The sequence below is a fragment of the Oncorhynchus nerka genome, linkage group LG14, assembly GCF_034236695.1.
Source record: "Oncorhynchus nerka isolate Pitt River linkage group LG14, Oner_Uvic_2.0, whole genome shotgun sequence".
NCBI lineage: Eukaryota > Metazoa > Chordata > Actinopteri > Salmoniformes > Salmonidae > Oncorhynchus > Oncorhynchus nerka.
The window spans coordinates 76,368,501-76,440,589 of NC_088409.1; the positions used below are offsets into that span (position 1 = coordinate 76,368,501).

General features: G+C 43.9%; 1 protein-coding gene across 1 annotated transcript; it reads left to right on the plus strand.

Moving 5' to 3' along the window:
- Positions 1-13,156: 13,156 nt before the first annotated feature.
- LOC115141911 (G protein-activated inward rectifier potassium channel 4-like) lies at positions 13,157-50,698 on the plus strand. The gene is made up of 4 exons (XM_029681298.2): positions 13,157-13,377; positions 24,975-25,057; positions 33,953-34,826; positions 48,780-50,698. The coding sequence occupies exons 2-4, from the start codon at positions 24,995-24,997 to the stop codon at positions 49,136-49,138; spliced, it is 1,296 nt and encodes a 431-aa protein (XP_029537158.1). The 5' UTR covers positions 13,157-13,377; positions 24,975-24,994; the 3' UTR covers positions 49,139-50,698.
- Positions 50,699-72,089: the final 21,391 nt, after the last annotated feature.

A 72,089-nucleotide genomic window follows, 5' to 3' on the forward strand; every position in this document is an offset into this window, starting at 1 on the left:
CTATAGAAAATGTGTGGGCAGAATTGAAAAAGCGTGTGCGAGCAAGGAGGCCTACAAACCTGTACACCAGCGCTGTCAGGAGGAATGGGCCAAAATTCATCCAACTTATTGTGGGAAGCTTGAGGAAGGCTACCCGAAACGTTTGACCCAAGTTTAAAGTTAAAGTTTAAAACAATTTAAAGACAATGCTACCAAATACTCTTTGACTTTATGTAAACTTCTGACCCACTGGGAATGTGATGAAAGAAATAAAAGCTGAAATAAATCATTCTCTCTACTATTATTCTGACATTTCACATTCTTAAAATAAAGTGGGGATCTTAACTGACCCAAGACAGGGAATTTTTACTAGGATTAAATGCCAGGAATTGTGGAAAACTCAGTTTAAATGTATTTGGCTAAGGTACTTCCGGGTTGGAGCGAGCGGTCGCATCTGCACTCGGTCCGCAGGTAGTATTACATTTCATTACATTTCATTATAGTACAACGGTTTGATTTGTCTAATCTTAGCAATTTCTTCTTAGCTAGCTACACAGCCGTCTTTGTATCATAGATAATTGCGTAATTATCGTATTTCGTCGTCCTAACGCAGTGTACACTGCCCTGCAGCTAGCCAGCTAGCTAACGTCCACCGTTAGCTAGTCCACCGTCTACCGATTAGCAGCACAACTATTACACTCAACTGAACGACTTGATTAGTGTAGTGTTAGCTAGCTACATAGTTGTCTTTGCTGTCTTCGTACCCAAGATAATTGTGTAGTTTAGAGTGTGTAGTTTTATGTCGTCCTTAACATAGGAGACTCTGCTAGCTAGCCAACAGCTAGCCAACGTCTACCGAACAGAACTTCTGCACTCAACAATCCGGTCGCATTTCGCTTCGCTCCACAGGTAGTATCACATTTTTCATTTCATTTCATTACAGTACAACGGCTTGATTTGTTTGATCGTAGCTAGCTACATAGCTAGCTACATAGCCGTCTTTGTATCAAAGATAATTGTGTAGTCTAGAGCGATTTCCTAGGTTAGCTAGCCAGCTATTGTCGTTCTTTTAACGCATACGTAACGTAATCAACACTGCTAGCTAGCCAGCTAGCCCCGAATAGCAGCACAGTAGAAACTATTACACTCAACGGAACGACTTGATTAGTGTAGTGTCAACAACGCAGCCAATGCCAACTAGCCTACTTAGTCAACAACGCAGCCTCTGCCAGCTAGCCTACTTCAGCAGTACTGTATCATTTTAATCATTTTAGTCAATAAGATTCTTGCTACGTAAGCTTAACTCTCTGAACACTCGTGACGTGTAGTCCACTTGTCATTCCAATCTCCTTTGCATTAGCGTAGCCTCTTGTGTAGCCTGTCAACTATGTGTCTGTCTATCCCTGTTCTCTCCTCTCTGCACAGACCATACAAACGCTCCACACCGCGTGGCCGCGGCCACCTAATCTGGTGGTCCCAGCGCGCACGACCCACGTGGAGTTCCAGGTCTCCGGTAGCCTCTGGAACTGCCGATCTGCGGCCAACAAGGCAGAGTTCATCTCCGCCTATGTCTCCCTCCAGTCCCTCGACTTCTTGGCACTGACGGAAACATGGATCACCACAGACAACACTGCTACTCCTACTGCTCTCTCTTCGTCTGCCCACGTGTTCTCGCACACCCCGAGAGCTTCTGGTCAGCGGGGTGGTGGCACCGGGATCCTCATCTCTCCCAAGTGGTCATTCTCTCTTTCTCCCCTTACCCATCTGTCTATCGCCTCCTTTGAATTCCATGCTGTCACAGTTACCAGCCCTTTCAAGCTTAACATCCTTATCATTTATCGCCTTCCAGGTTCCCTCGGAGAGTTCATCAATGAGCTTGATGCCTTGATAAGCTCCTTTCCTGAGGACGGCTCACCTCTCACAGTTCTGGGCGACTTTAACCTCCCCACGCCTACCTTTGACTCATTCCTCTCTGCCTCCTTCTTTCCACTCCTCTCCTCTTTTGACCTCACCCTCTCACCTTCCCCCTACTCACAAGGCAGGAAATACGCTCGACCTCATCTTTACTAGATGCTGTTCTTCCACTAACCTCGTTGCAACTCCCTCCAAGTCTCCGACCACTACCTTGTATCCTTTTCCCTCTCGCTCTCATCCAACACTTCCCACACTGCCCCTACTCGGATGGTATCGCGCCGTCCCAACCTTCGCTCTCTCTCCCCCGCTACTCTCTCCTCTTCCATCCTATCATCTCTTCCCTCTGCTCAAACCTTCTCCAACCTATCTCCTGATTCTGCCTCCTCAACCCTCCTCTCCTCCCTTTCTGCATCCTTTGACTCTCTATGTCCCCTATCCTCCAGGCCGGCTCGGTCCTCCCTCCCGCTCCGTGGCTCGACGACTCATTGCGAGCTCACAGAACAGGGCTCCGGGCAGCCGAGCGGAAATGGAGGAAAACTCGCCTCCCTGCGGACCTGACATCCTTTCACTCCCTCCTCTCTACATTTTCCTCTTCTCTCTCTGCTGCTAAAGCCACTTTCTACCACTCTAAATTCCAAGCATCTGCCTCTAACCCTAGGAAGCTCTTTGCAACCTTCTCCTCCCTCCTGAATCCTCCTCCCCCTCCCCCTCCTCCCTCTCTGCAGATGACTTCGTCAACCATTTTGAAAAGAAGGTCGACGACATCCGATCCTCGTTTGCTAAGTCAAACGACACCGCTGGTTCTGCTCACACTGCCCTACCCTGTGCTCTGACCTCTTTCTCCCCTCTCTCTCCAGATGAAATCTCGCGTCTTGTGACGGCCGGCCGCCCTACAACCTGCCCGCTTGACCCTATCCCCTCCTCTCTTCTCCAGACCATTTCCGGAGACCTCCTCCCTTACCTCACCTCGCTCATCAACTCATCCCTGACCGCTGGCTACGTCCCTTCCGTCTTCAAGAGAGCGAGAGTTGCACCCCTTCTGAAAAAACCTACACTCGATCCCTCCGATGTCAACAACTACAGACCAGTATCCCTTCTTTCTTTTCTCTCCAAAACTAATGAACGTGCCGTCCTTGGCCAGCTCTCCCGCTATCTCTCTCAGAATGACCTTCTTGATCCAAATCAGTCAGGTTTCAAGACTAGTCATTCAACTGAGACTGCTCTTCTCTGTATCACGGAGGCGCTCCGCACTGCTAAAGCTAACTCTCTCTCCTCTGCTCTCATCCTTCTAGACCTATCAGCTGCCTTCGATACTGTGAACCATCAGATCCTCCTCTCCACCCTCTCCCGAGTTGGGCATCTCCGGCGCGGCCCACGCTGGATTGCGTCCTACCTGACAGGTCGCTCCTACCAGGTGGCGTGGCGAGAATCCGTCTCCACACCACGTGCTCTCACCACTGGTGTCCCCCAGGGCTCTGTTCTAGGCCCTCTCCTATTCTCGCTATACACCAAGTCACTTGGCTCTGTCATAACCTCACATGGTCTCTCCTATCATTGCTATGCAGACGACACACAATTAATCTTCTCCTTTCCCCCTTCTGATGACCAGGTGGCGAATCGCATCTCTGCATGTCTGGCAGACATATCCGTGTGGATGACGGATCACCACCTCAAGCTGAACCTCGGCAAGACGGAGCTGCTCTTCCTCCCGGGAAGGACTGCCCGTTCCATGATCTCGCCATCACGGTTGACAACTCCATTGTGTCCTCCTCCCAGAGCGCTAAGAACCTTGGCGTGATCCTGGACAACACCCTGTCGTTCTCAACTAACATCAAGGCGGTGGCCCGTTCCTGTAGGTTCATGCTCTACAACATCCGCAGAGTACGACCCTGCCTCACACAGGAAGCGGCGCAGGTCCTAATCCAGGCACTTGTCATCTCCCGTCTGGATTACTGCAACTCGCTGTTGGCTGGGCTCCCTGCCTGTGCCATTAAACCCCTACAACTCATCCAGAACGCCGCAGCCCGTCTGGTGTTCAACCTTCCCAAGTTCTCTCACGTCACCCCGCTCCTCCGCTCCCTCCACTGGCTTCCAGTTGAAGCTCGCATCCGCTACAAGACCATGGTGCTTGCCTACGGAGCTGTGAGGGGAACGGCACCTCAGTACCTCCAGGCTCTGATCAGGCCCTACACCCAAACAAGGGCACTGCGTTCATCCACCTCTGGCCTGCTCGCCTCCCTACCACTGAGGAAGTACAGTTCCCGCTCAGCCCAGTCAAAACTGTTCGCTGCTCTGGCCCCCCAATGGTGGAACAAACTCCCTCACGACGCCAGGACAGCGGAGTCAATCACCACCTTCCGGAGACACCTGAAACCCCACCTCTTTAAGGAATACCTAGGATAGGATAAAGTAATCCCTCTCACCCCCCCTCCCCCTGAAAAGATTTAGATGCACTACTGTTCCACTGGAGGTCATAAGGTGAATGCACCAATTTGTAAGTCGCTCTGGATAAGAGCGTCTGCTAAATGACTTAAATGTAAATGTAAATGTGTATGTAAACTTCCAACTTCAGCTGTAGCTGCATATAAACTGGCACTTTCATAGTGATCAATGGTAGGGTATAGCACAGAAATATTTGATGGATGACCTCTGGCGATATGAAAGGCATAGCAGTTTTCTGAATAAATGTGTCTTGTCCTGCTGCCAAGTTATGCCAAATACTGATTTTGGTGGTTGGCTTGTTAGGAAGTGGTGTGTACAAAATGACCAGTGCCGTAAGCTTGTGCCGTAAGCTTGTGCGTTTGTTTCTACACTCAAAGCTTTGAAACGTCCTGTATTGTATTTCACAAACAAAAACCCGATAATCACACACCATGCTTTGTTGTGAAGCTTTTCTTGTTTGGGTCTCACAAAGCAATTTACCACTAATCATGATTTCTTCCCCATTGTTACTGTATCGTGATGTAATGAATGCTGAGCTCATTTTAGGTTACTTTGATACGATGCTTGGCTGATGCTTTTCAGTAATATACTTTTGAAATAGTGATACTTTTATTAGTATCGTATGGTTCACTTGTCAATGTCAGTAATAACTCTTCAACAATGAATGGTTTCCTCAAGGAAATCTTATAATAATTCATTTAGGCGTGTTACACACTGCTCTGCAACCAATGCCAAGGTAATAGGGACCATTTCCACCCTTGTAATCATCAGTTTGTGATTAATTGCGATGTTTTGACTACACTTATTCAGATTTTAATGTTTGAGCCAATTAGATACTTCACTCAATATTTACACTGACAAATGTAAACACATGTTGTATACTTTGCTTCTGCAATGAGAGGTCAGAAAGTCCGCAAATTATTTGACCGTTTGTGAGAAAGGTAATAACAATAACAATAAAAATATATAAAAATATATATATTGATTTTCCCAAGACCATTTCCTTTTAATGTTAAGATTCTCAACAATTTACAAGACGACAAACTAGCCTATACATGTACCTGCACACAAAGTTAGGAGTGGAGTCATATCAGTCATACTACATACAATATGCTCACTGGCAGACATGCCACTTTCACTCATAGTGTTTTGGAAGAAGAACATTAGCGGAATGCCGATTTAAAAATATATGCATCACATGTTTGTAGGAGAGAGTAGCTCTAACACGAAAAGCTCACCCTAGGCTCAAAGTGGGTGCATTTAAACATGATAGATATTATCATTACACTGTTGTTATAACAGGAGAATACAAAGTACTCACTGGATGATAATGGTCCAACTACAGAAGATGAGATCCTCACTCAAACTGAGTTTTTCCTGTTTTCCTGTGGATCACCTCTGTCTCTGTCTCTCTCTCTCAGCCAGTCTCTGATGGTGTGCCCTCTGAACTGTAGTGTCTCAGTGCTACAGCTGTGTGTGCTTTTATAAAGCCTTGTACTGATGGGATTGGAATCACTTCAGGTGATGTTTACACACACACAAACATGAAGTAGGCTACCCATACAGCCCTCGATCAGGGCTGTTGAGTGGGCATGTGTTTACCCCACACTGCACTGGTACCCGGGTCCAGCCTGACTACCCCCTGCTACACCACCCGTGTCTGGGGCAGGGCTCTCAATGTTCAGATCAAGAGGAAGCTGTGTGCCACTGTTTACTGTACACACACATACACAATCACACACAATGGGAAAAATAAAGATCTTGAATCGAGGGACAGATTTTCTGATAAGACGTGTGACATAGGATTTGAGTTGCATCTGCTATTGAATTGTCAACCTGAGTCAAACAGTGATGCTGCATTTATGATGCACAGTCGCACAGTCACACAGTTCCCCTGATCTACCCATAGCTCACAGCTCCTGAAGTGCTGTGACTTGCACTTTCTCCTTTTCTTATTCACAGATTACTGTAATACTTCTAAGGCCTGGTGAGCTCATCCCCATTGTGAATGAAAAGTAAACCTAGCAACATGCATAGGTTAGACTAACACAGAGAAAGGAGATGAAAGAAAGAGACCATGTCCTAGATCAGATAGCAGATAGCTCTCTTGGGTAAGACTGGTATTATCTTTGTTCATGATCGTGGAGGATATGTGTGAATGCGTGGGGTAGGGGGTCGACGTGGTGTGAATTGCTGTTTGTGTCGTCTTTCATCTCGTATCGTTTCCATGAAAAAGTTGCGTTTTTATCTTCCAAGTCTACATGTCTGTTGACACACAAGAAGGGTTCATGGCAGACAAAAAGGATTACCGTACTTCATCTTCCTAGGTATAATGGTTCCCACTAGCTACCACAGCCAAAAAGTCAAATTGGCTATATCGTAAAAATCGTAAAAATGAATTATTAGCTTTTTGGTCTTCATTTCTGGTTAGGGTTAGGCATAAGGTTAGCGGTGAGGTTAAGGTTAAGGTTAGGTTTAGGTTCAAAATCACATTTTAATAAGAGAAATTAAGAGAAATTGAAGAAATAGGCAAGGTTTATGACTTTGTGGCTGGGGTAACTAGGGACGACCCAGTAGTTTTTTAGTTTTGTTTATTAAACAACTAACAACTAAAACTTGAAAAATCCATACATGCACATTAGTAAAATCATTGAGGATAACACACAATAAAATCTTGGACTTATTTACATTGTGGTCCTCTTGAAACAAGATCAAACACAGTTGCACACAGAATGACCTTGAAATAAAAAAACATAAAAAGAAAGAAGAAAAACATCTATCTCATCACTGCAGTTACATCATAGGGCACATTCACTTGGGCACAGAAGACATCAAACATTTTGGTACTTTATTTTTAAAGCTGCCCAGAGAGGAAGTTGTTTTTATAGACAGAGGCAATTCATTCCACTCTGAGGCTCCAGTATACAAGAATGTACCTTTCCCAGCATTACTCCTGAAACTGTATAAGCTATACTGCTTTATTACCTGTTAAAAGCATGTATGAGCCAGCATTACCTTAATATAAGGTTAATAATACACTACATGACGAAAAGGATGTGGGCACCTGCTCGTCGAACATCTCGTTCCAAAATCATGGGCATTAATAGGGAGTTGGTCCCCCCTTTGCTGCTATAAAAGCCTCCACTTTTCTGGAAAGGCTTTCCACTATATGTTGGAACATTGCTTTGGGGACCACAAGAGCATTAGTGAGGTCAGGCACTGATGTTGGGCGATTAGGCCTGACTCGCAGTCAGCGTTCCAATTCATCCCAAAGGTGTTCGAAGGGGTTGAGGTCAGGGCTCTGTGCAGGCCAGTCAAGTTCTTCCACACTGATCTCGGCAAACCACTACTGTATGGACCTGGCATTGTGCACTGGGGCATTGTCATGCTGAAACAGGAAAGGGCCTTCCCCAAACTATTGGCAAAAAGTTGGAAGCACAGAATCATTGAGAATATCATTGTATGCTGTAGAGTTAAGATTTCCCTTCACTGGAACTAAGGGGCCTAGCCCAAACCATGAAAAACAGCCCCAGACCATTATTCCTCCACCACCAAACTTTACAGTTGGCACTATGCATTCGGGCAGGGAGCGTTCTCCTGGCATCCGCCAAATCAAGATTCATCTGTCGGACAGCCAGATGGTGAAGTGTTGTAAGTCGCTCTGGATAAGAGCGTCTGCTAAATGACTTAAATGTAATGTAATGTGTGATTCTTCACTCCAGAGAACGCGTTTCCACTGCTCCAGAGTCCAATGGCGGTGAGCATTACACCACTCCAGCCGGCACTTGGTGTTGCGCATAGGGAATCTTAGGCTGGTGTGTGGCTGTTCGGCCATGGAAACCCATTTCATGATGCTCCCGAAGAATAGTTATTGTGCTGATGTTGCTTACAGAGGCAGTTTGGAACTCGGTAGTGAGTGTTGCAACCGAGGACAGACGATTTTTATGCGCTACGCGATTTAACACTCGGCTGTTCCATTTTGCAATATCCCTCAATCAATTCGATTTTCAGCTCTTTTTCAAGGAATATTTATAAGTTTTGGTCGAAAAATTAGGTCAGAGGAAGTCCACAAAGACTTGGAGGATAATTTAGGCTTCTTCATATGAAATTATTTTCTTTTAATTTATGATGAAAAAAAATCTGTCTCACATGATGGTTTTCAGCAAGGGGTCCGTTTTTTCTACAGGGAAGCTTTCTGCAGAGTCATCATATTGAGGGACATTCATGTTCCTCAAACATCAGTCTGCCCTGCAGAGTCTCTGGCAGAAATGGTAGGCTGCTACGCTCTCAAATGTCTGACGGTGGAAAATTGGGTCATACTCAAAAATGATTGGCTGCTTTTGATCACACAAATAGTCCTTCAAAATGATTTGTTTGGCATGTAGCTGCCTCATTGTCTGTATGCATCGATGCTCACCTCTAGCTGACAGATGAGAAAAATGTAAACATTCAGAGAAGCAAGCTTTTATCAATATGATTGTAGGACAGAGGCATACTGTTGTGATATCTTTGTGTGGATGAGGTGGGTGAGGCTGTACATGTCAATGGTACTGTTCCAGTTAGACCTTGATGTGGCTTTCAGGCTTTCCTCAAACACGCTGTGGCTGCTGGTTATCATGCTGGCATCTAACAAGAGCAGGTATAGACTCTCAGGGTCACATGGAGGTGTGGGTGTGTGCGTGCGCGTCTCTTCCTCCCTTGTCTTGCATTACCTAGCTCATGTCCTCCCCTTGCATGTCCTCCCCTCCAAAGACTTCATGACGATTAAGCAGCCGTCTAGCTTGTAGAAAGTAATTACACTGAAGTGAAAGAAAAGGCCTAAATTAAATCTGAGCCTATGAAAAGCTGAAAATCTATTATTTTCTCTTGAGCGGCCCTTTTCATCCTGTTCTGTTCTATAAGGGGTGCAGTGGCGTGTGTTATGGTATGAGTGCCAATGTAATTTCTTACAGATGTAGGATCTTAATTCGATCACCCTGATGCAGGAACACTTGTCGTTTTTTAGGTTTAAAAAGCCTTCTGAAGTTTGTGATTCTCACTTTCTGACTTGATTTTCCCTTACAAAAAATGTATCTACCCATGTATCTAAAATGTCCATTAATTATAATCCACAAAACAATTCACATTTCCTACTGCTGTAGGATTATTTTCCTGCTGTAGCAAACAGGCTCAAATTAAGATCCTACATCTGTAGAATGTTATGTGACACTAAGAGGTGGAAAGAGCACCATTTGTAAGAGAGAACATTAAGTTAAAGCCCGCTGAAAGCTCTTTCTATTGTCCCCCCTGTCTGGTTTAGTTTTGCCACGTCTTCTGTTGTAGATAACACCGCACCATAGTTAGTTCCCATTTAATTTACAATTACAGGTACAGTCCTTTACATTTAAGCTTCCATTTCTGGTTGTTGTGAAATAATAGAAACGTTGTCTCACCACCTTATCCCACTGCTGAACATTTCCTTTCAGCCTGTGTTATTTGTATAGACAACACTGTTACAAGAGATGGCTTACAACAAGCCTAACTCTCCAGCCCAGCCAACAGCCACAGCCTGTCCTGTTGTAGTTATTCACCTCTACAACAACAGTGCAGCGATACTTACACACTGTACATTCACACAGAGAACTGCAGCAGGCAGGGCAATTCTTCAATGGTTTACTGCTACTGCTTCTCTCCACACAGTGTCTGTGTGTCAGGGCTGTCCTTCTCACGCACAACACACCATCGTGGGCAAGTGGTCTAGTCTTCCAGTAGAGTGCATCCTTGCTTCCCTGTTTTTAAGTTGAAATCCAAACCTCTTCCAAAGACATTTTTGCAGTTCTCTCAGTTTAAATATTGTGCTTGATAGGAGGCAGAACGTTGGAGAATCTAACCAGTACTTCAAAAACATTGACAATCTTTTTAACTGCAGTGTCAGAGATAGTTCAGTGGTCCTGGAATGTTAACTTTTATCTCCCCGTTTTATGATTTATGTTAAGAGCCCCATAGAGGAACTGAAAATGTCCTAAACAATAGGATCAAATCGCATGACATGAGCTTGAGTAGATCTAGATGAATAATGTATCCTCAATAAAGAAGTAGATCCACACACCATAGAATAATTCATCATTTAAACACTAATAGAAGTTATCTTTCCCATAAATTAGTTAGTGCATCAAACATGTGTATGTGTACCGAACAAAAATATAAACTCAAAATGCAACAATTTCAATGATTTCACAGTTCATATAAGAAAATCAGTCACTTGAAAAAATATTCATAGGCCCTAATCTATGGATTTCACATGACTGGGAATACAGATACTGTATGTACCTGCTGGTAACAGAAACATTTTTTTTAAAAGGTAGGGGCGTGGATCAGACAACCACCATGCGCCTCATGCAGCGCGACACATCTCCTTCACATAGAGTTGATCAAGGGTGTTGATTGTGGCCTGTGGAATGTCCCACTCCTCTTCAATGGCTGTGCGAAGTTGCTGGATATTTACGGGAAATGGAACACGCTGTCGTACACGTCGATCCAGAGTATTCCAAACATACTCAGTGAGTGAGATGTCTGGTGAGTGTACAGGCCATGGAAGAACTGGGACATTTTCAGCTTCCAGGAATTGTGTACAGATCCTTGCGACATGGGGACGTGCATTATCATGCTGAAATATGAGGTGATGGCGGCAGATGAATGGCATGAAAATGAACCTCGGGATCTCGTCACTGTATCTCTGTGCATTCAAATTGCAAACCGCTCTCCTACACGATCCCATACACATGCTGTCAAAACTGCCATTTTTTTGTCCCCAACACAAGGTGCATCTGTATAATGATCATGCTGTTTAATTAGCTTCTTAATATACCAAACCTGTCAGGTGAATGGATTATCTTGGCAAAGTAGAAATGCTCCCTAACAGGGATGTAACCAAATTTGTGCACATTATTTGAGAAAAACAAGCTTTTTGTGCAATATGGAACATTTCTGGGATATTTTATTTCAGCTGAAACATAGGACCAACTCAAACATAGGACCAACACAACATGTTGCATTGATATTTTTGCTCAGTGTTTATTGATGGTTGGCTGGTAAATGGATGGTCTAATGATCTACACGATCTGAATGCCAAAATGTTTGCTTTGCTGACAAGGTGATTTATTGAAGTTAAACAAATCGGTCCCAGCACAGACGATAAATTAATAATTTAATCATTTTCTGGCGCCAATTGATATGCTTCATTATGAATATATCATTACCATGCTATTCATGTTGGCCCTCTCTGCTTAATATGAAAATGATAATTTAGTGAAAATGATAAATATTGTAGACATAACGCAGGGACTGTACCTTAAAAGCAGTTAAAACCTGCTGCACTATTTAGTTAGCCAACAAGGCAGAGTGATTATGGAATACTATTTCGATTTTTTTAAGCAATCCCTCCCTCCCTTACAGTCCCTCCCTCCCTTACTCCATAGTCCTGTTTCTTCCATGATGGGGAGTTTATTATTTGTGTAAGTCCTTGGCTCGCTCTGATTTCCCTGCTCTGCAACTGCCTGGTCCTCCTGCCTGATCCTCCTGCCTGGTCCTTCTGACTGGTCCTCCTGCCTGGTCCTTCTGACTGGTCCTCCCGCCTGGTCCTTCTTGTTCTTGGGAGCTGGTAACACTTCAGTTCATTGAGGTGTCAATCACAACTAATGAACTCTGGGACAAGGCAGGGGAATGTAAATGAGGAAGGAAGGAAGGAAGGAAGGAAGGAAGGAAGGAAGGAAGGAAGGAAGGAAGGAAGGAAGGAAGGAAGGAAGGAAGGAAGGAAGGAAGGAAGGAAGGAAGGAAGGAAGGAAGGAAGGGGAGAATGGAGATAAATTACTCACTCATTCAGAATTTTGTGCCTCTAGGTAATTAACATTTTCCAGGGACACATCCGTCAACCCTGTGGCCCAACCTCCCATCAGTCCAAGGTAAATGAGGACAAGGCTTGTGTAAAGGGTCAGACAGATGGTAGCTGGTTGTGAAGGAGATGTGTGAAAGAAGATGTTTGTACTGTATTTTCCTATTTATTATTGGGATCCAATGTAGCTAACAAAAATAGTGCAACTCAATTGTCACCCAGAACACATTTACATAATACCACGGTTCTGGAGTTGGGGAAACACCAGGTCCAAACTTCGCTCCCCTGATCCTCCCTTCCCTCTCCTCTCCTCTCACTGTACCTACACCTCTTCCTGTTAATACTCTCTCTCTCTCTCTCTCTCTCTCTCTCTCTCTCTCTCCCTCTCTCTCTCGCTCTCTCTCTTTGTGTCTCCTTCTCTCTCTCTCAAGCCCTTAGGGCCTTTTCCTCAACTGCAATTTTAGAGGAATTGATTATACAGCACTTCCCTTTGGCGTATCTCTCTGTCTCTCCCTCATTCTCTTCCTATCCTCTCTCTCTCTCCCTCACTATCTCCCTAATCTGTCTCCCTATCCTTTTTCTCCCTATCCTCTATCTCCCTCACTGTCTCCTTCAATCTCTCTATCCTCTCTCTTTCCCTCACTCTCTCCCTACCCTCTCTCTCTCTCGCAGTATTTTCTCTTCCAAGCTCATTCCTCTATGCCTTTGCCTGCAGAGTGAAACGAGCCATGTGGTAGGCAGGCACACACACATAGACGCTCTCTGCACACACGCACACACACACACACACACACACACACACACACACACACACACACACACACACACACACACACACACGCACAAACACACACACGTAAAGGACAAATCCTGAGAGACAAGAGCTCTGTGTGGAAGTGAGAGAAGAGCAAGAGGGGGAGGGGGGGTGGTTGGGGGAGGAAACACTCACACACATATTCACATGCTCTCCCTCTCTACCTCACACACACTCAAACACACACTCAAACACACACACACACACAGGACTAGAGCGGTGAAGAGGAGAAGAGAAGAGCTGGGAGGCAGGAGGGCTGCTGAACAAAGCAAGGGAAGGAGAGTGGAGTCCAGGGGAGAGCAGCAGCCGTGAAATGCCTCAACAGGAGCCTGCCAGCTACTCTTGTGGCCACCTAAAGGTAAGATTCATGCTACACTGAGAAAAGTGGGAAGACACGGACGGAGCAGAGCGAGAGAGAGGGGTGGAGAAAGTATAGCGCTGATGCAAGCCTAACGCTGTGGTTATAGGGTACCATCAGGCTGCAGCTGAGTTGTTCGATCTGCCTATGAATGCAGTGCTGTGCTGTCCTGTCATTACCTTCCGTAATTCTTCACCTTGACATCGTCCATTTAGCCGCGTGTCAGATCAAAGAGTGTATGTTAATTAAAATCATATAGTATGGCTCTTATGCTCCCCAAGAGAGAGACTGATACGGTGTGTTGTGGTGGAGCTCAGCTGCCTCAGATTCCTCCAGCCTGCTAGCCTGTCTGTCTGCCTGCCTGTCTGCCTGCCTGCCTGCGACCTCTGTCCCATCACAGCCTGCCTAGGTTCTATATCACTAATGTCACTGCAGTGATAGATCACCCGTGCATTTGTTTGCCCTCAATGCGAGGGCTAGGTAATCAAAAAGCAATGGGTTTTCAGCCCTGTCAGACCACCGTGAGAGGCTGCTGATGCTACTGCCTTTGTGTGCCTGCCTAGTTGTCTGGTGTGAGAGGACTCTGTAATTGTCCTATAGTACAATGCAGGAGTTTTACGAGTGCAGCAGCCAACAGTGTGAGGGTTTGCTACAGAGGGTGGCAGCACAACATAGTCCACACATTCAATGAAAGAAGGAATGGTGGAGAGAGAGGGATAGAGAAAGAGGGATAGAGAGAGAGAGGGATCGAGAAAGAGGGATAGAGAGAGAGAGGGATAGAGAAAGAGGGATAGAGAGAGAGGCCATTATCTGTTTGTTGTAGTTTTCCGCTGGAATATTAGAGACTATCAAAACATTTAGACCAAATCATTTGTATTGATTCCATTGATGTGTCTCTGAGCCGGGCATTAGAGTCTGATTTCAGTGCCATTGTGATGTACTATTGTCTGCTGATTCCGTAAGCTCTCCTGTTATCGGCTGTCCTGGAAGAGTGTACCTTGCACAAAACATCTTGAGAGTTGTCACTGTAAAACTTTCATGGCAATCAGGTCTGTGGCCATGGACAACAATATTTTTTTTCCCTACGCAGTGTTCCCGGGAATGTCCTCAGCAGGGAAGGCAGAGGTGGTGTAGTAGCGTTCAGTATTCATGCAGAATGTGTACGTGATCATACATTTCCCCTTGAGCAGTGTAAAAGCAGGGCTAACAGGGAAATGCTATAGGAGAAGGATGGTGCAGACCAGTAGCACATAGCACATATTTTATTCTATGCTCACCTTTTGACCTTTTGATACAATGTGCAGTTTTTTTTCTCTCAGTCTATCCATATAGGCATCACTTCATTCTGACCAGTCTATCCATATAGGCACCACTTCATTCTGACCAGTCTATCCATATAGGCATCACTTCATTCTGACCAGTCTATCCATATAGGCATCACTTCATTCTGACCAGTCTATCCATATAGGCACCACTTCATTCTGACCAGTCTATCCATATAGGCATCACTTCATTCTGACCAGTCTATCCATATAGGCACCACTTCATTCTGACCAGTCTATCCATATAGGCATCACTTCATTCTGACCAGTCTATCCATATAGGCACCACTTCATTCTGACCAGTCTATCCATATAGGCATCACTTCATTCTGACCAGTCTATCCATCTGTACAGGTGGTAGACATAAGTTAAAAAGCAGCCCATCCCCGCTTATATTATACAGTGCATTTGGAAAGTATTCCTTACAAAAAATCGAATCAATCTACACACAATGCCCCATAATGACAAAGCAAAAACAGTTTTTTTGCATTTTTTGCAAACAATTTTTTTTTTTAACTACGGAAATATCACATTTACATAAGTATTCAGACACTTTACTCAGTACTTTGTTGAAGCACCTTTGGCAGCAATTACAGCCTTGAGTATTCTTGGGTATGATGCTACAAGCTTGTCACACCTGTTTTTAGGGAGTTTATCCTATTCTTCTCTGCAGATCCTCTCAAGCTCTGTCAGGTTGGATGGGGAGCGTTGCTGCACAGTTATTTTCATGTCCCTCCAGAGATGTTTAATCGGGTTTAAGTCCGGGCTCTGGCTGGGCCACTCAAGAACATTCAGAGACTTGTCCCGAAGCCACTCATGTGTTGTCTTGGCTGTGTGCTTAGGGTCGTTGTTCTGTTGGAAGGTGAACCTTCACCCCAGTCTGAGGTCCTGAGCACACTTATCATCAAGGATCTCTCTGTACTTTGCTCTGTTCATCTACCCCTCGATCCTGATTAGTCTCCGAGTCCCTGCCACTGAAAAACATCCCCACAGCATGATGCTTTCACCACAATGCTTCACCGTAGGGATGGTGCCAGGTTTCCTTCAGACATGACACTTGGCATTCAGGCCAAATAATTCAATCTTGGTTTCATCAGACCAGAGAATATTGTTTCTCATGGTCTGAGAGTCTTTATGTGCCATTTGGCAAACTCCAAGCAGGCTGTCATGTGCATTTTACTGAGGAGTGGCTTTTGTCTGGCCACTCTACCGTGAAGGCCTGATTGGTGGAGTTCTGCAGAGATGGTTGTCCATCTGGAAGGTTCTCCCATCTCAACAGAGGAACTCTGGAGCTCTGTCAGAGTGACCATCGGGTTCTTGGTCACCTTCTTGACCGAGGCTTTTCACCCCATATTGCTCTGTTTGGCCAGCCGGCCAGCTCTAGGAAGCGTCTTGTTGATTCCAGACATCTTCCTTTTAAGAATGATGGAGGCCACTGTAGTCTTGGGGACCTTCAATGCTGCAGACAGTTTTTGGTACCCTTCCCCAGATCTGTGCCTTGACACAATCCTGTCTCGGAGCTCTACAGACAATTCCTTTGACCTCATGGCTTGGTTTTTGCTCTGACATGCATATAGACAGGTGTGTGCCTTTCCAAATCATGTCCAATCAATTGAGTTTATCACAGGTGGACTCCAATCAAGTTGTCGAAACATCTCAAGGATGATCAATGGAAACAGTATGCACCTGAGCTCAATTTCGAGTCTCATAGCAAAGGGTCTGAATACTTATGTAAATAAGGAATTTCTGTTTCACATTTTTATAAATCAGCAAAGATTTTTTTAAACCTGTTTTCGCTTTGTCAAAATGGGTTATTGTGTGTAGATTGATATGGATTTATTTATTCTTAATCTATTTTGGAATAAGGCTGCAATGTAACAAAATGTGGAAAAAGTTAAGGGGTCTGAATACTTTCCGGTTGCACGGTAGCAATGCATCTGTGTCAGGAGCTTAGCCAAGCGTGAACAATTTGTTGTATTAAACTTGTATTCTTTATGATTAAAATAGAAAGCTATACTCTATATTATATATTGTGTAATGGTCACCTGTGGATGAAAGGAGTGCTCTCTTCTGATACCTGTTGTGTTGTTGAATTAGTTAGCGGAATTAAAAAGTAATCTACTGTAGAATTTCTCTAGCCTATAGCATGTTCTATCATTGAAATATATAGTCGACACTGAGCTCTGTTCTGTTAAAATACAATTCCAAATCATGCACGGGAAGAAAATTATTGAGGGTCCCGTGTGGTTCAGTTGGTAGAGCATGATGCTTGGTAGAGCATGGGGCAGTAGGTAGCCTGGTGGGTAGGTGCGTTGGGCCAGTAACCGAAAGGTTGCTGGATTGATTCCCCAAGCTGACAAGGTAAAAATCTGTTGTTCTGCCCCAGACCAAGGCTGTTCCCCGGGCGCTGTGGATGTCGATTAAGGCAGTCATCTGCATCTCTCTGATACAAGGGGGTTGGGTTCAATGCTGAAGACACATTTCAGTTGTATGCATTCAGTTGTACAACTGACTAGGTATCTCCCAATGCCAGGGTTGTGGGTTTGATTCCCACGGGGTGCCAGTACAAGAATGTACATGCTCAGTACTGTAAGTTGCTCTGGGTAAGTTGCTCTGTCTCCTAAATGACTCGAATGTTAAAGGTATTCTTCCAGCAATCTTTGGCCATTGGTAATGGAAAGAGCTCTGTGTTTATACTGTATTTAAAAGTGACATCGTACATGTTTAATGTAGGTGAGTTTTCCTTGAGTTTTCCTTGTAAAAATATATATGCTCTGTCTATTGCTATTGCCTGGTTCTGTCATAACATAAAGTTGGAAGTCCACGCTGCTTGTAAGCAGATCAAACGCACCTCCAGCAGCCTGTAAACAGATGCAGGTCGGGCAGCTGCAGGGATCACCTTTTTGTCCTCTATGCCCCTCAGCTCTCTGCCCACAGCCAGACCTCCTCGTACAGCAGAGACAGAGCTAGCAGATCACCTTCAGTCTCTACTTCCGTGTCTGGCAGTGCAGTACAATAATTTTCTCCTTCCCTGTAAAGCCACTCACCTAGACAGAATGGGAAGAGCATTCCTTGTCCAGGTTAATTGGCCGTTACCTAGGTGGAGGTGGGAGGAGAGTAATAATTGGCCGTGCTCTAATATGTCCAGTGTCATTGACAGGAGAACAATCTGGGATGACATTGAGGTTTTAGAGACAGAGCTCCTTGTTAAAGCAGTGATGTCCTTTATCCCTAACTAGCCCCATTGGAATATCCACGGGCATTACGATTGGGTTGCGTGCAGCTGCGCTCCGAATTGATGATTACTTGTGTGCTGCCAGCTGTGGGCATGTGTGCAGGATGGAAACAAACCCAACCTGTTTTACGTTCAAAAGTCTGTTTTGTATCCGACTGACTGTATGACCAAAATTATCTTATTTACACTTTGTAATAAAGTCAATTGAACCTTATCTTTCAGGGTGAGACTGGTGCATCAATCGTTTCTCAGTATGTGTTCTCCGTAAGTCCGTTTGGATAAAACCATTTTATTAGTATCTACTTCAGAACAGCTTTGATGACATTCAAATCCTTAAGAGTCGATTGACACACGTATTTAACAATCTAGCTGACATAATTGGACTTTTAGAGGATAATGACAATAATCTTCACTTTCCTTTCATATGACAATAATAATGTATTATTTGTTCTATAATATGACGGTGGTATAAAGCAGGAGTTGTGTCTATGCTGGAGAATCATAACTACTACCAAAGCTATCATTAAGGTGAAATAACTGAATATGCTGTTGACTTAACCATCTCCAGAGGAGCTTTTCTTTGCGTACACATCTATCTATGGAGGCAAGCTTGATTATTCATCACCCAGGTGACAAGTTGCCCTCAGTCATAGCCCATTAACACAGAGAAAAGAGACATATGTTTAATATAACAGGCTCAAGGCCTATTGAGTGACACCATGGATGTTCTGATGTGGTATGGTGGTGGCGAGTGGAACGGCCTCCTGATAGGACTGGAGCAGGGACAGAGCGAGGTGCCGCAGGAATTCTAATTAGGTCTGTGTGACCTTTGGCTCTTCCTGCATGCACTTCGCACCCCCTCCTCTCTTCATCTCCTGTTCTCTACATCCTCTCGTCCATCCATCCCTCACTCTCTCACTCCTACAGCGATGGAGCTGTGAGAGAGGAAATGTGGGGTCTGGGCTGTAAATCATGACAAGAGGCTGACGAGCCACCTGATAAAAGCGGGACCGGGTGTTGCAGGGTGTTGGTGCTCCTTTCCTCTCTTTAACCCCCATCCCCCGCCACATTCATTCCTGTAGGACTGCTCTGGTCCAGTAGAGTGGGTGTTTTTGGCTTGGCCCGGTGCTCAGTCCGTCCAGCATCACTCAACAGTGTTGGGGAGTCTGGGGCATCACTTTTATAAATACACGTACCCTTGGCGCAGGGGCGCGAGAGGACGAGATTGGAGCAAGCAGCAGAGACTCAACTTGCAACAGCTATTCCTGGCTGAGGCTGTGTGGTGTTTTATTTGTCTTTTGTCAATTCATTAGACTAATAGTCTCCAGTGTGGGCAGGACATCTAGCTGAGGCAGTGTCTATTGCTCTGGAGAAGGTGATCCGTGAGAGATGTACTGTATATTCTCAAGGCCGGCTATCAGCCATGGGGAGGGGAAAAGGCAGTCTGGGCCTGGAGCCAAGCTGGCTGGCATCCGCAGGCTTTGGAGACGTTTTTAGTCATTTGCCCTGACCGACCTCAAAGTGTCATAGAGATAGGGACGAAGCGCTGCACTGTGGGCCACTTGTCTTAGCCTGAGACGAACGCACGCATGAGAACCTGGTAACCATGACGCTGCTGAGAGAAAGTTCCGGTACGCTCCCAATGCTGGGCTACAGAGATGAAAGAGACATTGGAGCAAATTATTCCACTAGAGGAGATATCTATCTTCTGCACTGATTGTGCAGATCCTCCCAGTGCAGATACTGTTTAAGACTCAGCTCTCTCTCTCCTCTCCTCTGCCAGATCTGTGCTCTGTTTTGATGTCTCCTCAGGATTGCCTTTCAGTGGAAAACGTGAAGATTCTGTATGACCTCGGAATATATGGATGATTGCCCTCTCTCATAGCAGAATTTGTATTGTAAACTGAAGGTTTACTGCAGAATTAGCAGTTTCTCACTGCACTCATCATTCTCTGAGGAATGGACAGTACCGTGGTATACTGTAGCTTGTTCACAGATCTATCTTGAAACCATTTTCAAAACATGCACGTCTCATGGATATTTTTAGGCAGAAAATGTGTTTGTTTCCCAGACTCCCTAAACTTGCTCTTTTAAAGAGCTTTGATTACCTTCAAATTATGAGAAAATGTAAGCTAATCGAGAAAATAAAGTGATCCAAACTCAGTTATCTTGTTGATGAAGTTCTTTGTCTTCTCAGGCAGAGTAATGATTAGGGGGTAATCTAAGGCCTCTCTACTACGGTCCTCCAGAGGCCGGTTTAACTCTGCTGGGCGACGGCCGTGTTATTGGAGCAGTAATTAGTATTGATACAAGCCCCATCCTGGCCTGGCCACCTGGCTCCTCATGGCTAGCCCTCACCTTTCCAAACTGCACTGAGGGCTGATATCGAATACATTTTAGAAGTGCCTTTAATTAAGATAATTAAACCTTACAATAGCTGTTTGTGTAAGAGAGACAGAGAAAGATAGAGAGAGGGGGGGCAGGTTTACTTCTCTGCCACTGTCACCCTGCCTCTAAACACGACAGATGAGCGCTCACACTATCAGAGCCTAAACACAATTTACCCAAAGCATCCTGTCGCTCTTCAAGTAACAAGATAAACGCTTGTTACCCTCTTAAAGATAAAACACTGAGCTGGAATCTGTGTTCGCACAACCGCTGGTGAGTCTGCAGCGAGAGCAAAGCGGCAATCAAACGCAGGCAGAGTATGCACACAGGTCCTGGGTTCACCAGTCACTGGGGAGATGTTTAATGCATGAAAGCCTAAACTGACTTGGAAAGCAGGACCTGGTGACACTATAATGCATTCACCCAGGGTTCTTCTGGGGCTTTGTGTGTCTTGTATTCCTCTGTCTGTCTGTCTTTCTACATCTCAGATGCCTGTCACGTCACTCTGCCCTTTGCTTTAAACCCGTCAATGTCAACACTGTATTCCTGCGTGGATCTCCTGTGTGACGTGAGCCCTCATTCCTCCACCCTGCTTTGCAATTTCTCTCCATGATGCCTTGCCTTCCATCTCACTGATCAAAACAGATCAATGTCAGAGCAGGATGACAGAGACTAATCAGATGGTGTTGTAGAAGCAATCTGGTGATTGTTCTCTGATTGGCAGAGGTGGGATCAAGTCACTATTATTTTGGTCACAAGCAAGTCTCAAGTCACAAGGTCCGAGTCTCAAGTTGAGTCCCAAGTAGAATGGGGCTGCAGGTAGCCTAGTGGTTAGAGCGCTGTAACCGAAAGGTTGCAATATCAAAAAAGGTTGCAAGATCCCCGAGCTGGTAAAAATCTATCGTTCTGCAAGGCAGTTAACAAGGCAGTTAACCCACTGTTCCTCGGCTGTCATTGAAAATAAGAATTTGTTCTTAACTGACTTGGTAAAATAAAAGAATAATGGGTGGAGTCTCGAGTCAAGTCCAATCATACATTGGAGCAAATCGTTTAGTCAAGTAAAGAAAAAGCTGTACATGCAATGAGTTGTTCAACTACACATCTTTGTCTAATTATTGAGACGACCAGATAGCTTTTTTCATTATTCTGTCTAAAACATATTTTGATTATGTAAAAATTCCAAATGCAAGCTTCATAAGTAAATGATCAATTTCAAGAAATGTTTGACACACCAAAAGACCAGTAGGCGTACGCTAGTAATTGTTGCTTGATGCCCCATTGCTGGTGAGCTTGCAAAGTAAACAGTGAATATCACCAAACAATTTTTGGAGCTGCATATTTATTTATGGCAATCCTCTCCAAAACAATGTGATGTTTGCGCTGCACCCGATCCTATAGCTGTATAGCAAATCAGCAATCTGTTCACTAGCTCAATGGCTCTCAAAATGTTTGACCCTTGACCCCCAAAAAGCAGTGGTTAAAAGCTTGTGACCCCCCCCCGTGCACGCACGTGCATGTTTTACACCTGCATTTTGAGCTGAAAGTCATTCATCTTAATAGCCAATATCAAGAAGGCATATCATGTCACTTCTCTGGAGGCCAGAGCAAGCAGAATCATACGGCCAACCTACCTGTATGCAGTGGAGGTTGCAGGATCGAATGGAAAGCATTGTCTGTCTACACCAAAAACTATCCCTTTCAAGGTCTGCCCTTCTCCAGAATACTCCTTGCCAATTGGGCAACCCAAAAATACTGTATTTAATTCACCAGAATATGTTCAATATTCATCCCATAATATTGAAGGCAGTGAGATATTACAGCTATCCTTAAAGCTATCTGAAATATGTAAATGATCAATCAAATCGCCAGGTAGCCTATTGTTCCGGCATAGATGATTCAGTAGTACATTTCTAAATGGTATTTTATTGATGGATTAGCTGACAATGTCACAAAAACAATGTGCACACTTCAATGGGGCAGAAGTCCGTGTGTTGTGATTCTGGATGGACAGATAACTACCAACAATGACAAGAAACTGCCATGTGGGGAATCGTAAGTGACTCGTTTCAGCTAGTTTCAGCTTGTTATTGATGCCATCTCTTGTTTTGGGGTGTTTTGACTGATTTCATGTCAATGCTAAAATGGCAAAAAATTGTCCACATACCTTTGTATATATATATATATGAAATGGGTTTCATGGTCGAGTAGCCGCACACAAGCTCAAGATCACCATGCACAATGCCAAGCGTCAGCTGGAGTGGTGTAATGCTCTCCGCCATTGGACTTTAGAGCAGTGGAAACACGATGCATCACACTTCACCATCTGGCAGTCTGACGGACGAATCTGGGTTTGGCGGATGCCAGGAGAACACTACCTGCCCCAATGGATAGTGCCAACTGTAAAGTTTGGTGGAGGATGAATAATGGTCTGGGGCTGTTTTTCATGGTTTGGGCTAGGCCCCTTAGTTCCAGCGAAGGGAAATCTTAATTATACAGCATACAATGACATTCTCAACGATTCTGTGCTTCCAAATTTTGCCAATAGTTTGGGGAAGGCCCTTTCCTGTTTCAGCATGACAATACCCCCGTGCACAAAGCAAGGTCCATACAGAAATGGTTTGTCGAGATCGGTGTGGAAGAACTTGACTGTCCTGCACAGACCCCTGACCAAAACTCCATCGAACACCTTTGGGATGAATTGGAACGCCGACTGCGAGCCAGGCCTAATCGCCCAACATCAGTGCCCGACCTCAGTAATGCTCTTGTGGTTGAATGAAAGCAAGTCACTGCAGCAATGTTCCAACATCTAGTGGAAAGCCTTCCCAGAAGAGTGAAGGCTTTTATAGCAGCAAAGCGGGGACCAACTACATATTAATGATCATGATTTTGGAATGAGATGTTCAAGGAGCAGGTGGCCACTTTGAGAACCATTGCGCTATCTCACCCGACCTGTGTTGATTGACCGTTTTCTGGTCCAATCAGAGGGCCGAGCATGCATTTCACTAGCCAATCTGTTGCAGTTTTTTTTATTTGCAACTGAATGCTGCGGCTACGGTCTCTGACTGTGTGGAGAGTAATCCATGGAGACTCTGTGCCACAAAATGAGCGACAAAACGTGGACAGATAATTTCAAGTCCATAGTCTCAAGTCAAAGTCGGGTCCTGAGTCTTGAGGCTCCAAGTCCAAGTCAAATATCAAGTTATATTTTTTCTATCAAATCGAGTCTCAAGTCATCGAATTTGTGACTCGAGGCAGACTTGAGTCCAAGTCATGCGACTCGAGTTCACACCTCTTCTGATTGGTGATTATGGAACACACAGTTCATACTCTCTGTCACTCTATTTGGTTTATTTTCAAACACCAGTGACCCTATCAGTTATTATGCTTTTATATAACTGAAAAGGTGTTATGAAATTGCTGCTAAAATTAGTCCCTATCGATGTGCCCTCTCCGCCTCTCATATCTGTAGTTCTGACTTCCTGTATGTGTTATTTCATCCTATTGCCAAAATATTATTTTTTCTTTTTTTCCCTCTGTCAGTTTGAGTCATTGTAATTGATGTTTAAAAATAAAATTTCCAGCACTTTAAAATCAGATCACAGATACTGCAGTCTGTCACTAGATCACTGTATTACACCAACATACCTAAAATAGCAACAAAGAAACCACATTTAGTGTTCGAAAGAAGTCTTCGAAACTACATCAAATCACCTTTCATAGTGTTACTTTATTTTAAAAAGCCAAAGAGCTATTATTGTAGTCACATGGGAAGTTTAAACAAAGAAATTAAGGCTTTAAAATGTGCTGTGGACAGAATGTGAAAGGTCCAGACTGGTGATCGTTGTGATTCAAGTAATGGTCAGCGTGTCCGTGCAGCATCAGGGCTTTTAACAGTTGGGTTGGTGTTCAGCCCAGGCAGCGTACTGGCACTGATGTGTTCTCCTCCACTCCTCCTCGGGGGGATAACAAAGGTTGAACACGGTAGCTACAGACAGCTGAGACTGCTTCACTCAGAGATTACAAATTAGCTAACAGAGTGATGCACATTTTGAACAGAGTCCCATGTCCCATGTGAGTTTAGAGATAATCCACACATTAGCATTCTGTGTTGGTGAGAAAGGTCTGTCTTATTATGATGAACTGAGAATCTGTTCTAATGTCCTCACTACTGACTTCACTGTCCTCACATATCACCTACTGTAGCATGGAGTAATGAATTCATTAATATACTGGCTAAGTATTCTTATTGGCATGCTAGTATGGTTGTTGGAACACAGTGTTTTAGCCTAGATTTCACATGAAAATGGAGACCTGAGCAAGCATTGTTAAGATTCAGGCTCTCTGTTATTAGTGGCTCCTATTCAAACAGATGACTGGCATAGTAGTATTGATGTCATGAAAGTGATTGACATGATATGTGTAGAAACCTATTTATTGCGGGGTTATCACTCAATGTAGTATTGACTACGCAGAATTTTCCTGATCCCGGATTGTTCCTGAGTGATCTTATGGGATGTTTTGTGAAAAATCATCCATTGTTGAGAGTTGATTGATGCATAATTCTGAACATTAATGAAAGTGAAATGCTGAGTGGAGATAGTGTAGTGGAGATTCACAGTTTGTTGAACCTCCACCTCCCTCTCTCCCCACAGGTGGTGAGCTCCACCTGAGGATGGCAGGAGATTCTCAAGTCCACATGGACCACGACATGGAGATAGGAGTCACACCCACAGCGGTAAGAACATGTTTTCCATATGCACATACAGCCCTCTCCCTCCCCCAATTGTCCTGTGTAACACTGCTGGGAGGTAGAGAGAGAGGGGGAGGAGGGGGGGGCAGAGCAAGGAAGAGGGAAAGAAAGAGGGGGGGTGAAAGATGGAAGTGTCTGGTGTAAGGGAAAAATATAAGGGGACGAGAGGGAACCATTGTGGATCATGAGTTTCCTATAAGAAGGGTGATCATGTGTGTGTGCCTGTCTGTCTCTGCAGAAGAGGATGGATGGATGGTTCATCCCACTACCATGGAGAGGATTGTGAGAAAACGACTCACACGTCCTGATAATGGATGGTGAAATAGTCCAGGTTATTTGTCTTCATTCCAGAAACGATTTCATTTATTCTTCCTAACCGAGTGTGGTGAGGCAAACCAACTGTGAAAAAATACCAGCACACAGCAACTGCTAATGAATTTGTTCATGAAGTGTCAGCACTGCGGACATCATTGACTCTGGGATGGCCAAACGTGGGCTCGCTGAACTACTGTAGCACTGTCTGTGATGGCTTCATCAGTCACTCAATTAGACATTTCTTCAACACTCTCAAATAGAAACAAAAAGGTCCATTGTCAGGAGAACTTGCAATGCAGGACATTTAAAACCTGTAGTGTGTTGAAGGTTTAAAAATGTCCATTCTAATCCACATAATAATTCACATTTTCTGTTGCTGCAGGATTATTTTCCTGCTAGAGCAAACTGTTTCAAATTAAGATCCCACATCTGTACAATGAAAGTCCTTGAGGAACCATAAACTGATCTTGTTGTCGGAGGGGGTCTAAAAGCTAGCTTCTCCCAAGGAAATACATGTTGAAGTGACCCATGCATTCTCCCAAACACAGGTCAAAGATCCCAATGTCATTGAGTGACTAATTGCTGTAATTGTCAATGGGTGTTGTCTTTCACTTCACTGTCAAACCTCTAATTACCGTAGAGAAAGATCAATATGTACAGAAATAAAGCAACATCTGATACATGGAATACTCTCCTAATGTGTGTGTACATAGAACTACAATGAAGAGACCCTAGCTAGAAGTTCAAACAGTAGCCATGTTTCCATTAACTTGTCCAGTCATTTTGTTTGTCGACATTTAGAACATTTTCATAGAAAACAGATTCAACAATTGCCTGCTATTTTGTGTTTATAAAAACAGCTGGCCGAAATGACATCACACCTAAGAAAAAAACAACTGTGTTGAATACAAATTAAGTGGTTGATGTGTTTACATTACCCATTTAGGCAAATTGCGGATGAATAAATTGGTGACAGGCTGTATGCCCTCCCGCCTATCTGCTTCATGTCTCAGGTAGCCCTCCCTCCCATCTGCTTCATGTCTCAGGTAGCCCTCCCTCCCATCTGCTTCATGTCTCAGGTAGCCCTCCCTCCTATCTGCTTCATGTCTCAGGTAGCCCTCCCACCCATCTGCTTCATGTCTCAGGTAGCCCTCCCTCCCACCTGCTTCATGTCTCAGGTAGCCCTCCCACCTATCTGTTTCATGTCTCAGGTAGCCCTCCCTCCTATCTGCTTCATCTCAGGTAGCCCTCCCTCCCATCTGTTTCATGTCTCAGGTAGCCCTCCCTCCTATCTGCTTCATGTCTCAGGTAGCCCTCCCTCCCATCTGCTTCATGTCTCAGGTAGCCCTCTCTCCTATCTGCTTCATGTCTCAGGTAGCCCTCCCACCTATATGTTTCATGTCTCAGGTAGCCCTCCCTCCTATCTGCTTCATGTCTCAGGTAGCCCTCCCTCCCATCTGTTTCATGTCTCAGGTAGCCCTCCCTCCTATCTGCTTCATGTCTCAGGTAGCCCTCCCTCCCACCTGCTTCATGTCTCAGGTAGCCCCCCCCCTATCTGCTTCATGTCTCAGGTAGCCCTCCCTCCCATCTGCTTCATGTCTCAGGTAGCCCTCCCACCTATCTGCTTCATGTCTCAGGTAGCCCTCCCTCCCATCTGTTTCATGTCTCAGGTAGCCCTCCCTCCTATCTGCTTCATGTCTCAGGTAGCCCTCCCTCCCACCTGCTTCATGTCTCAGGTAGCCCTCCCACCTATATGTTTCATGTCTCAGGTAGCCCTCCCTCCTATCTGCTTCATGTCTCAGGTAGCCCTCCCTCCCATCTGCTTCATGTCTCAGGTAGCCCACCCTCCCATCTGCTTCATGTCTCAGGTAGCCCTCCCTCCTATCTGCTTCATGTCTCAGGTAACCCTCCCACCTATCTGTTTCATGTCTCAGGTAGCCCTCCTTCCTATCTGCTTCATGTCTCAGGTAGCCCTCCCTCCCATCTGTTTCATGTCTCAGGTAGCCCTCCCGCCTATCTGCTTCATGTCTCAGGTAGCCCTCCCTCCTATCTGCTTCATGTCTCAGGTAGCCCTCCCTCCTATCTGCTTCATGTCTCAGGTAGCCCTCACACCTATCTGTTTCATGTCTCAGGTAGCCCTCCCTCCTATCTGCTTCATGTCTCAGGTAGCCCTCCCACCTATCTGCTTCATGTCTCAGGTAGCCCTCCCACCCATCTGCTTCATGTCTCAGGTAGCCCTCCCTCCCACCTGCTTCATGTCTCAGGTAGCCCTCCCTCCTATCTGCTTCATGTCTCAGGTAGCCCTCCCACCTATCTGCTTCATGTCTCAGGTAGCCCTCCCGCCTATCTGCTTCATGTCTCAGGTAACCCTCCCTCCTATCTGCTTCATGTCTCAGGTAGCCCTCCCTCCCACCTGCTTCATGTCTCAGGTAGCCCTCCCTCCTATCTGCTTCATGTCTCAGGTAGCCCTCCCTCCCATCTGCTTCATGTCTCAGGTAGCCCTCCCTCCTATCTGCTTCATGTCTCAGGTAGCCCTCCCACCTATCTGTTTCATGTCTCAGGTAGCCCTCCCTCCTATCTGTTTCATGTCTCAGGTTGCCCTCCCACCTATCTGCTTCATGTCTCAGGTAGCCCTCCCTCCTCTCTGTTTCATGTCTCAGGTAGCCCTCCCTCCTATCTGCTTCATGTCTCAGGTAGCCCTCCCACCTATCTGTTTCATGTCTCAGGTAGCCCTCCCTCCTATCTGTTTCATGTCTCAGGTAGCCCTCCCTCCTATCTGTTTCATGTCTCAGGTAGCCCTCCCTCCTATCTGCTTCATGTCTCAGGTAGCCCTCCCACCTATCTGTTTCATGTCTCAGGTAGCCCTCCCTCCTATCTGCTTCATGTCTCAGGTAGCCCTCCCTCCTATCTGCTTCATGTCTCAGGTAGCCCTCCCGCCTATCTGCTTCATGTCTCAGGTAGCCCTCCCTCCCATCTGCTTCATGTCTCAGGTAGCCCTCCCACCTATCTGTTTCATGTCTCAGGTAGCCCTCCCTCCTATCTGCTTCATGTCTCAGGTAGCCCTCCCTCCTATCTGTTTCATGTCTCAGGTAGCCCTCCCACCCATCTGTTTCATGTCTCAGGTAGCCCTCCCTCCCACCTGCTTCATGTCCCAGGTAGCCCTTCGACCTATCTGTTTCATGTCTCAGGTAGCCCTCCCACCTATCTGTTTCATGTCTCAGATAGCCCTCCCACCTATCTGTTTCATGTCTCAGGTAGCCCTCCCACCTATCTGTTTCATGTCTCAGGTAGCCTTCCCTCCTATCTGTTTCATGTCTCAGGTATCCCTCCCACCTATCTGTTTCATGTCTCAGGTAGCCCTCCCTCCTATCTGTTTCATGTCTCAGGTTGCCCTCCCACCTATCTGCTTCATGTCTCAGGTAGCCCTCCATCCTCTCTGTTTCATGTCTCAGGTAGCCCTCCCTCCTATCTGTTTCATGTCTCAGGTAGCCCTCCCTCCCATCTGCTTCATGTCTCAGGTAGCCCTCCCTCCTATCTGCTTCATGTCTCAGGTAGCCCTCCCACCTATCTGTTTCATGTCTCAGGTAGCCCTCCCTCCTATCTGTTTCATGTCTCAGGTAGCCCTCCCTCCTATCTGTTTCATGTCTCAGGTAGCCCTCCCTCCTATCTGCTTCATGTCTCAGGTAGCCCTCCCACCTATCTGTTTCATGTCTCAGGTAGCCCTCCCTCCTATCTGCTTCATGTCTCAGGTAGCCCTCCCTCCTATCTGCTTCATGTCTCAGGTAGCCCTCCCTCCTATCTGCTTCATGTCTCAGGTAGCCCTCCCACCCATCTGCTTCATGTCTCAGGTAGCCCTCCCACCTATCTGTTTCATGTCTCAGGTAGCCCTCCCTCCTATCTGCTTCATGTCTCAGGTAGCCCTCCCTCCTATCTGTTTCATGTCTCAGGTAGCCCTCCCACCCATCTGTTTCATGTCTCAGGTAGCCCTCCCTCCCACCTGCTTCATGTCCCAGGTAGCCCTTCGACCTATCTGTTTCATGTCTCAGGTAGCCCTCCCATCTATCTGTTTCATGTCTCAGATAGCCCTCCCACCTATCTGTTTCATGTCTCAGGTAGCCCTCCCACCTATCTGTTTCATGTCTCAGGTAGCCCTCCCTCCTATCTGCTTCATGTCTCAGGTAGCCCTCCCTCCCATCTGTTTCATGTCTCAGGTAGCCCTCCCTCCTATCTGCTTCATGTCTCAGGTAGCCCTCCCTCCTATCTGCTTCATGTCTCAGGTAGCCCTCCCTCCCATCTGCTTCATGTCTCAGGTAGCCCTCCCTCCTATCTGCTTCATGTCTCAGGTAACCCTCCCACCTATCTGTTTCATGTCTCAGGTAGCCCTCCCTCCTATCTGCTTCATGTCTCAGGTAGCCCTCCCACCTATCTGTTTCATGTCTCAGGTAGCCCTCCCACCCATCTGCTTCATGTCTCAGGTAGCCCTCCCTCCCACCTGCTTCACGTCTCAGGTAGCCCTCCCTCCTATCTGCTTCATGTCTCAGGTAGCCCTCCCACCTATCTGCTTCATGTCTCAGGTAGCCCTCCCGACTATCTGCTTTATATCTCAGGTAGCCCTCCCTCCTATCTGCTTCATGTCTCAGGTAGCCCTCCCTCCCACCTGCTTCATGTCTCAGGTAGCCCTCCCTCCTATCTGCTTCATGTCTCAGGTAGCCCTCCCTCCCATCTGCTTCATGTCTCAGGTAGCCCTCCCTCCTATCTGCTTCATGTCTCAGGTAGCCCTCCCACCTATCTGCCTCATGTCTCAGGTAGCCCTCCCTCCTATCTGCTTCATGTCTCAGGTAGCCCTCCCTCCTATCTGCTTCATGTCTCAGGTAGCCCTCCCTCCCATCTGCTTCATGTCTCAGGTAGCCCTCCCACCTATCTGTTTCATGTCTCAGGTAGCCCTCTCTCCTATCTGCTTCATGTCTCAGGTAGCCCTCCCTCCCATCTGTTTCATGTCTCAGGTAGCCCTCATTTCCTATTTGCTTCATGTCTCAGGTAGCCCTCCCTCCCATCTGCTTCATGTCTCAGGTAGCCCTCCCTCCTATCTGCTTCATGTCTCAGGTAGCCCTCCCACCTATCTGTTTCATGTCTCAGGTAGCCCTCCCGCCTATCTGCTTCATGTCTCAGGTAGCCCTCCCTCCTATCTGTTTCATGTCTCAGGTAGCCCTCCCACCCATCTGTTTCATGTCTCAGGTAGCCCTCCCTCCCACCTGCTTCATGTCCCAGGTAGCCCTTCCACCTATCTGTTTCATGTCTCAGGTAGCCCTCCCACCTATCTGTTTCATGTCTCAGATAGCCCTCCCACCTATCTGTTTCATGTCTCAGGTAGCCCTCCCACCTATCTGTTTCATGTCTCAGGTAGCCCTCCCTCCTATCTGTTTCATGTCTCAGGTAGCCCTCCCACCTATCTGCTTCATGTCTCAGGTAGCCCTTCCACTTATCTGTTTCATGTCTCAGGTAGCCCTCCCTCCTATCTGCTTCATGTCTCAGGTAGCCCTCCCTCCTATCTGCTTCATGTCTCAGGTAGCCCTCCCACCTATCTGCTTCATGTCTCAGGTAGCCCTCCCTCCTATCTGCTTCATGTCTCAGGTAGCCCTCCCTCCTATCTGTTTCATGTCTCAGGTAGCCCTCCCACCTATCTGTTTCATGTCTCAGGTAGGCCGCAAAAGGCAGCATGGATAGAATCCAGGAATTTACACATATTTGCCATATTGTAATAATTCTCGTGTCAATGTATTGTCACAGCCCAGGCCATGGTAAAACTTACACTCCTGTAGATCTGACATAACTGGATTGGGAAACTTGCGTCCAGCAAATCAGAAAGCAAGTCGAAGCAAATCAGCCATTGTTGAAAGTCAGGACAAGGATCCTGCAAACAAACATTATTTTTATAGCTGAACAAAAGATTTAGCAGGAGGTAGGTATTTAAAATTAAATGTGGAATGTAGCTTCATAGTTATGTGTTGATATCACGTACCCTGTGTATTCGTCAATCATAATTTATTTTAAAAAACACTGTTTCATCATAATTTGTCTCGATAAATAAACTTTGACAAAAGAAAAATCCACCCGTTGAATGGATAAATTAATGGATCATTTTTTAAACAAAATTTCCCCAATATCTTCTGCTTCCACTACACTTTGCAAAGATTTATTTTGAGCATTGCTTTTGTCGAATAAACCTGGGTCAAAGGAAACCTGCCTATTCAGATCTTTATTTAGGTCTTTAATTTGAATTCCTTCAATCGGAGGCCATTATTTCAGTTTTTGATCTGGTGCTGAATAATACTCAATACAGGTTGTAAAAAAAGAAGAGTAGTGTGGCATTTTCGGATGTCACGCCACTCTGGGGAGAGGGTGAGCAGTGAACACAGGTGATTAACACCCTGATTTTGAGTATTAACACTCTGATTTTCAGAGGGCACAGGAGGGGCAACACCACTACGGCAATGCCACATTTCAATTAACAACTGAGCTCGTCGTCTCCAACGATCAGGATACAGAGTGCCAATGTACCCTTGGCCTGTGTGTGCTGGGGGATAGAGTAGGAGCTGAGAGAGACGGGACAGTGGGGTGTTCCTATGTTCCTATCCAGACCTGCCAGTGTCCCATAGGGGGACACGAGGGACAGGGGAGGCACAGCTGTGGAGCCAGATCCTCTGGCTGGAGCTGGGCCAGCAGTGAGGAAGAAAGGCCCTGTACCCCTATGTTCTCTCTCTCCTTTTCTTCCCTTTTTCCCCTTCCTTCTTCCTCCCACAGTCATGGCGCACCATGTGCTTGGAGAGACACCCTCTCACACAATGTTATGGGAGCAGTGCAGCTACAATCACTCAAGCACTCAAAAAAACAAATGTAGACCTCCACTAGTGTGGTTCATCCTTTTTAGCAATTTCCAAATGCCTGAAGGTACCACGTTCATCTGTACAAACAATAGTACGCAAGTATAAACACCATTGGACCACACAGCCGTCATGCCGCTCAGGAAGGAGAAGCATTCTGTCTCCTAGAGATGAACGTACTTTGGTTCGAAAAGTGCAAATCAATCCCAGAACATCAGCAAAGGACCTTGTGATGATGCTGGAGGAAACAGGTACAAAAGTATCTATATCCACAGTGAAATGAGTCCTATGTCGATGTAACCTGAAAGGCCGCTCAGCAAGGAAGAAGCCACTGCTCCAAATCCGCCATAAAAAAAAGCCAGACTATGGTTTGCAACTGCACATGGGGACAAAGATTGTACTTTGAGAAATGTCCTCTTGTCTGATGATACAAAAATAGAACTGTTTGGCCATAATGACCATCGTTACGTTTGGAGGAAAAAGAGGGAAGCTTGCAAGCCGAAGAATAAAATCTCAATCGTGAAGGACGGGGGTGGCAGCATCATGTTGTGGGGGTGCTTTGCTGCAAGAGAGACGGGTGCACAAATTATATGGCATCATGAGGCAGGATAACTATGTGGATATATTGAAGCAACATCTCAAGACATCAGTCAGGAAGTTAAAGCTTGGTCACAAAAGGGGTCTTCCAAATGGACAATGACCCCAAGCATACTTCCAAAGTTGTGGCAAAATGGCTTAAGGACAACAAAGTCAAGATATTGGAGTGGCCATCACAAAGCCCTAACCTCAATCCTATTGAAAATTTGTGGGCAGAATAAAAAAGTGTGTGCGAGCAAGGAGGCCTACAATCCTGACTCAGTTACACCAGCTCTGTCAGGAGGAATGGGCCAAAATTCACCCAACTTATTCTGGGAAGCTTGTGGAAGGCTACCTGAAAAGTTTTGCCAAAGTGAAACAATTTAAAGGCGATACTACCTTATACTAATTGAGTGTATGTAAACTTCTGACCCACTGGGAATGTGATGAAAGAAATAAAAGCTGAAATAAATCATTCTCTCTACTATTATTGCGACATTTCACATTCTTAAAATAAAGTGGTGATTCTAACTGACCTAAAACAGGGATTTTTTTTTACAAGGATTAAATATCAGAAATTGTGAAAAACTGAGTTTAAATGTATTTGGCTAAGGTGTATGTAAACTTCTGACTTCAACTGTATCTGTAGCATTGACTTACAGTTTATTTGTCGTCAACGAGGGTAGCAGTTGAAGGTGGTTGAGGATGAATGCAAAGAAATTACTTAAAAGCTTTCGAATGTGTATTTTCTCATAATATAATGCACACATTGTAGCAGCAATGGTAATATGAGGACATTTCACACATTTTAGCATCAGGGTAATGTGAGGAAATGTCACATATTGTAACAACAAGGGTCAAATGAGGACATTTCACACATTGTCGTAACAAGGGTAATATGAGGACATTGCACATGAATAGAGGCATACATTTTTGTTGACCTTTTGACCTGACCAGGAAAACAATGGCCTCTAGCAATAGACTGTAATGAGAGCACAGAGTGTTTCCTGAACAGGTCACTCCTGGCTACACACATGAACTTTTGAAGACAATGATAATGTGATCAACATCTCAGCAGAACTGTCTCTATTCCTCTCTGTCTCTCCAGGTGAAAAAGCTTCCCAAACACATGCGGGAGGCCCAAATCTCCACTGAGCGCACCCACCTCATCGCCGACCCCATCAAGAAGCCCCGACAACGCTACGTCCAGAAGGACGGCAAATGCAACGTTCACCACGGCAATGTGCAGGAAACCTACCGTTACCTTAGCGACCTGTTTACCACCCTGGTGGACCTGCGCTGGCGCTTCAGCCTCTTCATTTTCACTTTGGTCTATGTGGTCAACTGGCTGTTTTTCGGCCTGCTGTGGTACATCATCGCCCTGATCCGAGGGGATCTGTGGCACAGCGACGAGGAGGGCTGGACCCCCTGCGTAGAGAACCTCAACAGCTTCGTCTCTGCCTTCCTCTTCTCCATTGAGACGGAGACCACCATTGGCTACGGCTACCGCGTCATCACAGAGAAGTGCCCTGAGGGCATCATCCTGCTGCTGATCCAGGCCATCCTGGGCTCCATCGTCAATGCCATGATGGTGGGCTGCATGTTCGTGAAGATCTCCCAGCCAAAGAACCGTGCCGAGACGCTCATGTTCTCCCACAAGGCGGTGATCTCTGTGCGGGACAACAAGCTGTGTCTGATGTTCAGGGTCGGGGACCTGAGGAACTCCCACATCGTGGAGGCCTCCATCCGGGCCAAGCTGATCCGCTCACAGCAGACCAAGGAGGGGGAGTTCATCCCTCTCAACCAGACGGACATCAACATCGGTTTCGACACGGGAGACGACCGGCTCTTCCTGGTGTCCCCACTCATAATCTCCCACGAGATCAACGAGAAGAGCCCCTTTTGGGAGCTGTCCCAGGCCCAAATGGACAAGGAGGAGTTTGAGATTGTGGTCATCCTGGAGGGCATGGTTGAAGCTACAGGTACGTCTTCTTGAAACAAGGCTAATTGGTCAGCAGGACCCCTAGCCCATAGACCCTTCATGTAGACCTGAAATAATTAGACAGGCATAAGCAATATGGTAGTAGCTCCACCTTGTCTTCTGATAGGCTTGGTGGAATTGTCCAATCTTTTTGCACCTACACAAATATGCGTAGGGAGTAGGGGCTAGCTAGGGGTTGTTTCTGGATTGGGCCTTGGTCAATTCCATTTTAACTCTTGTCTGTTCAGTTAATCCATTGAGGTTCTTCATATTCATTGATAATGTAATATCTTTCATTCTACAAACCAGACAATTTCAAACCCATACAAACACAATTTCTAGAGGCACCATGTGGTACGGATCTGCATATAATAAATATATTCACCAACTCAGGTGACACTTATACAATAAAATGGGAATAGGGACCAGGTGTGCGTAATGACATTTCCGGAGGGATCCATGACAATATATTGTTGCCATGACCATCCTTGTAATTTTCTACAAAGATAAATTTCCACAAAAAAAAAACAGTGGGTAGGGTCTTTATTAGGAAGGTTGTTACAGTTATGCATATGTTTCCACATCAATACTTAGGCCCACATCTACCCTATGTTGGTGCATCAGAGAGACCTCTTTGAGATGTTTGTTCCAAAAAGGAAAGAACATTAGCTGCCCATGCTGGTCTGTGTTTGGGGAGAGGCGGTCTGTATTTGGGGAGAGGCGGTGTAATGATGAAAGCAATCACTCCAGGGGGGTTTCAGACCTGGCCAAAGCATTATTAGCGCCTTCTCTTCTCTGGAAAGTTACCAAAAACACAAAAACACCGTTTTATACAGATGTCTAAGGATAAGAAGATTTCACTTTTTCCTCTTGCAACATTTAAATTCAAGCTGTAAAAGACCTGTCCTATGCCTAACGAGGGGCAGATGGCGAAGTTGCATCCCAGAGACTTTTTCATTAATTGCATTCACAAGATCCCCCCAGCTAGCTTCCTGATAGCCTTGGAAATCCTTGTATGGAATATTGATTGAGGAAATCTGCTTATTTATCATAGTAGCACAGGGAATGTAGACACTTGTAGAGTCCTGGCTTCCTTATTTGCTTGTCCTAATATATTCCTGTGGTGTATTATTTCACTCATAAACACTGTACGTGCAAGCCTTACGCATCGTATACTGGCAGGTTATAATGCACTAATCTAAATACGATGCATTATACATACAGGTCACTTGCTTACTTTATTCAGTAGGGTCATGCTTTTTCTTCCTCGTGAATGCAAACATGGAGAAACAAGGCACTCTTCGTGTAATTACAATGCCTTTATTTGTATGGCATGTTCAATGGATAAGACTCCTGAACAGGTACTATTTGCAATGTGTCGTCCCCCCAACCCCTCTTTTGCGTTGCTGCTACTCTGTTTATCATCTATGCATAGTTACTTTAACTATACATTCATGTACATATTACCTCAATTAGCCCAACTAACCGGTTTCCCCGCACATTGGCTACCAGGACTATTTGCAATGTGTCCCACCACCCCCCACCCGCCAGCCCCCTCTTTTACGCTGCCGCTACTTTCTGTTAATCATCTATGCATAGTCATTTTAACTATACCTACATGCACATATTACCTCAATTAGCCCAACTAACCGGTGCCCCCGCACATTGACTCTGTACCGGTACCACCTGTATATAGCCTCGCTTCTGTTATTTTCACTGTCATTTTACATTTTTTGAATTTCTTTACTTATCTGTTGTTTACCTAATACCTATATTTTTACTTAAAAATTGCACTGTTGGTTAGGGCTTGTAAGTAAGCGTTTCACTGTAAGGTCTACACACCTGTTGTATTCGGCGCACGTGACAAATAAACTATGATTTGATTTGAACAAATATTTTAAAACTCTGACATGTTTCGGCAGTATGGCCTTCATCAGGGAGTACAAAGTTACAATGACACAATTATATTTTTGTACTACTTGATGGCTGAGCCCAAAGGCCTGCAGATGGCGATATTGAGTCGTTTCATCTTACCGTCCCCAAAGGAAATGAATGCAGCCTGCTACACATTCGTATCCCCATGGACCGGTTTGTATATAAAACATTCTCTAGCTAGCACTCACTCATGTGGCTGCTAGCACCTTAATGAAAAGGGACATGAGGGAAACTCTACAATATCGTGTTTTTTTTAGACACATACTTTTCTTAAATATAGTTTTGTAATTGACAAAATCAAGCAGACAACAAGAAAAGGGCAAAGATTTAGCTGTGAGACTATTTCTGTAACCTAGGTAACCACATGTAACCACAAGAGGACAAGTATATTAGTGGCTAGTTTCTTCAACAGTGAATAGGTGACTCCGGGATGCTGGCCTTCTAGGCAGAGTTGCAAAGAAAAAGCCATTTCTCAAACTGGACAATAAAAAGAAAAGATTGGCAAAAGAACACAGAGAAACTCTGAGACTGGTGTTTTGCGGGTACTATTTAATGAAGCTAACAGTTGAGGACTTGTGGGGCGTCTGTTTCTCAAACTAGACACTAATGTACTTTTCCTCTTGCTCAGTTGTGCACTGGGGTCTTCCACTCCTCTTTCTATTCTGGTTAGAGCCAGTTTGTGCTGTTCTGTGAATAATGGGTCTCTGTACACCTGTGTAAATATTCCATAAAAAATCAGCCGTTTCCAGCTACAATAATCATTTACAACAATAACAATGTCATCACTGTATTTATGATAAATTTTATGTTATTTTAACTTCTTGCGTCGAGCCAACCCGGGATCCGGGATCATGACTACAGCCTCAAGCCCATTACCATAACGCAACGTTAACTATTCATGAAAATCGCAAATGAAATGAAATCAATATGCTACCTCTCATGCTTAGCCTTTTGTTAACAACACTGTCATCTCAGATTTTCAAAAATATGCTTTTCTACCATAGCAAAACTAGCATTTAGCGTTAGCATTTAGCATTAGCATTTAGCGTTAGCATCACCAGGCAACATTTTCACAAAAACCAGCAAAAACATTCAATAAATCATTTACCTTTGAAGAACATCGGATGTTTTCAATGAGGAGACTCTCAGTTAGATAGCAAATGTTCAGTTTTTCCTGAAAGATTATTTATGCAGGAAAAATCGGTCCGTTTTCTGCGTCATGTTTGGCTACCAAAATAAAATGAAAATTCAGTTATAAAAACGCCGAACTTTTTCCATAATAACTCCATAATATCGACTGAAACATGGCAAACGTTGTTTAGAATCAATCCTCAAGGTGTTTTTCTACATATCTCTTCAATGATGTATCGTTCCTGGAAGTGTGATTCTCTGTCTGTATCGCATGGTAAAATGATTGCCACTGAGAATTACGCACCAATTTAGACAAAGGACACCGGACGGGACCCTGACAAATGTAGTCTCTTATGGCCAATCTTCCAATGATATACATTTACATTTACATTTAAGTCATTTAGCAGACGCTCTTATCCAGAGCGACTTACAAATTGGTGCTTTCACCTTATGACATCCAGTGGAACAGCCACTTTACAATAGTGCATCTAGGTCTTTTAAGGGGGGGGGGGGGGGGGGGGAGAAGGATTACTTTATCCTATCCTAGGTATTCCTTAAAGAGGTGGGGTTTCAGGTGTCTCCGGAAGGTGGTGATTGACTCCGCTGTCCTGGCGTCGTGAGGGAGTTTGTTCCACCATTGGGGGGCCAGAGCAGCATATACCTACAAATACGTCACAAATCTTGGACGAACGGCAGAGAGCATAAGCTTGTTCACAGCACATTCACAGCCATATAAGGAGACGATAGTAAAACAGAGCTTCAAAAATTCAGCTCATTTCCTGTTTGAGGTTACATCTTGGTTTCGCCTGTAACATCATTTCTGGGGCACTCACAGATAATATCATTGCAGTTTTGAAAACGTCAGAGTGTTTTCTTTCCAAAGCTGCCAATTATATGCATAGTCGAGCATCTTTTCGTGACAAAATATTGCGCTTAAAACGGGCACGTTTTTTTTATCCAATAATGACATTAGCGACCCATAGGTTGAAGAGGTTAATGGACAAAATATGTGCTTTTCTTTCAAAAACAAGGGCATTTCTAAGTGACCCCAAACTTTTGAACGGTAGTGTACATATTAGTATTCTTATATACAGTAGAAAGAGGATGGGAGCTGTGCTACAAGTTGTCTTTAAAAAATGTAAAAATAAACGTGCTTTTTGCCTGAGTACCCTCTTGCGGCAGAGCATTTCACAATGGCATGTCTCTATAAATATCTGAGCAACTCATTAAATCTGGTTTTGGTTTGGGTACCGTGAAGAAACCCATTGTGGTATGTCTGTTTGAAGTGTATGCAGGTAGCCTAGTGGTTAAGAGGTTTGGGCCAGTAACTGAAAATCGTTGGTTTGAATCTCTGAGCAGACTAGGTGGATTTTTCCGTACGTTGGCAGCGGAAAATGCTTGGAACCAGGAAGCATTGTTTGATATGTTCCTGTACTTCGTTTTGGAGGAGGTCAAGTACGAGTTTGCTGCTTGGGAGTTACCTATGGATCTCGATTCCCTCATCGCTTCGACCATCTGAATCGATGGGCGACTACGGGAACGACGGAGGGAGAGGAAATTCGATTTTGCAAGCCCAGGGAACCCACCTTGTCTCCAAGTCAACCCGGAAGCTCCCGACTGTCTCATTGCCGAGAGGACCAAAGTCTTCCTGACCTGCCCCGAGGGTCACCGCTTCCTGAGCCTATGCCACTAGGCAGAGCTGGGCTGTCACCAGCGGAACGGCAATACAGGATTGACACTAAGAGTTGTCTGTATTGCGGGACTCTTGGTCATTTCGTATCCTCTTGTCCTCTAAAGAAGCCAGGCTCACTGGTAGGAGCAAGGACGTTCCTGCTTCCCCTGCTCACACCCCTTTTCATGCCATTCTGCTGTGGGGAGACCAGTCCAAATCTCTCGGGGTTCTCATTGACTCTGGGGTAGACAGTTCCTGCTCATCAAGTCCCCTCTGATTCCCATGGTATTGGGATTATCCTGGCTCCAATGACACAATCCCCTCATTAACTGGTCTACTGGTGCTATCATGTGCTGGAGCCCGTTCTGTCAAGGCCATTGCCTGAAGTCTGCATAACCTGCCCCGGGACGTCTTCCTGTGGGTTCGAAAGGTGCCCCAGACATCTCAGCCATTCCTGCGGAGCACCAGGACCTCTGGGAGGTGTTCAGCAAGGCCCGGGCCACGTCGCTTCCGCCCCACTGATCCTATGACTGCAGGATTGACCTTCTATCTAGCACCATGCCTCCCCGGGGAAGTCTGTACTCTCTTTCGGGACCGGAGACCAAGGCTGTGGATACCTACATTGGGGACTCCCTGGCTACTGGATTTATCCGTCCCTCTTCCTCTCCCGCCGGAGCAGGCTTCTTCTTCGTAGATAAAATGGACAAGACCCTACCCCAAACTAAGCAAATGGGGGACAAGGGCCTTGGTCAGGGAGGTGACTAAGAACCTGATGGTCACTCTGACAGAGCTCTAGAGTCCTTCTGCGGAGATGGGAGCAAAGTACAGAGAAATCCTTGATGAATACCTGCTCCAGTATGCTCAGGACCTCAGATTGGGATGAAGGTTCACATTCCAACAGGACAATGACACTAAGCACATAGCCAAGACAGCGAAGGAGTGGCTTCGGGACAAGTCTATGAATGTCCTTTAGTGGCCCAGCTAGAGCCCGGACTTGAACCTGATCAAACATCTCGATCAAACATCTCTAGAGAGACCTGAAAATAGCTGTGCATCCAACCTGACAGAGCTTGAGAGGATTTGCAGAGAAGAATGGGAGAAACTGTAGCATCATACCCAAGAAGACTCGAGGCTGTAATCGTTGCCAAAGGTGCTTCAACAAAGTACTGAGTAAAGGGTCTGAATACTTATGTAAATGTGATATATATATATATATATATATTTTTTTAAATAGATTTGCAAAAATTTCTAAAAAACAGTCTTTGCTTCGTCATTATTGGGTATTGTGTGTAGATTGATGAGGGGGGGAAACGATTTAATCAAATTTAGAATTTAGATAATGCTGTAACGTAATAACATGTGAAAAAAATCAAGGGGTTTGAATACTTTCTGAATGATCTGTATCTCTCCCCATCTTGTAAATACAGTGTGAATGCAGTGACTACAAGAAATACATAGTAGCATAATTAGGAATATTTTCATCGGTGGACAGAGGATTTTCAGTTTACGTTTCATCTTCCCCTATTTTTAAAATACAGAAATCTCCAACCTCTAATTTGATCTGGCACGGCTTTTCATGCATCTGAACATTTCTGCTCTAGTTCTTTTAGGATTTTTATTTATTTCATTTTTCTTCCCATACCACAAGTAGTCAACCCTCACACTCACACCGTGCCTGATGCCTAGACGCTTTCCTCTTGACCAGTAGGAGCATGCCACGATGGGCCCATGTCGTCATGTCAATCACTGGTCGTTGAGTAATCCCTCCTCCACTATGTCATGATACTAAAGGGGTCTTATACAAGCAATCACAAGCGTTTCTCACAGGAATTAACAGAAGGACCTCTCCTGACCTGGGAATTGTGGCCTTCAACCATTTTGCATTAAATGTTGTTCATCTGCAGGAGAGGAAATCAATATGGTCGGCTCTTGCTAATGACATTGATTTTGTGGACTTTGTGTATATACAAAGTACTGCATCTGACGAATGGCCCAATTGATCAGTCATCTTGGTGTCGGCTATAAGCCAGAGAAAGCATAAGCCTACAACTCTCACTGTTGGATCGAAGCCCACAGTACCTGGACTGGGTAATGATAGCTCACTTTCGATTCGTTACTCAGAGTTAACAACCAGTGGATGTATTATAAGGTCAAAGACACCATTACAGTAACCCCCATGCTGCAGCAACTTTTGAATTTATGTCCACACTTGTCATTATAAATGTATGAGTTTGTTATTCTGCTCTATTATGGCTAGATAGCTTCTAGATGGGGTACATTATCTGCTGTAGTGCTAAATTACTAGGCTTGTACTGTAGTTAATGTGCTGTTGACAAAATCGTAATGATTTTGATTAATAGTGGAATCATCTGGATGGTTCGTGGGATCCATTCCTATAGCCAAGCCGAGGGCATGCTAAACAGCCCCCAATGCAAAACACATATCCATCTCTTGAAGTACAGTAAACTGCCCTTTTCATGTACCATTTTTGCACCGTGGACATGTATAGCCCTGCAGCAAGCATCTGATTGCATAAGCATAATCTCATTGACAAAAATAAAATCTGACATTTGCTTATATCACTGACAACCTACCACCCTGAAGATAAAAAAAAACACTGAGTCAGCCACTTATACCACTGACAAATTAAATTTCTCTCACCATGAGCATTTCAGATAATTAGAAAACAAGATGATGATTTATCTTGTCAAAGAACATTATATCCATGTCTTTGTCAATGCAACAGCAACAGATATAACGGGAATACATCAAATGGTCTTGTAAGATACTCTGATTATCATTCTCTCAGCACATTATTAATATGTCAGTACACTGTTTATTAGAACCTGCTTCAAATACAATATCACAAATCAACATCTTATGAGACCCTCTACCATTTACAATTCAAGCCTAGCTAAGCGAATAAGCTTATTTTTTAATCCTCCTTGACAAACTGAACAGAAAACACACATCGGCAGGTATTGCAATTTACAAGAGAAAACAGGGTGTTTTGTGTCCCTGTGCAGCCTGCATCGTGTTACCAGCCGTCATTCTGTGTGTGTGTGTGTGTGTGTGTGTGTGTGTGTGTGTGTGTGTGTGTGTGTGTGTGTGTGTGTGTGTGTGTGTGTGTGTGTGTGTGTGTGTGTGTGTGTGTGTGTGTGTGTGTGGGTGTGGGTGCATGTGTCACTGTCGTACCGGACACCCCCACAGCCCCCTAATATTCATATGTACTAGGAAGATAAGTGTTTGTTTCTTGGGCTTCAGGAATGTGACTGGAAAAGTGCCTTAGGGCTTGAAAGTTATTTTTTTCATTTTCAGACTGAGAGCCTAATGCGTCTTAGGTAGTTCTTTATGAGGTTTTGTTTAGAAAACAATCTCCCCGTAGAAGTTACAGGGATGGTGAAAACAGCAGGATTGCAGTAGCACCATCAGGGTAGAAGGGTAGAAGGGAGTTGTGCTTCAAATACGGTAGTTTTGCAACATCTTTAATTGAGCATCTCATTCTCTTTAATTGCTGGCCTCAACACGTTATGGAAAGAGATAAACTGTATAGGAAGCTCTGCGGACAGGTCGTCTGGACACGGGACAGCCAATAAATTAGCAGATGCAAGGAGGTTATCATACTTAGCGGACAACAGTTCTTGAGGGCTTGATTTCATTCATACTGGTGAACCAGTGTTTGAATTGTGTGGTTGCAAATATCAATAGTTCCTTATCTCTGATATATCTTGGGATGCATTATTCAACACTAAGTTTAAATTGTGTGCAGTGCAATGGACATAGGCCTATAATGTCTCAGGAAAGACTCTCTGGGTTGGCAAGGTTGCGTACAACCTGGACCTTTAACCAGTGGGGAAAACATTTGCACACAAAAAAGCAAGTTGGATTTAATTTAATGTAATTTAAATTACCTTGATTATTGCAGCCCATTTGTGTAGGCTACTAGCCAGACAAAAACCGCTAAATTCAACAATAAATAGTGGTCGAAAATATCATCAAGCCGACTACTTTTTTCCACAGTTAGGTTATTTGATATGTCATTTTTATAAAACGTTTATAAATAGCAGCTAAATATGGTATATAAAGTAGCTATAGATAGTACACATTATAATGAAACCATCCCTAGTAAGCTAATGTTTTGAGGGTGGACTGACTATATTATTTGGTCCAGAGAAACTGTGTTACCCAGTGCTGTGTGTGCATGTGTGCCCGCGTACGAGCGTTCCATTGTGTCAGCTGAACTCACTGCAGCACACACACAGCTCTTTAGATAAAAATAGCCAGAGGAACCCTGGCCTTGAGGTGATGGCCAGTGTTTTTAAGGGGACAGAAACACATTCCAGTGTTCTATTGACTCCCAGGCTTAAGAGGGATCCAGGTCCAGTATGTGGGTGAATGGGCTCTGTTGTGCTGCTGCTGGATGCTAAATGAATGCTGCAGAGAGGTGACATCTCTCTCCCACACATGCCTCTTCAAGCTTGATGGCCCTGAGAAGTGACTGTGGATGGGGATGGAGAAGAGGGGTGTGTAGAGACCCCCGTGGCGTAGTGTTATAAAAGTCCATGGATTCTTCCAATCCCAACTCTGAGAAGAGCTGTTGAAAAATGGTGGTGAACAACATGCACTGGTTTACTTCAAAGTCATTTTTTAAAATGTGGAATATACAGTATTTTTTGTGTTTAATCACAAATAAGAATGCCCTGCTGATAATGATGTAGCTAGTGGAGCTGCTACGCCCAAAGACCCTAGTCATCAAAGAGCTTCCTGTTGTGTTTATTGTTGCCTACATGCACTGCTGTTGTTTTTAATGTTCTCAGAAGAGTTGGGGGATGAAACTATTTCCCCTTATTTATAGACCAAATATGCCTGTTTTATTCCTTTATCCAACATCTTTGTTGTTGTGTAAATGTTGAAATCTATATAAAGATGTCCTTGGGTATGCATCGCTTTAAAAGAGAGAAGAAACTTAGTCCTAGGGATATGAAAGGGAGGGAGGGTGGGGAGAGAGATAAAATACAGTTTTGTCTGTTGACTGAACATTCTTCCCCAATATCTCTCCTTCTGTGCGATTTCAAAGAAGAGCACGTCAAACTTAAAAATAATTACTAACAGATTCATGAATATGTCAAATATATTATATTGTTGCTGTATTATGTAACATTTGCATGATATAATCACATATAGTTTACTCGTGTAGTCCAGACACATTTGTATAATGCACACTCAGCCCACATATAATTCACATGTTAACCTAGATTTTGAAATTGTATGGAAAAACATCCATTGTACATTATAAGGTGGGTCTAATGCTTAATTTGAAACATGAACAAACACTGGTTTCAGAGTCAACCAACCAGGTTTCAGAGCATTTTGTTTTATTCTGTACGTAATTTGTGGATGTCCACCACACATTTCATATATGTCACGAGTTACAATCCATATTATACAGCATGTTATAAATTTACTGAACGTACAATATGTAACCATTTAAAAAAATGTATAATATGGTATAGACATAGTATATAGTATGTGCATAGTCACTTTACACCTACCTACATACAGTGGGGAGAACAACTCCTACTTACAAAGCATGTAGAGGTCTGTAATTTTTATCATAGGTACACTTCAATTGTGAGAGACGGAATCTAAAACAAAATCCAGAAAATCACATTGTATGATTTTTAAGTAATTAATTAGCATTTTATTGCATGACATAAGTATTTGATCACCAACCAACCAGTAAGAATTCCGGCTCTCACAAACCTGTTAGTTTTTCTTTAAGAATCCCTCCTGTTCTACACTCATTACCTGTATTAACTGCACCTGTTTGAACTCGTTACCTGTATAAAAGACACCTGTCCACACACTCAATCAAACAGACTCCAACCTCTCCACAATGGCCAAGACCAGAGAGCTGTGTAAGGACATCAGGGACAGTTAGCCTAGTGGTTAGAGCGTTGGACTAGTAATCAAAAGGTTGCAAGATTAAATCCCTGAGCTGACAAGGTAAAAATCGGTCATTCTGCCGCTGAACAAGGCAGTTAACCTACTGTTCCTAGACCGTCATTGCAAATAAGAATTTGTTCATAACTGACTTGCCTAGTTAAATAACATATAAACATTTGAGTCAATTGGAGGTGTACCTGTGGATGTACTTTGCTTGACATCAAGGGAAAATCAAAAGAAATCAGCCAAGACCTCAGAAAACAAATTGTAGACCTCGACAAGTCTGGTTCATCCTTGGGAGCAATTTCCAAATGCCTGAAGGTACCACGTTCATCTGTACAAACAATAGTACGCAACTATAAACACCATGGGACCACGCAACCGTCATACCGCTCAGGAAGGAGACGCGTTCTGTCTCCTAGAGATGAACGTACTTTGTTGCGAAAAGTGCAAATCAATCCCAGAACAACAACAAAGGACCTTGTGAAGATGCTGGAGGAAACAGGTACAAAAGTATCTATATCCACAGTAAAACGAGTCCTATATAGACATAACCTGAAAGGCCGCTCAGGCAGGAAGAAGCCAATGCTCCAAAACCGCCATAAAAAGCCAGACTACAGTTGGCAACTGCACACGGGTACAAAGATTGTACTTTTTGGAGAAATGTCCTCCGGTCTGATGAAACAAAAATAGAACTGTGTGGTCGCAAAATGGGTCTTCCAAATGGACAATGACCCCAAAGTTATGACAAAATGGCTTAAACACAATAAAGTCAAGGTATTGGAGTGGCCATCACAAAGCCCTGACCTCAATCCCATAGAAATGTGTGGGCAGAACTGAAAAAGCTTGTGTGAGCAACGAGGCCTACAAACCTGATTCTGTTACACCAGCTCTGTCAGGAGGAATGGGCCAAAATTTACCCAACTTAATGTGGGAAGCTTGTGGAAGCTTACCTGAAACATTTGACCCAAGTTAAACAATTTAAAGGCAATGCTACCAAATACTAATTGAGTGTATGTAAACGTCTGACCCGCTGGAAATGTGATGAAAGAAATAAAAGCTGAAATAAATAATTATCTATATTATTATTCCTACATTTTGTCACGCCCTGACCTTAGAGATCCTTTATTCTCTATTTTGGGTTACGTTGGGGTGTGACTAGGGTGGGCATTCTAGTTTCATTATTTCTAGGTTGGCCTGGTATGGTTCCCAATCAGAGGCAGCTGTCTATCGTTGTCTCTGATTGGGGATCATACTTAGACAGCCTTTTCCCATCTGTTTGTTGTGGGATCTTGTTTTTGTGTAGTGCCTCTGAGCACTGCATTTGCTTCACGTTTCATTACTCTTTATTGTTTTTGTGAGTTTCATTGAATAAACATGTGGAACTCCACGCACGCTGCGCCTTGGTCCGTTAATTCTACAAACGCTCGTGACACATTTCACATTCTTAAAATAAAGTGGTGATCCTAACTGACCTAAGACAGGGAATTTTTACTAGGATTAAATGTCAGGAATTATGAAAAAATGTGTTTAAATGTATTTGGCTAAGGTGCATGTTATTTTATTGTATTACTTTTTACTTTAGTTTATTTAGTAAAAATTGTATTAATACTATTTCTTGAACTGCATTGTTGGTTAAGGGTAAGTAAGTATTTCCTGTTGTATTCGGTGCATGTGACATAACATTTGATTTGATTTGATGGTTCAAATTTGCTAAATGGAATGTATGATATGTTACGAATTCTAGCTAGGTGGCTAGGTGGCTAACGTTAGCAACCTTTGTTTTTGCCTTAAGTAATCATCTGTCTTATGTAACCAAACGTAGCATATCATTCTAATTTGAGTGTCCCGGATGTACCTTTACTATGTTACTTCTTGTCTATAAGACCAGGCTGAGTCAACAGGACCATATCGCATCTTTCTATCCTTCCCATAGAATAGACAGTGTTTGTCTTCTTCTTCCCACTCAGAGTAATGGATTTACTATGCCCTGATGTAATCACAGCAGGAGTGTAGCAGGCTCCTGAAGATGTTGTTATTTAGCACTAGATCACAGCAGATAGGTGGGTCTTTGTTTTCCCCAACAGACCTAAGAGATGTTTATTCAGTGATTCACCAAGAAAAAATGATCCTATGCCAGTTCCCTAAAGAAGCAGTTGGCTTCTCAGATCAATTGATTGTCTATCAAGGATGCTGTGTGCTGTCAATTACCATGAGGACCCTCCAGGGTTCACCCCTACCAAAAAAAGAGCAGCTGATTAAGTGGAACTGATAAAAATGGCTTTAAAGTTGTTTTATTGTCCAACCAAATTAGTTGTAGGCAGATCAGATCACTGGATATGTGGTTATTTGTTGTCTTATTTTTTATTCATATTGACCCTGACCTCTGACATGACCTTTGACCTTGGTACACCCAGAGGAATACGTTTCAATTACATTTTGTTTTTACACCAACTTATGTTCATATATTTATTTGTATATGTCTGTCAGTTTCATATAGTTTGATACTTGTATCAGCAAAGAACAATCAATAATGCCAAGGTAAACCATAGACACTACAGCACAAAGCTCGGTGAAACCAAGGTAAAAGGCAGTGACTGACGTAAGTGATGAGCCCCCCCCCTCCCCCCATTTTCTCCATAACACAACACAATGGAGGCAGGATATTTGTCCACATGATAAAGCATGGTTTTAAATGTATAAAAATGTTTTGCCCATTTGCCCATTTGCTTGGTAGGGCAGTATATGCTACATACTCAATTTGGATAGATACTGTATTCCCCATCAATTAAGTTGGACACTACAGCAGGCTGTATGGTTAGTGAGATCTAACTTACAATGCTTTGTAGAGCACACTTTGGATTCCTATCAGGTTATGAGACAGATTCTCCAGAGGTATGGATATTAGCATAGACACACAGAGAATCCCAGGTGGAACATATCTTCTTGGACCTCTCAGTCCTGATGCTCCTCATATCTTATTCTCACTGATCCTCCCTGTTTGTTGATCCTGAGACCTCAGACCATTATTGACTCTGGAGTTGAGTGTTGTTTGTGAATAATTTATTATTCCTCTTCCTCCCTCCATCTGGCTCTCCCTTTCTGTGTTTGTGTGTGTGTGTGTGTGTGTGTGTGTGTGTGTGTGTGTGTGTGTGTGTGTGTGTGTGTGTGTGTGTGTGTGTGTGTGTGTGTGTGTGTGTGTGTGTATTTCTGTGTGTGCATGTGCATTTGTGTGTGTGCACGTGTGATCGCGTCTGTGTGTGTTAACAGGGATGACCTGCCAGGCCCGGAGCTCTTATCTGGACAAAGAGGTGTTGTGGGGCTGGCGTTTCACCCCGGTCCTGTCTCTGGAGAAGGGCTTCTATGAGGTGGACTACAACAGCTTCCACGACATCTACGAGACTAACACACCGTCGTGCAGCGCTAAAGAGCTAGCCGCTACACTACGAGAGGGCCAGCTGCTCCCCACGCTCTCTTCGCTGACGCCCGAGCCCCCCAAACCCTACACCCTGGAACCCCTGTCCACCCACAACCCACTCACCAAAGAGGTGGACAAGGGGGAGGAGGGGGAGAGGGGAGAGATCAACGGCTCGGCTGCAGCTCTGGAAGACCAGCCCGGACTGGACTGACTACTTCAGATAAGCCAAACCAGAGACAAAGTTACTAAAGACTATGCCTCATTTAGTCAATGGCCAGCTTGTTCCATTGCATTGCTTGGAGATAAAAGACCCCCCCCCCCCCCCCCCCTCCCCATGCAATAATTCTCTAGAGTGTCAATCTGTAGTATATATTTGTTTTGCAGACACAAATACACACAAACAAACATACACATACACAATTATACAAACACATAATACACATAATATGCTCCAGATTGGTCGTATTGTCTTTTTATATTTGAGGCGACCACATATTTCCATTACAGTAGTAATAGCTCAAGTGATATACTGTATAACCTGAAGTGGAACAGGTAGCCATGACGAACGAATATCACAGCTTACAAATGATCCAATATCCTAAATTTAGAGATGGTTGATTCCGCTTCCGACAGAATATGTGCGGATCAGATCATTATCTTCAATCCCATCACGCTTTGTTATTACAGTAGTCCACTATGGAATCTCTTAACTGAAGGCAATATGTACGCAGCCGCGCTTTAGCCCTCCTTCGTACCTGTAGGCAGGAAGTAGAGCTCAGCTCAGTTCAGCTCGCCGCTATAGATCAAGCGCTGTCTCTTTGTCCAATCACCCTCGTATTTTGTCCAATCTCCCTTGCGGTTCCACTGTCATGCTTAATCGCATTACGTGTGACGAATATACTAGAGCAAAACACAGAACCCAGAGAGTCCCTCAGTATTGGACCCAGAGGAACGGGCAGTACCTCATTTTGATATTCATGATACATAAGCACAAGCCCTGTGACCCTGATATGCCCCCCTTCCCTCCATCCCTGTTCCCCCTCCTGCCCCTGACTGGTGCATATTTTAGTGCATGGTGTTGAGTATAGGCTACTGATGATACAAGCAGGTTTATAATGATATGTACGCTCATAAGTATTTCTTCCCTGCACTGTGACATAAGCTTTTTGTGCTATTCGTCTTATTTCACCTTTGGTTAGTTCTGTTTAAATCAAATCTAAATAAAATGCAATTGTATTGGTCGCGTACACAGATTTTGCAGATGTCCAGATTCAGTTTTATTCTACCCATAGTCCTGGTCTGGACTCAGCTAGCTACTGTTGTCTCTGCTTGAGAGAGTGTATGACTCTGTCGCTTGTCCTGTGTGTCACATTTTCTACAGTTTTCTTTTGAGGATGTGTATGACAGAGCTTGCATGATAATGAACTGTCCCCTCGACATAGCAAGTTTAATACACTGCTAATAATACAGGGTATTTTCTAGGCATGCAAACTACAATGAACAATTTCTACAGATATTGTAAACCAATATATTGATGATAGCTAAGATGACAAATCTCTTAAATTGAACCCTTCTCCCCCTTCTATAACATTTATTTGCATTTCTCCAAACACTTGTCCCATCAATGTATTTTATTTCACTGTGACATTGTAGCATCATATTTATGCCATTTGCATAAAGATCCTTTATCATTAGAGAAAATAACTTCTCCCATAGGTGGAATGTCATCTGTTTTATGTGTGTTCTCATTGGAATAAACCTAATATGGCCAAAAGCACAGTACAGTATGTTTCTGTTAGAGAACCGTGCGCGTGTGTCTGCACGTTTATGTGGGTGTCTGTGTCTGACTGTCTGCGTGTGTGTGTGTGTTTGTTAGTTTGTTAATTGATTTAGTCCTCTGTAAGTATGTGTGGTTAGGAGTTATTTTCCTGACAGAGAGAGCTAGTGGAAGTGAGAGTATACAGCCCAAGCTGCTGCGTGAGCAAGTCCTGCTTTCACCCAAGGCTCTGTAAAATAGTTGAGATTTTTACACATGCTACCTGACAACTGGATTAGAGGTGCATCGAATCATGAGAAACAGACTTAAGCAACCATTTGTAATTGGTGTGGAACAATCTCATCTTGCACGGAAGCTCTGGGCACAAACACACTACTAAGCACAGGCAGCTGGTAGAAAATAATGATACAGTACAAACAAGAAATAGAAATCCAAGGCAATGTATGAATTTAGTACCGTCTGTACTGTAAATACAGCATGCATTGAACCACCATTTTTTTGTATGACTGCCAAGAACTATGTGGGTGCTACAGTTCTTCTGTCATCATTATTGACCAAAAACATAATGTCATAGGGTACAAGGGAAAGGAGCCAAATCCTGGCTATATTATTCCCAGCTTATTCACTGTTGCCTTTCTAAATGATTTCCGATTGAGTAAGAATCCCTGGTAACAGAAATAGCTATACTCACCACCCAGCAGTGTAACACCGTCTCTGAGTCAGCTTCTTCAGTGTATTGGGAGATTGTTTTCCCCTGCCAAGCGATTATGAAGATATCACAGCTATTAACAGTGAACAGACCCATCACAAAAGTCACTGACATAATCAAATTTCTGCTTAATCAAATTTCTGCTTGGGTTAAAAGCAAACACTAGGCCAATCTGATCAAGCAACCAGGAATAGTAAACACCCGCATAGAGGATTTTTTGGCACGTTGGAGCTGTCAAATCGGTGAGCAGCTGCTGTTGCAATCATTGTCATGAAGCAACATCCGCCCCACTGGTGTTAGATGTTCAGAACAAGAGAGTGTAGGCTTTATAGAAATAATTACACAAAAATAATAATGAGGATATCTATCATCCTAATCGAGGTGTAGATTGCATCTCATATTCCAGTGTTCTAGTGTTCGAACTTGTAAACAAGGTTGCATGGTTTAATCTTGGGTCCCATAGAAATGCCTGACAGTTCATTGCCAAGGCTATTCATTTCAAATATCTGCTGGCCTCCAATATGACTTTGAATAACCTGAAATGATGACAAAACAAAGGTTTCATGAAATTATTCATGTGTCTGTGTGTGTTTGTGTGTGTATATTGTTTCCTACATTATCAGGAACAAAAAGTCCTGACCAGTCACCTAATGTCTGGACAAGGTTAGAAAACAAGAACATTTTTGAAAAGTCAGGACTTTATTAAGGATTAGGTTTTGGGTTTGGGGTTGAGGTTAGGGTTAGAAGTTATGTATAGGTTAAGGGGGTTGGGGTTAAGGTTAGAGTTATGGTTAGGGTTAGGTTTGGGGTTGGGTTTAGGCAAAATAGGATTTTGTATGAGGAATACATTTTTACTCCCCGAAAAGTGATGAAAATTCATGAGTGACTGTGTGTGCATGTTCGCGTGCGGACGTGTCCCAGAAGAATAGTAAACTAACACACATTTGACCAACTGGGGACATTTTGTTGGTCCCAACAAGGTCAAATGGTATTTCTAGGAGGTATTGGGTTAAGATTAGAATTAGTGTTAGTTTTAGAATTAGGTTTAGAGTTAGAGTTAGTTTTACGGTTAGGGTTAGGAGCTAAGTTTAGATTTAGGGTTATGGTTAAGGTTAGGTTAGGTTTTTAGGTTAAGGTTAGTGTTAGGGTTAAGGGAAAATAGGATTTGGAATGGGACTGAATTGAGTGACCCCAAAGGTTAGCTATACAAGACTGTGTGTGTGTGTGTGTGTGTGTGTGTGTGTGTGTGTGTGTGTGTGTGTGTGTGTGTGTGTGTGTGTGTGTGTGTGTGTGTGTGTGTGTGTGTGTGTGTGTGTGTGTGTGTGTGTGCTTGTGGACACACACAGTAGAAATAAGGCAAAAGTCTCTTGGACAGTATACCTGGACTAAGGGGCAAGACCGGCTCATTAAGAACATAAGTGCAGCATCCATTAACAAATGGAACCAGAACAGAACATACTGTTTAAGCAAGAGAATTTAACTTAGGGAAAAGAAAGTAGGAGGAATTCACTTGTCATCTGTTCCAAAACAATGGAGTGGGCCGACGCTATCTCTGACCCCACTGAACAACACCCACGCACTACGGAACACACGCACACACTCCACTTTTAGAGATAGCCTGTATCTGCCAATGTATTCATTTCGAATTGGTAGACATATTGTCATGTGTTATTTTTCTCTGATCTAAATATCTACAGTCATCTCCATAACCTCCTACAATGAGGCTTGTTATATTTAGACCATAGAGAAGAGCATCACTAAGCTTGATATGCTTTAGGTAACTGTCTACTCATAGCAATCCGATCATTCCCTTCCTCCAACCTCCCTCCCAGACCTGGCTGGTGTAAAAGCTGTGTAGATGTCATGTGAATGTGTTTCATCCTCCCAGACCTGGCTAGTGTAAAGGCTGTGTAGATGTCATGTGAATGTGTTTGATCCAACCTCCCTCCCAGACCTGGCTAGTGTAATGCTGTGTAGATGTCATATGAATGTGTTTGATCCAACCTCCCCCATAACTGGCTGGCGTAAAGGCTGTGTAGATGTCATGTGAATGTGTTTGATCCAACCTCCCCCATACCTGCCAAGTGTAAAGGCTGTGTAGATGTAATGTGAATGTGTTTGATCCAACCTCCCCCATACCTGGCTGGCGTAAAGGCTGTATAGATGTCATGTGAATGTGTTTGATCCAACCTCCCCCCATAACTGGCTGGCGTAAAGGCTGTGTAGATGTAATGTGAATGTGTTTGATCCAACCTTCCCCCATACCTGGCTAGTGTAAAGGCTGTGTAGATGTAATGTGAATGTGTTTGATCCAACCTCCCCCATACCTGGCTGGCGTAAAGGCTGTATAGATGTCATGTGAATGTGTTTGATCCAACCTCCCCCATACCTGGCTGGCGTAAAGGCTGTGTAGATGTCATGTGAATGTGTTTGATCCAACCTCCCCCATACCTGGCTGGCGTAAAGGCTGTGTAGATGTCATGTGAATGTGTTTGATCCAACCTCCCCCCATAACTTGCTGGCGTAAAGGCTGTGTAGATGTCATGTGAATGTGTTTGATCCAACCTCCCCCATACCTGGCTGGCGTAAAGGATGTGTAGATGTCATGTGAATGTGTTTGATCCAACCTCCCCCATAACTTGCTGGCGTAAAGGCTGTGTAGATGTCATGTGAATGTGTTTGATCCAACCTCCCCCATAACTTGCTGGCGTAAAGGCTGTGTAGATGTCATGTGAATGTGTTTGATCCAACCTCCCCCATACCTGGCTGGCGTAAAGGCTGTGTAGATGTCATGTGAATGTGTTTGATCCAACCTCCCCCATAACTTGCTGGCGTAAAGGCTGTGTAGATGTCATGTGAATGTGTTTGATCCAACCTCCCCCCATAACTTGCTGGCGTAAAGGCTGTGTAGATGTCATGTGAATGTGTTTGATCCAACCTCCCCCCATAACTTGCTGGCGTAAAGGCTGTGTAGATGTCATGTGAATGTGTTTGCTCCAACCTCCCCCCATACCTGGATGGCGTAAAGGCTGTGTAGATGTCATGTGAATGTGTTTGATCCAACCTCCCCCCAAAACTTGCTGGCGTAAAGGCTGTGTAGATGTCATGTGAATGTGTTTGATCCAACCTCCCCCCATACCTGGCTGGCGTAAAGGCTGTGTAGATGTCATGTGAATGTGTTTGATCCAACCTCCCCCCATACCTGGCTGGCGTAAAGGCTGTGTGATTGATTTACCTCTTTGAGCCCCTGGTTTCAATGTTCTCTTCCAAGTGTTGCAGTGCACCACCGGTGGATGTGATTATCGCTCCATCATAGGCCTGTATGATGACTTCACCCAGGGGCCACGGAGGCGAGAGAGAGCCTGGGTCTGGCTCTTTGATGTGTCAGGGCGATGGGCTTTGATGGGATGTCACAGCCCCCTTCTCCTAGCAGTGGGAGCCATCTCATACAGAGCTGTCGTGAGGCGCGGGTCACCTGCTGTGCTACATGACCGTACATCCTCAGGAACATGATCGTATATGGAACTACAAGCTCTACAGTCAACCCACAGGTAGGGATATCAGCCACTGGGGTAAAAGGCAATGTGAGATGATATTTTTCATGTGAGGGGGACTTCTTCATCTGTTTCTGTGGGGATTGAATCCTCATGGCAGGGTTGAAATCTTCTTGGGGCTGGTGGTATTTCATTTTCTGACTCAGACTTGAGAATTAGATACATTTTTGCAGAGGGAGGACATTGTATATAAACAGCCTGGAACATTATTGATGTGGTGGGGAGGTACAGTAGCTAGGCATTATTAACTACACTAGAAAATATGTGAGGTGCTTATGGGTAGTGAAATGCAGGGGCGCAACTTTGGTTTTAGAAGTGGGGGAGGGACATGTTTTTTATTATCCAGTTGAGTAAGCACTCCAAACAGCCTACCCGACCGCTCGGAGGTGTCCGCATGGTCCTGAAGCACACCATTGCCCCGTTTTGTATCACATTCCAATGATAAAACTGGGGGGGGGTACAATTTCAGAATGTGGGGGGGACATGTCCTCCCCGTTTCCAGTAAAAATTGTGCCCCTGATGAAATGCGTCCTTTTCTGCTTGGAACACAAATAGTTACATTTTGAATCAAAATGTATGTAGTTTATGTCTGCAGAGTTTGAGTGATGCTTTCGCTGACAGACGGCAATTTTTGTTTGTTAGACAGGAAAGAATAAAGGACCGTCTGCTAGTACCTTCTGTCTCGGAGCTTTTCAGTCTCATAGCATGTAGTCAAGGAAAAGGGCATCCAGATGGTTATTGGAGAAAAGACTACATCTCCCTAATGATTTGGACATCTTTAGTGAAGGAACATTCAAATGAGGATGAAGCAAACCATGTTAAACATGTCCGTATGAACTTGAAGTCGAAGGATTATAACGATGGTAAATAAAACAGGAGCTGCTGCCTTCTTTCCAGTTTGATTTGTGTACATTTATAGAATTATGTTGAATATAATAATAAACTACATTCATCAATCTGACTCTATTATTTTGTGAATAAATGCAACAGGCCGTGTGCGTCTCTCGGGGATCTAGTCAAGGTAGCAATTCTCTTATCACCTCTCAGTATGACTATAATGAACATGTGTCACCGTTTTGCAATTATTAAGAGGCTAGATACAAATAGCTAATCCTAGCGACCAATGTTCTAACATTAATTTACTCAGTCAAGTAGACCAGGAATATCAAAGTGGAACCCAAGCCTACTGTTCTATGTGTAGTATAAACAATATTTACCAATAGACTTACTCAATTCTGAGCATATAGTCAATGAAATTATTATTCTGAACATGGAGGAATGCATTTACTCAATTCAACTAATGGAATTTATTAGTCATGAAATAATTAACACTCAAACAATTACAGTGTACATGAAATACATGATACATTACAGAATAACACAGAGTAAATGACTATCAACTAAATGAGACTTGATGTGGTTACACGTGTTTTCAGTTCAGAATAATCTCTAAACCAAAAAACGATGTGAGTCTGATACACACAGGAGCTTGGAAGCAAGTTCTCCAAGTATGAGCGAATTCACTGCCCATTTAACCAAATTCAAGTAGAAACTCACGCTAAACCAGAATGAACATTTCTTTGCACTTTGCTCATTTAAACAAAAGGCAGAAACAACACACTCAGATTTTAATCGAATCAACTCAATTAAAATGATAGGAGTCCACTCCTGTGTCGATACCTCTTTTGAACTGTCCACCGTCTGACGAACAGAATAACACAGTTTCCCTGTAAGATGCACATATACAGCCATCCACCCAAACAATTTATTGAGTCTTCATGCTGTGCTTCCACACCCGCCAGTTGCTAGTCGCGAGTATCACCTTCTCTCATTTTGCCACTACACATTTGGAATGATGTATAGGATAGGACCCTCTTCTTTTCGTCATAGGAGGCCTCTTGTGATTCAAGAGGGAGTGTTCTGTTCAAAGTGAGAAAAACCTACATCAATGGTGCTGGTAACTCAATAGGCCCAAGCAATGGCTCCAAGTAGAGGGCTCAGTTAGTTGTGTCTTGAAGCTCTATCATCAAAAGATACTTTGTGGTAACAAAGTTCTGAGCTTCTGCAGGGCTTGATTCTGCGCTGAGACAGTTTTCTATACCAATATTAAAACTCTACAATCAGTTGGGATGCAAATTTCTTGTTCAGCGGAATCTGATAAACAGACTTCGAAAGGTAAGCAAATGGTTCTGGGTTACTTAAGATCTGATTCAGAAACATCAAAACACTCACCACAGTATACAGTAGGACTGAGTCAGTAGTTGTACCTGTAGTAAGGCCTCTACAGTAGGATAATGTCCACTGTGTCCAAAAAAATTCTGATTAGCTATCTGCAAAGAACACTTGAATAACTTGTTGACAAAATACCAACTTGGCACAGACGTCAATTCAACGTCTATTCCACATTGGTTCAACGTCATTTCATTGAACGGATGTGGAAACGACATTGATTCAATCAGTGTGTGCCCAGTGGGTATGCCCTGAGGTACCATTTTCATGGCCAGTTTTAATTGTAAAATAATAGGTACTGCCTACTTTGCAATTTGCTACTTATTGGTATTAAATAACTGCAGGGATCAAATGACATGTGACCATACGAGCCACACTTTTGTTGCTCTATTATTTGTTTACTAGTGTTCCCTTACTGTTCTTCTCCTTGACTATGTGTTCCCCATTTCCACCTACACACTAAAACAAAGTGTAAAACACAAGAGGTATACTGTCCTCACTCTCACTACTGTCGTGACGCATCTCTGGATGACTAAACAGTTTTTCCTCCTACTGACTTACACTCCACACTACTGCAGGAGTTTAACAGTATTCCCTTTTCTGCTCACCCATACAAAATGACACCTACCGTCTCTCATAAATAGAATATATTTCATTTAAATTACAACATTAAGCTTGATATATTCTGCATAAGGCAAAAACCACTCCATAAATGATTTTATTAAGCGGAATATCTTGTCTACTGTGCTGCTCTATTGGGGCACATATCCATACAGCTACATTGTCTCTTAACTTTTAGGGTTACGGATATTCTGGACCGGTTCCCGGACTCTGCCAATTACAGGAATAAAACTGGCCCTTTATGTTCAGTGGAGTTTCATACCATTACTACATAGTTGCAGGATATCTCGAATTTGGGAAAATTTGATGGGTTTAAGTCAGGCCAGGTTAAAGGCTATTGAAGTTAAAGTTAGTGTCACCAGAGAGGAAAAACTCTAGTGAAAGTTCAGTGATTACTCATCCGATCCCAAATTAAATCCTCAGTGAGTGAACCCTGTCAGACTCCTCTGGCTATAAACCTCTAGCTGTACGTTGCATTTGGATTATAAGGGAAGCGCCGGATGACAAGGAACACATTTATAACAAACGGAACCATCATTTTCCTTAGCCACTGAATTTACTGTATGCACGTACTGCATTGACTGCGTACGTATGTGTATTGCCTAGTCCCTTTACACAAATACTCTTGTATAGAAGCATGCTGCAAGGTCCCACTGGATGTCATCCTTCAATCGGCAGCAATAGTATAGTGAATTGTACTTACACATACATAGCTAAGATGGAAGAGAACTTACTCACACAATTGTCACTGCTCTATACAACTAAACAAAGGAGGTTGTAAGCCTCAGTCTCAACCACACTTGATTTTTCTCTAACGTGAGTTTCTTCTCCATTGCTGTTCATCTCAAAGAGAGAAAGTACAGGCTTGTGACCTTTCCACAGATTCCCCTGACATCCTCCAGCCTGCAGCCATGGTTCTCAGTCACAGCCTCACTGCAGCATACTTAATGCTTCTCACAGGGTCATATGTTAAGTGTCAGAAAACGCCTTGGATTTCATGTCCATAGTTAATGTTTTAGTAGTAATAATGAAACGTTGTAAGTGCATCTGTAATTGCACTGTGCACTGTGATTTGTTTGTCTACATTTCGGCATTGTATTAAGACGACAGTATATTTGGCCTTTTCGATCATGGTAATGAGCACCTTGCTACTGGAAGGCATTTATGTTAATGATAGCTTCCACTGTTCCTTGCCAAGTCCACAGTCTTATTCCCACATCCAATTCATTTTACCTTTAGCTTCCTGTTGTGTTGTGATCCTATTGTTTAGCCGACACGCTCTAGGATCAGACAGCACTGGATGCCTGATTAACATGAAATCGGGTTTGAAAAGTAAGCTCTGTTAACACGTAGTGTCGTCTAATTGAAACCCAGGCCTCTCTGGAGACATAAACCGAGGCACTTGTGCTCCATGAGGAAGACAGAGGCAGACCCTCTTGGGATGTTTTGGTACTGCGCTGTTCTTGCTGTCCTGACTAAACCTAGTATGTATGGAGAGTGTGTGTTCAGTTATGCAACCATATGCAGAGGGGCTTAGTTTGGCATTGTTACAGTTGATTCATGTTTTGACAGGATAATTTTCAATGGCTTTCTTTTAAATCTGGATTCATTTATGCAGATGGCTGTATTGACTGCTTGAATTTGCTCAATGCAGTATACAGTATTTCCAAGGTATTTCCTAAGTACTGTACCACACCACACTGGAGGTGAGAACTCATAATAAGTTTATCTGAAAAATGGTGCAACAATCATCTTTAATTAGGCAGTGAATTAATATTTATACCGTGAGGTGGTGGCGTGGGGGAAAGTTTATACCGTGAGGTGGTGGCGTGGGGGAAAGATTTCTCCATAAAGTTGTTTGTTTTGTTTTGTTATTGGATGCCTATTACACAAGAAAATAACTTGCACAAGAGGACTTTTAACGTCAATTCCTTCAAAAGCTTTTTTCAAAGTTTGCACAAAAGATTCAAAAGAACCTCCATTTGAAACCATAGAAGATCCAAGTTGAAACCCAAGTATTTCAACACTGAATGGACTTTGATGTCAATCGTTAGTGACACCTGACAATTTCAACTCCTGCTGTTGTCACTCATAGTGACTCACTTCCACCATTCAGCGCTAGGACATATAAATTTAACCCAAAATGCTATTTTATAATGTTGTGTTATTTACTTTACGCCCACCGTTTTATACTTGTCTTTGGGAAGTGTGTCTTTGAATGTGTAATAATTGTTATCCATTGGCTTTGCAATTTGACTTGGCCAGTGTGGTTCCTTCCTCTGGAGAGTGACTGAGAAGGAATGAGCTTTTAAGGCCTCTTTCCTTACAGTTGGACGGCTCCCTGTATGCTGGCTGGCTGTTCTCTGCTAGTACAGCCTCTCTCTCCTCAGAGACACAACCAAGGTAGAGGAAGGCTGTAGAGTGGAGATGGATGGACATTTGACTCCAAGGAAGATGGCCCAGCTCAAGTCATTTATTAAAGTGTGTATTTTATTTCTAGGGACATTGAAAAGAGCTTGTATTACTCCAAAAAAGAACATTAAGAAATTATGATTTTTCTATTAGAAATGATTTGCTCCAAACTACTGCTTTTGGTTTGTGCAATCTATCAAGATGGTGAAGATATTACTATTTGACAACCAGGGATATTAACATCACACAATCATTGTATAGTGTGTTACCCTACTAATGTGTAGTATATCAATGTATAGTGTGTTACCCTATTAATGTGTAGTATATCAATGTATAGTGTGTTACCCTACTAATGTGTAGTATATCAATGTATAGTGTGTTACCCTACTAATGTGTAGTATATCAATGTATAGTGTGTTACCCTACTAATGTGTAGTATATCAATGTATAGTGTGTTACCCTACTAATGTGTAGTATATCAATGTATAGTGTGTTACCCTACTAATGTGTAGTATATCAATGTATAGTGTGTTACCCTACTAATGTGTAGTATATCAATGTATAGTGTGTTACCCTACTAATGTGTAGTATATCAATGTATAGTGTGTTACCCTACTAATGTGTAGTATATCAATGCTCCAATTCATGTCTGTGTCATTCTTAATCCAAGAATATTCCCAGTGGGGAGCTTCCTGTCATGTGTTATTATATGGGCCAAGGTACAGCGAGCCATCTGCAGCATAACACAATCCTCATGTCAGGAGATGAGATCATGTGGAAACCTGGTGACTAGGACACATTGTGCAGCATGTCAGCATGTCATACATCAACTGGCTATGACAGGCAACACCTGTGTTTTTGGATGAGTAGTGTTTAAACACACATTTAGTTACTCTGTGAAATTTCCAGTAGTATTTTTAAGATTCTTTCATTGGTTTCTTCATAAACTGGTGAAGGAGGAGTGGAGGGGACATAAAACACCAAGCTATGTGTATGAAACCACTGCTGACACAGCCATGGTAGGAGATTTACACTGGCTTCTGGCCAGGAGACACCAGCAACTCTCACAGTGGCAAAGTATTTCTCCCTTGCCAAGAGTCCTGAGTCCTCGATACTACAGTCCACCTCACTCTGCTGTGTCAGGGATCCAGTCAATCCATTCCCTCTCACATCCTTCAAGTTATGTGACTGCTGCCTTCTGTTTCACAGACAATTGGTTGCTTTGCTCAGTTTCATCACAGTATCCCCTTGCAAACAGAAGTGCTGTCGACACATCCCCAATACCCACTATGTCTTGTCCGTTTTCATCATGGCCCAGGAGTCAAATTAAATCAAGTCAAATGTTTTGTCACATTTGTCACATGCGGCGACTACCGTGGAATGCTTACTTTACAAGCCCTTTAACCAACAATGCAGTTTAAGAAATAGAGTTAAGAAAATATTTATAAAATATACTAAAGTAAAACAAATAATAAAGAGCAACACAATAAAATAACAATAACGAGGCTATATAGGGGGGGTAACAGTAGCGAGTCAAAGTATGGGGGTACAGTTTAGTTGAGGTAATTTGTACATGTAGGTCGGGGTAAAGTGACTATGCATAGATAATAAACAGCAAGTAGCAGCAGAGTAAAAACAATGAGTGGGTGGCCATTTTGGACCTAGACTTGGCACTCCGGTACCGCTTGCCATGCTGTAGCAGCGAGAACAGCCTATGACTTGGGTGACAGGAGTCTTTGACCATTTTTGGGTCATTCCTCTGACACCGCCTAGTATATAGTTCCTGGATGGCAGGAAGCTTGGCCCCAGTGATGTACTGGGCCATACACACTACACTCTGTAGTGCCTTACGGTCGGATGCCAAGCAATTGCCATTCCAGTTCGTGATGCAACCGGTCAAGATGCTCTCGATGGTGCAGCATTAGAACTGTTTGAGGATCTGAGGATCCATGCCAAATCTTTTCTTCTGTGGGGAAAAATGATCATCTCATTTGTCATGCTCACATTGAGGGAGAGGTTATTGTCCTGGCACCACACTGCCAGGTCTCTGACCTCCTCCCTATAGGCTGTCTCATTGTCATCAGTGATCAGTTCTACTACTGTTGTGTCTTCAGCATACTTAATGAGGGTGTTGAAGTTGTGCTTGGCCACTCAATCGTAGGTGAACAGGGAGTACAGGAGGGGACTAAGCACACACCCCTGAGGAGCCCCAATGTTGAGGATCAGCGTGGCATATGTGTTGTTGCCTACCCTTACCACCTGGGGGCGGCCCGTCAGGAAGTCCAGGATCCAGTTACAGGGGGAGGTGTTTAGTACCAGGGTCCTTAGCTTAGTGATGAGCTTTGTGTGCACTATGGTGTTGAACGCTGAAATGTAGTCAATGAACAGCATTCTCACATAGGTGTTCCTTTCGTCGAGGTGGGAAAGGTCAGTGTGGAGTGAAATTGAGATTGCGTCATCTGTGGATCTGTTGGGGCGGTATGTGATTTGGAGTGGGTCTAGGGTTTACGGGATGATTGTGTTGATGTGAGTCATAACCAGCCTTTCAAAGCACTTCATGGCTACCGATGTGAGTGCTACGAGGCGGAAGTAATTTAGGTGGGTTACCTTCTCTTTCAAGGGCACAGGGACTATGGTGGTCTACTTGAAACATGTAGGTCAGGGAGAGGTTGAAAATGTCAGTGAAGACACTTGCCAGTTGGTTTGCACATACTCTGAGTAGACGTCCTAGTAATCCGTCGGCCCCGCGGCCCTGTGAATGTCGACCTGTTTAAAGGTCTTGCTCACATTGGCTACGGAGAGCGTGATCACACAGTCGTCCTGAACAGCTGCCGCTCTCATGCATGCTTTATTGTTGCTTGGCTCGAAGCGAGCATAAAAGGCATTTAGCTTGTCTGATAGGCAAGCATCTCGCGGCTGCGTTTCCCTTTGTAGTCTGTAATAGTTTGCAAGCCCTGCCACATCCGACAAGCATCAGAGCCGGTGTAGTAGGATTCTGAACCACTTCAGTGTCCGATTAGATCCACTCCTCCTCACACTTCGCTTCTTCAGGCCAGTCAAGGGAGCTACAGTTGAAGTCTGAAGTTTACATACACCTTAGCCAAGTACATTTAAACTCAGTTTTTCACAATTGTTGACATTTAATCAGAGTAAAAATTCCCTGTCTTAGGTCAGTTAGGATCACCACTTTCTTTTAACCTGTTGCGACGAGCAATCCCGCATCCGGGATCCTATTTATAGCCTCAAGCTCATTACCATAACGCAACGTTAACTATTCATGAAAATCGCAAATGAAATGAAATAAATATATTTCCTCTCAAGCTTAGCCTTTTGTTAACAACACTGTCATCTCAGATTTTCAAAATATGCTTTTGAACCATAGCTAAACAAGCATTTGTGTAAGAGTATTGATAGCCTAGCATAGCATTAAGCCTAGCATTCAGCATGCAACATTTTCACAAAAACAAGAAAAGCATTCAAATAAAATCATTTACCTTTGAAGAACTTCAGATGTTTTCAATGAGGAGACTCTCAGTTAGATAGCAAATGTTCAGTTTTTCCAAAAAGATTATTTGTGTAGGACAAATCGCTCCGTTTTGTCCATCACGTTTGGCTACGAAAAAACCTGTATCCAGGAGTGTAATTATCGCTGCAAGCTCATTAGCATAACGCAACGTTAACTATTCATGAAAATCGCAAATGAAATGAAATAAATATATTAGCTCTCAAGCTTAGCCTTTTGTTAACAACACTGTCATCTCAGATTTTCAAAATATGCTTTTGAACCATAGCTAAACAAGCATTTGTGTAAGAGTATTGATAGCCTAGCATAGCATTAAGCCTAGCATTCAGCATGCAACATTTTCACAAAAACAAGAAAAGCATTCAAATAAAATCATTTACCTTTGAAGAACTTCAGATGCTTTCAATGAGGAGACTCTCAGTTAGATAGCAAATGTTCAGTTTTTCCAAAAAGATTATTTGTGTAGAACAAATCGCTCTGTTTTGTCCATCACGTTTGGCTACGAAAAAAACTGTATCCAGGAGTGTAATTATCGCCGCAAGCTCATTAGCATAACGCAACGTTAACTATTCATGAAAATCGCAAATGAAATGAAATAAATATATTAGCTCTCAAGCTTAGCCTTTTGTTAACAACACTGTCATCTCAGATTTTCAAAATATGCTTTTGAACCATAGCTAAACAAGCATTTGTGTAAGAGTATTGATAGCCTAGCATAGCATTAAGCCTAGCATTCAGCATGCAACATTTTCACAAAAACAAGAAAAGCATTCAAATAAAACATTTACCTTTGAAGAACTTCAGATGTTTTCAATGAAGAGACTCTCAGTTAGATAGCAAATGTTCAGTTTTTCCCCAAAAATTATTTGTGTAGGACAAATCGCTCCGTTTTGTTCATCACGTTTGGCTACGAAAAAAACCTGTATCCAGGAGTGTAATTATCGCCGCAAGCTCATTAGCATAACGCAACGTTAACTATTCATGAAAATCGCAAATGAAATGAAATAAATATATTAGCTCTCAAGCTTAGCCTTTTGTTAACAACACTGTCATCTCAGATTTTCAAAATATGCTTTTGAACCATAGCTAAACAAGCATTTGTGTAAGAGTATTGATAGCCTAGCATAGCATTAAGCCTAGCATTCAGCATGCAACATTTTCACAAAAACAAGAAAAGCATTCAAATAAAATCATTTACCTTTGAAGAACTTCAGATGTTTTCAATGAGGAGACTCTCAGTTAGATAGCAAATGTTCAGTTTTTCCAAAAATATTATTTGTGTAGGACAAATCGCTCCGTTTTGTTCATCACGTTTGGGTAAGAAAAACCCCGAAAATTAAGTCATTACAACGCAAACTTTTTTCCAAATTAACTCCATAATATCGACAGAAACATGGCAAACGTTGTTTAGAATCAATCCTCAAGGTGTTTTTCACATATCTATCGATGATAAATCATTCGTGGCAGTTGACTTTCTCCTCTGAAGAAAATGGAACATGCATGGAGCTGGAGATTACGCAATCATTTCGACGGAGGACACCGGGCGGACACCTGGTAAAAGTAGTCTCTTATGGTCAATCTTCCAATGATATGCCTACAAATACGTCACAATGCTGCAGACACCTTGGGGAAACGACAGAAAGTGCAGGCTCATTCCTGGCGCATTCACAGCCATATAAGGAGACATTGGAACACAGGGCATTCAAAATCTGGACCATTTCCTGTATGAAATTTCATCTTGGTTTCGCCTGTAGCATTAGTTCTGGGGCACTCACAGATAATATCTTTGCAGTTTTGGAAACAAGTTTTTTCTTTCCAAAGCTGTCAATTACATGCATAGTCAAAAATTAAAAGAGCGCCCCCTATCTCGAAGAAGTTAAGAATGTGAAATGTCAGAATAATAGCAGAGAGATTGATTTATTTCAGCTTTTATTTCTTTCACATTCCCAGTGGGTCAGAAGTTTACATACACTTAATTAGTATTTGGTAGCATTGCCTTTAAATTGTTTAACTTGGGTCAAATGTTTCGGGTGGCCTTCCACAAGCTTCCCACAATAAGTTGGGTGAATTTTGGCCCATTCCTCTTGACAGAGAGGTGTAACTGAGTCAGATTAGTAGGCCTCCTTGCTCGCACAACTTTTTTCAGTTCTGACCACAAACTTTCTATGGGATTGAGGTCAGGCCTTTTTGATGACCACTCCAATACCTTGACTTTGTTGTCCTTAAGCCATTTTGCCACAAATTTGGAAGTATGCTTGGGGTCATTGTCCATTTGGAAGACCCATTTGTGACCAAGCTTTAACTTCCTGAATGATATCTTGAGATGTTGCTTCAATATATACACATAATTTTCCTGCCTCATGCTGCAATCTATTTTGTGAAGTGCACCAGTCCCTCCTGCAGCAAAGCACCCACACAACATGATGCTGCCACCCCCGTGCTTCACGGTTGGGATGGTGTTCTTCGGCTTGCAAGCCTCCCCCTTTTCCCTCCAAACATAACAATGGTCATTATGGCCAAAAAGTTATATTTTTGTTTCATCAGACCAGGGGACATTTCTCCAAAAAGTATGATTTTTTCCCCCATGTGCAGTTGCAAACCATAGTCTAGCTTTTTCATGACGGTTTTGGAGCAGTGGTTTCTTCCTGCCTGAGCGGCCTTTCGGTTTATGTCGATATAGGACTCGTTTTACTGTGGATATAGATACTTTTGTACATGTTTCCTCCAGCATCTTCACAGGGTCATTTGCTGTTGTTCTGGGATTGATTTGCACTTTTCGCACCAAGTACGTTCATCTCTAGGAGACACAACATGTCTCCTTCCTGAGCGGTATGACAGCTGAGTTGTCCCATGGTGTTTATACTTGCGTACTACGTATTATTGTTTGTACAGATGAACGTTGTACCTTCAGGCGTTTGGAAATTGCTCCCAAGGATGAACCAGACTTGTGGAGGTCTACAATTTTTTTCTGAGGTCTTGGCTGATTAATTTGGATTTTTCCATGATGTCAAGCGAAGAGGCACTGAGTTTGAAGGTAGGCCTTGAAATAAATCCACAGGTACACCTCCACTTGACTCGAATGATGTCAATTAGCCTATCAGAAGCTTCTAAAGTCATGACATAATTTTCTGGAATTTTACAAGCTGTTTAATGGCACAATCAATGTTGTATGTAAACTTCTGACCCACTGGAAATGTGATACAGTGAATTATAAGTGAAATAATCTGTCTGTAAACAATTATTGGAAAAACTACTTGTGTCTTGCACAAATTAAATGTCCTAACCAACTTGCCAAAATTATAATTTGTTAACAAGAAATGTGTGGAGTGGTTGAAAAACGAGTTTTAATGACTCCAACCTTAGCGTATTTAAGCTTCCAACTTCAACTGTAAGTCCCTATGACAATATCAATATTTGAACCTAAGCCCATTGGTTCTCTTTGTTTTATACTTGAAAATAAGTAGGTGGCTCTAAACACTATAGCTTAAATTTGCTTCCACAAAGAGAATCCATCAGAATTTTAACGTTTGTGTTATCTACGTCTGGATAGCCCACAATTTTGGGTCTTGTGCCGACACCTACCATCTCTGGACAATAAATACTCTAGATTGGTAAGTAAATTAACTTTATTAGATTGAGCGTTTGTGATTGCTGGGTTCAACCATCTCATTTGCTGCTGTGGTTGGCATCATTGATTGGGTGTGATCGGGGTCTAATATAAGAATAAGAATATATATAATATCTAATAAGAACAGGGCTCCGGGCAGCCGAGCGGAAATGGAGGAAAACTCGCCTCCCTGCGGACCTGGCATCCTTTCACTCCCTCCTCTCTACATTTTCCTCTTCTGTCTCTGCTGCTAAAGCCACTTTCTACCACTCTAAAGTCCAAGCATCTGCCTCTAACCCTAGGAAGCTCTTTGCCACCTTCTCCTCCCTCCTGAATCCTCCTCCCCCTCCCCCCCCTCCTCCCTCTCTGCAGATGACTTCGTCAAACCATTTTGAAAAGAAGATCGACGACATCAGATCCTCGTTTGCTAAGTCAAACGACACCGCTGGTTCTGCTCACACTGCCCTACCCTGTGCTCTGACCTCTTTCTCCCCTCTCTCTCCAGATGAAATCTCGCGTCTTGTGACGGCCGGCCGCCCAACAACCTGCCCGCTTGACCCTATTCCCTCCTCTCTTCTCCAGACCATTTCCGGAGACCTTCTCCCTTACCTCACCTCGCTCATCAACTCATCCCTGACCGCTGGCTACGTCCCTTCTGTCTTCAAGAGAGCGAGAGTTGCACCCCTTCTGAAAAAACCTACACTCGATCCCTCCGATGTCAACAACTACAGACCAGTATCCCTTCTTTCTTTTCTCTCCAAAACTCTTGAACGTGCCGTCCTTGGCCAGCTCTCCCGCTATCTCTCTCAGAATGACCTTCTTGATCCAAATGAGTCAGGTTTCAAGACTAGTCATTCAACTGAGACTGCTCTTCTCTGTATCACGGAGGCCCTCCGCACTGCTAAAGCTAACTCTCTCTCCTCTGCTCTCATCCTTCTAGACCTATCGGCTGCCTTCGATACTGTGAACCATCAGATCCTCCTCTCCACCCTCTCCGAGTTGGGCATCTCCGGCGCGGCCCACGCTGGTTGCGTCCTACCTGACAGGTCGCTCCTACCAGGTGGCGTGGCGAGAATCTGTCTCCTCACCACGCTCTCACCACTGGCGTCCCCCAGGGCTCTGTTCTAGGCCCTCTCCTATTCTCGCTATACACCAAGTCACTTGGCTCTGTCATAACCTCACATGGTCTCTCCTATCATTGCTATGCAGACAACACAAAATTAATCTTCTCCTTTCCCCCTTCTGATGACCAGGTGGCGAATCGCATCTCTGCATGTCTGGCAGACATATCAGTGTGGATGACGGATCACCACCTCAAGCTGAACCTCGGCAAGACGGAGCTGCTCTTCCTCCCGGGGAAGGACTGCCCGTTCCATGATCTCGCCATCACGGTTGACAACTCCATTGTGTCCTCCTCCCAGAGCGCTAAGAACCTTGGCGTGATCCTGGACAACACCCTGTCGTTCTCAACTAACATCAAGGCGGTGGCCCGTTCTTGTAGGTTCATGCTCTACAACATCCGCAGAGTACGACCCTGCCTCACACAGGAAGCAGCGCAGGTCCTAATCCAGACACTTGTCATCTCCCGTCTGGATTACTGCAACTCGCTGTTGGCTGGGCTCCCTGCCTGTGCCATTAAACCCCTACAACTCATCCAGAACGCCGCAGCCTGTCTGGTGTTCAACCTTCCCAAGTTCTCTCACGTCACCCCGCTCCTCCGCTCTCTCCACTGGCTTCCAGTTGAAGCTCGCATCCGCTACAAGACCATGGTGCTTGTCTACGGAGCTGTGAGGGGAACGGCACCTCAGTACCTCCAGGCTCTGATCAGGCCCTACACCCAAACAAGGGCACTGCGTTCATCCACCTCTGGCCTGCTCGCCTCCCTACCACTGAGGAAGTACAGTTCCCGCGCAGCCCAGTCAAAACTGTTCGCTGCTCTGGCCCCCCAATGGTGGAACAAACTCCCTCACGACGCCAGGACAGCGGAGTCAATCACCACCTTCCGGAGACACCTGAAACCCCACCTCTTTCAGGAATACCTAGGATAGGATAAAGTAATCCTTCTCACCCCCCTTAAAAGATTTAGATGCACTATTGTAAAGTGGCTGTTCCACTGGATGTCTTAAGGTGAACGCACCAATTTGTAAGTCGCTCTGGATAAGAGCGTCTGCTAAATGACTTAAATGTAAATGTAAATGTAATATATCTACTAAATGTGTTCCTGTGGTGGAGTTTTGATAGGTTATGATATATTCCATATGTTCAATATGAAAAATGAAGTAATGTAGTATTGTCGTAAACAATTGTCAGATTTACTGCATTGTTGTGCCTCAACATTACAGTTAATGTTCTAATTTGGCCTCATCTCGGGCTATATTCCTCCATGCTGCAGCAGAGAGGCTCATCTGTGGCCTCTTCCATCCACAGGGAGTCAGTCTAATAGCTCAGTCTCCACTTTCATTCCATCCCTAATCTTCAATGTTTAATCTTTTAATGGCTGCTCATGGCCTTCTTTCCTCCATTTCTTCCTTCCCTCCCTTTTCTTTGTCTCCCACGCTACAGAGCTTTCCCATCATCCCTTGTGGTGGCTCCAGAGAACAGCTGTCAGTCACCTGTGGACACGGTATAATGAGCTCCGACAGAACAAGACTGGGCCTCAAAATGGTGCCGCTGTTAAATGTCCCTCCCAGTCGCAGTCAGCTTCCTTTGAAATCTGCATACTAGGAGAAGCTGAAATATTAAAGTGGGGGGTAAGACTGAATCAGTTGCAATGAACATAGTTGGAATCAGTGTGGAATGAAGATTCAAACTAATTCCCAGTTTTTGCTTTACCATCCTTCACTGCCAAGATGAGCTTGGTCAGGTCCAAGTAGCAAAGAATTGGCTGCCGGATGCCAGCTTCATACAGCATTTTTTTTTCACAGAACAGAGACTGTTGCATTGCTGCCAGAGATGTAAAAAAATAAATTCTGGTAGGATGAGGACACATATTGTCAGTCTGTGAGAGGGAAGTGCCAAATGAAAGCTAGGAGCTGAGTCACCACAGAGGGTTGTTTGACGGTTTGTGCCAACATGTCCATTACCACAGGGATGTGTCCTGGTCTTAACTCCTGTATTTATGTCTTGCTATATCATGTTATGGTTTCTAAAGACCACCATGCTAATGGGGAAGACGATACAGAAATCAAATGTCACTACAGGATATAAATCAATTGGTGGAACATTTTAACATTTTGTTTGTGAGACAGATATTTACTAGAGCTGTCTAAATGTCAAAGTGGGGTTGTGTGCTTTTCTTTCCAGTAACTGGCATTCTGGCCCCACAGGCCTCAATGCGATCCAGAGGCTATTCAATCTTGTGTGTGTGTGTGTGTGTGTGTGTGTGTGTGTGTGTGTGTGTGTGTGTGTGTGTGTGTGTGTGTGTGTGTGTGTGTGTGTGTGTGTGTGTGTGTGTGTGTGTGTGTGTGTGTGTGTGTGTGTGTGTGTGTGTGTGTGTGTGTGTCCGTGCGCATGTGTGTGTGTCCGCACGTGCATGCGCGCATGTGTGTGTGTGTGTGAGACCATGCTAACTGGGACAGCAGCCAAGGGAGAGTTGCTCTCCAGCTGCTCCTCCCTGCCTCCTCTGTACCCCAGGGTCATCTCTCTCCTCTGGGACGTCACCACACAGAACACTTCCAGCTCCCTTAGTGTCACAATGTGGCTGAAGGGAAGAGAGAGAGAGTGGTGGGGGTTAGAAGAGGCTAAATGAGCTCCTGACAGACTAGCCTGGTGCTTGTCACAGTCTTATTGAGAATCCAGCCCTCAGGCTCCTTTTTCTCCGAATACAGTTATAACACTCTTGCTTGAATCATTCCTGTCAATATATTTAAACCTACAAGTGACACTTCAATTAGTTGTTTGTAGACACATACAACTCTGCAAGGCCAGCTAACCAGATGCAGGAATACAAGGGATTTTTTTTTGTATGATTCCCATTTGTTTGTCAAATCAAATCAAATTGTATTTGTCACATACAACCTTACAGTGAAACGATTACTTACAAGCCCTTAACCAACAATACAGTTTTAAGAAAAATACCTAAAAAATATATATATAAAAGTAACAAATAATTAAAGACTCAGCAGTAAAATAACAATAGCAAGAATATATACAGGGGTTACCGGTACAGAGTCAATGTGCGGGGGCACAGGTTAGTCGAGGTAATATGTACATGTAGGTAGAATTATTAAAGTGACTACGCATAGATAATAACAGAGAGTAGCAGCAGCATACAAGGGGGTGGGGGCAATGCAAATAGTCTGAGTAGCCATTGGATTAGATGTTTAGCAGTCTTATGGCTTGGGGGTAGAAGCTGTTTAGAAACCTCTTGGACCTAGACTTGGCGCACCGGTACCGCTTGCCGTGCGGTAGCAGAGAGAACAGTCTATGACCAGGGTGGCTGGAGTCTTTGGCCATTTTTAGGGCCTTCCTCTGACACCGCCTGGTATGGAGGTCCTGGATGGCAGGAAGCTTGGGCCCAGGGATGTACTGGGCCGTACACACTACACTCTGTAGTGCCTTGAGGTCGGAGGCCGAGCAATTGCCATACAATCAAATTTAATCAATCAACCAAATGTATTTATAAAGCCTTTTTTACATCAGCCGATGTCACAAAGTGCTGTACAGAAACCCTGCCTAAAACCCCAACAGCAAGCAATGCAGATGTACAGTGTCTAGGAAAAACTCCCTAG

Excerpts from the sequence above, each read along its gene's own strand:
- LOC115141911 (XM_029681298.2), top strand. The coding sequence starts at position 24,995 with ATGGCAGGAGATTCTCAAGTCCACATGGACCACGACATGGAGATAGGA. Across the intron at positions 25,058-33,952 it reads TAGGAGTCACACCCACAGCG|GTGAAAAAGCTTCCCAAACA; the intron begins GTAAGAACATGT and ends CTGTCTCTCCAG. Across the intron at positions 34,827-48,779 it reads GGGCATGGTTGAAGCTACAG|GGATGACCTGCCAGGCCCGG; the intron begins GTACGTCTTCTT and ends GTGTGTTAACAG.